Source organism: Pollicipes pollicipes, unplaced genomic scaffold (genome assembly GCF_011947565.3).
Source record: "Pollicipes pollicipes isolate AB1234 unplaced genomic scaffold, Ppol_2.1 Scaffold_3216;HRSCAF=3773_pilon_pilon_pilon, whole genome shotgun sequence".
Lineage (NCBI taxonomy): Eukaryota > Metazoa > Arthropoda > Thecostraca > Pollicipedomorpha > Pollicipedidae > Pollicipes > Pollicipes pollicipes.
This window is the reverse complement of record NW_023596251.1, coordinates 2,040,573-2,112,333: the sequence shown is the minus strand read 5'-3', so window position 1 is coordinate 2,112,333 and position 71,761 is coordinate 2,040,573. Positions and strand designations below refer to the sequence as shown.

Genomic DNA, 71,761 nt, shown 5'->3' with positions numbered 1-71,761 from the left:
GAATTCCAGCACCAGCAGGTCCAGCACTGTAGGAACCAGCAGCGACCGCTCCAGCACCGTAGGATCCATGGATGTTGTGAATGCCAGCACCAGCAGGTCCAGCACCGTAGGAACCACCAGCAATCGCTCCAGCACCGTAGGATCCATGGATGTTGTGAATGCCAGCAGCAATGGCTCTAGCACCATGAGATCCACGGATGTTGTTGTAGCCGCCACCATAGCTCTTGCTCCGGGTAGGGGGGTGTTTGGCCACGCCGTAGTACTTGACGTCAGCGTTGTAGCCCGAGTCGCCGTCCACCCAGTAGGTGACCTGTTGTCTTCGGCCGTCGGGCAGCTGGGAAGAGTAGGAGCCTTCGGTCCGGTGACCGAGACGGTTCTCCTGAGAGTCGATGTCCACACCGGAGTAGCCGTCCTTGATGGAGTAGGCGGTGCTGTAGTCGGGTACAGCGTGGTAGTCCACAGAGCCTGCGTGGGCAACACGACCACCGGCACCTCCGGAATAGGAGGTGCCGCCACGTCCCGTGCGCGAGCCGCTGGCAGCTCCGTAGGAGACGCCATCATCTCCGTAAGAACCACCGACACCACGGAGGTTGCCGACAATAGCTCCTAGACGCGACCCTCTAGACCTGTCGTAAGATGCGGTGGCCACAGCCACGAGGGCGAACACCAAGAGCACCTGGGGAAGAGGGAGCATGTTGATCACTCAGTGTTGTACGTACCATAAGCGTTGCGGTTTGCATTTTGGCCAGGAAGGTAAATTTAGATAAATACGATACGTTGTGAAACTTTCTTGATTTGACAAATGCCGATCTATTGAATATGATCTTGCCTGCAATAACCGATATATGCGAAATAACCTATGAATGTTTGTAAAATCTAGCCTTGTCTTGCCAAGGCGCAAGAATGTACGTCCTGGTGGTGATACCCGTGTGCGTCGAAACGCTGACCGATTGATGCATAACTGATGGCCACTGGGGTGGCCGGGTCATCAACTTTCTACACACACACACACGCACATCTATAAATATATATATATATATATATATATATATATATACATATATATATATATATATATATATATATATATATATATATATATATATATATACAAAACGACTTCATGCGATCAACACGTCATAAGTAACTGACGATAATCTAATGTTGCATTTACTCCTTGTACGGTTGTTCTGCAGTTGTAAACGGCTGAATAACCTTTTTCCAGACTAAGCTGCGGGCGACACCCACCTTCATGGTTGTGTATGACCACTGGAAGCTACGGGAGAGCACTGGTGACAAAGTCGTCCTCCGACAGGCTTTTATACCGGTACCCCTGCTGAACGACCGACGCCCTGTGACAGAGCACTGGTCACGTCTCCCCCCTGATGACGATGTCGTGATCAGCGGGGGTGTACAATGGGGCGTGGCCGGAATGGCTCGTCGTGTTGTGAGGATCACGCACACATTTCCTTCTGGTCTTAAGCGACAGGAGTATACCCACGTACCGATGGGTCTTTGTTCCAGATCACAGCTGCGTGACTGTGTACCAATGCAGGTCTAGGTATCGCATACTGCTGCTGCATCCTACATTTTGCCTGTATCGCTTGTTATCCGAGCTTTGCATGTGGAATTTGGGAGTGTTGAATTTGCCTCAATACATTACTAAAAACAGACTAAGAAGCACAATAACTCTTAAAACTACACTGTTTATACTGCTGTTTCTACGTGTTGCAACACGTAGAAACAACACTAAGCAGGCGTTGAGAAAGGACCATGTCCCCTAATTTGCCTTTTAAGGTATACACAAGTAAGGACACAATGCTATGACACGTTATCAGCTTTGCGATTGAAAAAGTGCGTAGCTTAGTAACCCATGGTTCAGGACAGAGGGTCTTCCTTACGAGATCGCTTTCAGGAAAGGTGGATATTCGAGGACTGTTGGACAGATGAGTCGGACAATTAGCGACAATGCTAGTTAGATGCAGCCAGTGTATTCATCTGTACCGTGGAGTTGTCTCATGTTTTTCATTTACCCTGACTGGCAAGTCCTGACCTTTATGCTTAGCGAGCTCAAAGACGGTTGCACCCTTGGCCTTTTCACGGGGGCGTTTGAATGAATGAACAAAGAGGCCTAAGACTTTGCCAGTACCATTGTCCGATTGATACCCCAGGTTTATCCGGAGGTGCTCTGTGGACGCGACGCGGTGTCGTTGGGATCTTGGCATTATTTCCACCGCTGCTCGTGAGAGTTTTTACCATTGAAACGGGAAAATGAAATGCAGTGAAGTAAATTCCATCGCAAAAATGGAATGAGGTGATGGAGGGAAAATCCAGGGCGTGTTTCTCCCTTTTTAGGTGCGGTGATGAGTCTGCGTTCATGTTGCATCAGATTAAATTTGATGTCAAATTTAGGCCACGTGTGGTACAACTTGCGAATCATATGTGGGTGAAAGAAGAAGGTGCATGGGATACAAGTTGTTGACATTTGTCAGAAATTTTACCCAGTGCTAACATTAAAACTGAAGAAACTGCAGATTAGGGTAGCCTGGCAGTGGGCTGCGCCCTGACATATAGTATTTTACCATTTTATGTCATTTTCTTTCCAGCCAGTTAGTCAGTTACACTTTCTCTCTCTCTCTCTCTCTCTCTCTCTCTCTCTCTCTCTCTCTCTCTCTCTCTCTCTCTCTCTCTCTCTCTCTCTCTCTCTCTCTCTCTCTCTCTCTCTCTCTCTCTCTCTCTCTCTCTATCTCTCTCTCTCTCTCTCTCTCTCTCTCTCTCTCTCTCTCTCTCTCTCTCTCTCTCTCTCTCTCTCTCTCTCTCTCTATCTCTCTCTCTCTCTCTCTCTTCTCTCTCTCTCTCTCTCTCTTCTCTCTCTCTGCTCTCTCTCTCTCTCTCTCTCTCTCCGTCTGTTTGTTTTTGTTTGCCTGTTCCTACTATGTTTTTGATAACTACTGCAGAGAAGTGAAGGATCTCATTCGACATGTCGTTTCAGGTTTTTCAGAACATATGAACCCTCTTCCCCTCATCTGCTAAGGCGCCCCGGGACAAAAGCGTTATGTGTCTTTTTCCAGCTGTACATCTCACCTACAACACATATAGTTTATACGTGATCAATTTTGTGGTACAAAAGTGTTACTAGCCTAAACTAAAAACCAACCCCAATCAGCGGCGGCCAGATAAAGCATAGGATAGTGGACGAAAAAGATGCAAATTTGCCTAGAAGGGCTTATGGGCTGTGCTGCGATGCTAATCAACGCATGTCTTTAAGTCTATGAAGCAAGGAGCTCAGATTTTCACCTCCCCAGATCATGCAAATTTGATCTTCATCTTGTTGAATCAGCTTCAATCGAAAATCCAAAATTTCAAAGCTAAGTCTGGGCCGCGAAGCTTTCTACACCAGAGTGTGACCGGTTTGAAACGGACATATTACCATTTCACCTAGACGTGATAACGTGTCAAACCGTGCCGTTGTTTTCTTGTTTTGACTGCGTGGTTGGGATATTATAACGTTACCAGAATAGACACGCAAGCAGCGGTGCGCTTCAGTACATGTCGCATCGACGAGCTGCATAGCTGGGCTGCGCCCATTCGGTCTAGGGCCTGGCTACTTGCATGACAAATTGCACCAGAGGTCGTTGCGATCGAAGAGAGGATGTGGACGGCACAGTGCATATGGCCGAAGTTAGTGGGTAGTTTACAGGAAAAATTTTACTCATGTGTAATTGGAGCTATCTACAGTTAAATGCAACTGTACTTTTGAGATGTTCCGGCTAAGCCCCTGCTATGTTGGGTGACTGCCCCACATGGAGATTGATGCTGCTATGTTTAAGTCGCGTTGTGCGATCGTGTTCATTTCCGCATAACAATGCATAACAAATAAGGTTAAATGTCCGGATACAGCATGAATAATCTGTTGTATTATATTTCTCGCATTTTTCCCTAATTTTGTGTATTGCTATGCGCTCATCTTACATGGAAGGTTATTTCGCACTTTTTTCTTGCACAACTATCAACTTTTCTGACGTCGACCACTTTTCGTACTTGTCATATGGCATTATCAATGTTTCTGACCTGGATCATTTTTTTTTTGCACTCAAGTCAACACTATCTTTCTTGATTCATAATCATCAATCCTGCGCACGCCACTTCAACAAGTAATGCATGCCTAAAAATATAACCCGTACAAGCAGTAGGAAAACCGCTAATGTTTGTCACGTGCAGCGGCCCTCGGTGCGCGGGGGCGTATGCAGGAATTGCCCCCATGGTCCGAAAATGTGCCTGCCCATGGGTTCAAGGTCAGACTGTTACGTCAGCTGACAGCGGATCTGATTGGCTGGAGCCATAGCCGCGCGGCCGCCCGCGGCCAGCGTGCGGAGTAGCTTCCTTCCGCCAAATGTGTGCTGAACAGGCCAGTGATCAGGAGAAATGACAAGGTCAATAGGAATCACAGCTTGAAAAACTGTACCAAGTACTTTTATGCCAATGAAAACGTGTTATGCTGACACATTTCATAAAGCTATCTTCCATGCAGCGAAAGTACTACGCTTGGAAATGAATTGACTGCAAACATATTTTTTAATGGATTTACAAGGCTCCTTGTGTCCGTTATGCAAGCACGTCTCTTATAACAGTACTAATCCAATTACGGTTGGCGGTAAATGACGTTCACGCAGAGATCTCGCAACACTTCGACCTACCGTTGCTACATTCCCGATCATCTCCGGCATCCCACAGGTATCCGCGAGCTTTTACGTGAGAAATCTCACGGCCAGAAGTGCAAAAAGTTGCAAACGTGGCGGTGCGTGCATGAGTCGGTGCAAAGCTTATCACGCCACGCCTGTCAAGCAATGCACCCCGGAACACCATGCACAACTATGAGTTGGCGGCGTTTCACTTTCTACGCAGGCCGGACCCGGACACGCTCAAGGTCATCCTCGTGAATTTTGCTCTGCGAGGCACGGTATGACACCGCTTTAGCGCTTGGTCGTGGTGATACAGTGCACGCTTCGCAGGACCTTGCCCCCTCACCTGAACAAACCGCTACAGCGGGGTGCCCATGTAAGGACACGTTACACGCGAGCGACTGCATGGAGCGCGGGTTTAAATGCGACGCGAGATTTTGTGATGACAAACAAGAGTTACATACCCGACGGTGGGCATCTGCCGTGCCTGACATGCCGTGGGCTTTCTAATGTATGAAGGCTCTCTACCTTCCTGGGCAAACCGTTGCAGAGTCGGACGACAAAGGCAGATTTTAATGGTTTAGGAGAACGGCCGGATGAGACGCGGTGTACAAAGTGGCTGGTGTACATGTGAGAACGACTAATTGAAGATCTGTCGGTACAGATCTTTCGGTTCCGCTAATATGAGCTCGTTTGTAATAACCACGCCGCAAAATGCCAACCAGGCGGGTTTTCATTCCATTTAGTGCATACCTGACCAGTATCAGTTGGCTCGCTTCAGCATCTGCCAGACTTCCTGCCAGACTTGACTTCCGCTGGCACTTTCTGTCAGGGCGTGCATCAGATGAATGGTGACTTGAATGACTTCATTTTCCCGGTCTCATAGGAACCGTTTAGGCATTACTTTTTCCCAAGAAGAGACAACAATTGGAGGGGGTGGGGGTAATAGAGGGTACCTGAAGCTTAGCGAGGCGAAGGGTGGTGGCTTTGGACAGCGTAAGGTCACGCTTGGTGCGGTCGCAGGTCTTGCTGAAGTTTTTCCATGTTTAAAAAACTTACAGTCGGATACCATTGGCTGCGGCTCATGACAAGCAACCGGCTCGTGTTTGGTTTGCACCTCTATCTCACTTTGGATCAAACGGACAGCGGGAAGAGGAAGTTTCGCCCAGCGTAATCAGAGTGTAATCGTGGAGAAGGGGATACAAATGGACAAAAGCGAGCGAGCAGAATGAAATCTTCATTTCATGCGCGGAGGGCTGGGCCAATTTCATCGGCGGAGGGCTGAGATTCTGCAAAACTACACGCTTGCATGTGCTTATAACCAGGTCGGCTGTCCTCTTCCCCTCCCGTTGGCCCGAGTTCACACACATTCCGAGTGCCGGAGTTCCGTGCAGCCGCGCGGGGCCGGTGCAAAGCCGACTGACTAACGCTGCAGTGACCAGGACTGCAGCGACCACGCCCATGCCTGTTGGTACTGCCCGTCCGTATAAGCGAACGTTACCCTCATTAAAAAGACTCATTGTGTCGTGCAAAGGCGGCCACCGAGACGCACGCGCTGCACTGGCGTCCTTTGTAATGTCCAGCATGTTGATGGGAAGTTGATAAGAGGTTTCCATGCGGGCTCACACTGGCAGTTCATGACAAACTTTGCGCACACTGCGCAGTGTAGCCACACCGGACCCCGCATATTGGAGGGATCTGGAAAAGTCTACAAATCTGCTAAAGTTTACCGATCTGGAGAAGTGTACAATGGTACCAGTCAGCGATTACCAGTTTTGGTAGAGGCCTCTAATATGACTGGTTAAAGTTTGCTCATCATATGCTGAGGATTGTCCGTCTTTCGCGTCTTGATGTTTCAATTGCTCTGGCAGAGCAAGCCGTGAGACGCGTCGGCTTGAACTCTCGCCCAGACGGCCGTCCGTGCCACATGAGCATGTGAGGTGGGGCCCGCCAGCCTCCTGCTCAGACCTTCGTTTCCGTAATCCGAACGATGTTAAACGCCATATCTGTCACGTGTACCCAATGTCATGCTACTAGTGGTCCTGTACTTTCAACGCCCATGACAAAACATTCAGCAGGCCGTCTCTCATGGAGTTTGAGTCACAGGGCTTGTTTGTTCGGATGTCCGGTCTGAAAAGTCCTTTCAGCGCAGCAGACCGAACTGCGGCGTCAAGCTCCTGAGGTGTTGTTCATGCTCCTTTCAGCGCAGCAGACCGAACTGCGACGTCAAGCTCGTGAGGTGTTGTTCATGCTCCTTTCAGCGCAGCAGACCGAACTGCGGCGTCAAGCTCGTGAGGTGTTGTTCATGCTCCTTTCAGCGCAGCAGACCGAACTGCGGCGTCAAGCTCGTGAAGTGTTGTTCATGCTCCTTTCAGCGCAGCAGACCGAACTGCGGCGTCAAGCTCGTGAGGTGTTGTTCATGCTCCTTTCAGCGCAGCAGACCGAACTGCGGCGTCAAGCTCGTGAGGTGTTGTTCATGCTCCTTTCAGCGCAGCAGACCGAACTGCGGCGTCAAGCTCGTGAGGTGTTGTTCATGCTCCTTTCAGCGCAGCAGACCGAACTGCGGCGTCAAGCTCGTGAAGCGTTGTTCATGCTCCTTTCAGCGCAGCAGACCGAACTGCGGCGTCAAGCTCGTGAGGTGTTGTTCATGCTCCTTTCAACGCAGCAGACCGAACTGCGGTGTCAAGCTCGTGAGGTGTTGTTCACGTATAAACCACGTGTGTAACCGGATTGCATTACAAGCGTGCTTTATGGACGGCAAGATCAAAACCAAACAGTGCGTTTGCATGACAAATTTCAACGTCAATAAGCAAATAGTTTTGACGCTCATTTCGAATTCCTTGATTGCAAGGGCGTCAGCAGGTACTATTTTGACTTGACGCAAGTCAGAGGTAGTCGCTGGCCTAAAATGACCTCAATCAGCCTTTTGTTTTGAGCAAAATTCCGTCCAGTGAACTTTTCAACGCTGATTTTGAATTCAATATAAAAATAGTCGCAAATGCCATGGCTGGCTCTGCGTTTTAAAGGTCACATAAGCTTACATACCCAACATATCCCTGAGTTAGCTAGTTGCGTGTGGAGGTGAGTGTACTCCGGACACGAATATATATATATATATATATATATATATATATATATATATATATATATATATATATATATAGCGCGCCACCAATCCCGAAAATTGACCCCCAACCAAGCACATGTCATTTAACCGGTCACATGTGCCAACTTGTTAAAAGCGGCGAGCCAGACTTTGATATATAAATATAAATATATATATATATATATATATATATATATATATATATATTGTGTGGCGAGCCAGACTTTGCGCATGATGCGTGGAGCACTGTCAACAACCACATCTAACGGCAAACCGCATTTGTATTCCCGTTTCAACAGCATTCAGTGCGATGCAAATGTTTTCAGAGGATAATTTCGGAAGAATGTGCGTGCTCCACTCATGGGAAGTGGCACAAGGTGTCAGTTTATTGAATTAGAGGATTATATAAGCTTGCGATTTGTGTTCAGCCTGGAGACAAGTTGGAAACGTTCATAAATGTCGGATACTTCTACGCAGTCAGCAGCTGGGCGTTAAGTGCATTGTTCCAGAGTCTATCCTCACGCTTCGTGCAGCCTAATGTTTTTTAGTATGCTGCAACATTTTGTGAAAATGGCCAATACTTCCGTTGCACGTAAACTGCTGGGTCCGAAAAAAACTCTTTTTGATATCACGGTCTTCTGCCTTTGCAGGAAAAATAGCGATGCCACGATGCTTGAGGTAGACCTGATTTCTTTGAATGGGGAGAAAGAACCGAAACGAATTGATGTCATGATGTTGGGAGATTATTAGACCGGTGAACATTTGTTGACTTGCATTTCAGTAGCGCCTAAGCTACGACCACAAGACAGCGTCAGCATGTATTTGACATTTAATTCTAAATTTAGCAAAACAAAAACTGTTATTGCAGGACAGAAGCTTAGTAATCGTTATGACGTCCTCTATACGTTGATGAGATTCGTGCTGGCAGCTGAAATATGCAAGCCGTATGCATAATACCATGCCCAACACCATATAGCCAAAGTTTGAAACTATATATAGTGCGTCGGTCATATATATATATATATATATATGTATATATATATATATATATATATATATATATATATATATATATATATGAGTGCTTTTGAACTAAATCGAAATGAAAATGTGCCACGGTAGCTGTCAGGGAGGTGGAAAACAGATGTATCATGCATGAGAGAACAGTGAGCGTTTGATGACATGATTATATTCACTGTGTGCAACAATAGGCGGGTCACCACGAATTATTATACACTTTCCAGAAACATGGTCAGGCTCGATAGCTTGCGCAAAACATAGCTTGAGCAAAAAGACGCTTTTGTGAGACTGCTGAAAATACAGACATTTGGAGCTTACCTACATTTAAGGCATGGCCTACATATGAAGGTGTTTGCTTTTAGTTCCAGCATTTGGCATACTTCGGCACCGCTTGCTTAACAAATGCAAATAGAGGGGCAATATGTGATAGCACACCACGTGAACACACAATTTGACACCACGCACAGCATGACCACAACTTGTATTTTACAATCACTCAGCCACCGCGTGTCCAACTTCCGCTTTTCCCGGCGTCTTTTAAGTATCATTGGATTCAACTAGAGAAGTTACGATTGGGATAAAAGCATCTACATACCGCATTATTGTGCCCCTTATAGCCATATCCGTTCTTATAGTACCTCCGTCGCGAGCCATGCTGGAAATCATCATCATCATAGCCATCATCGTCATGGTCATCATCATCATAAGGCTTCCCGCGGCTACGGGTGAAGTCCCCGGCGACAAAGCCGTAGTTCCTGCGTCCGCAGTCGTCCTTGTCTCCATGCTGCCGCCCGTAGTCTTGCCCGCCGTAGTTGAACTTCTTGGCGTAGCTGTGCTCCTGCCCGTGGCCAAAGTGGTGCTGGACGTTCGGCCGGACGTAGCCGTGGTTACTGGCGTAGCCGTCCCGGCGGACGTGGCTCGGCGGCGGGTACTTGGCCACGCCGTAGTACTTGACTTCGGCGTTGTAGCCCGACTTGCCGTCCACCCAGTAGGTCACCACCTGCTTGCGGCCGTCCGGCAGCATGACCGAGTAGGAGCCCTCCGTCCGGTCCGCCAGACGGTTCTCGTGAACGTCCACGTCGACGCCCGAGTAGCTGTCCTTGATGCCGTACGCGTAGTTGTAGTCGGGGATGGCCTGGTAGTCAGTCTTGACGACGGGGCGGTGCGAGTTCTCATGTCCGCGTTTGAAGCCGAAGCCCTTAAAAACCGGCGCGTAGGGGATTCGCGGCTGAAAGGGGGGCAGCGGACGCGGAGAGCTGGGCGGCGCAGTACGGCCGCGCTTGAGGGGCGACGGGAGTACGGATGGCGTTCGGCACCGGCGGACTGTACCCGACCCCGGTATGGCCCGGTGACACATGCCCACGGTGGTAGTCATCACGGTCGTCATCATGGCCATATCTGCCATCATGGCCATAGTCGTCATCATGGCCATAGTCGTCATCATGGCCATAGTCGTCATTATGGCCGTAGCCATCGCCATAGCTAGCGCCATCGTCGTCACCGTCGTCAGTCCCCATAAGAGGATCCCCCGCCGGGGCGATAGTGAAGCGAGTTGTAGTCAGAGGCTTGGTACCCGCCGGTTGCAGTCTTGTGCCCGTCGTCGTGTTTCTTGTTGTCTTGCTTGAGCTCTTTTGGGTCGTCGTCGGCGCAGGCGACCGCCACGAGGACAAAACACAGGAGGAGCTGTGAAGAGGACACATAAGTAATCAGACGCTTGCCGACATTCGTGGCGACTAAAGCAGCTTAAAAATAAGTTGTCAAACAAAGTTGTTTTTTAAATGGAGTGATCAACACCCGTGCGACGTTTTTTATCGTAATTATATCGTTGCCGATCGGGTTGTAGATAGCGCTTTAGGAACTCAGGGTCAAGCTAGTTGCTGTTCCGACGATGCAATTTTTCCCTTGGCGGTTGATCGCTGTTGGGTATTGACAAAACACGATCGTGTAAGTAGATGATGTCAATAGATGTCCGAAACATATTTTGTCTCCCATCAAGAGTGCGGTTCCCCCGCATAGATGGCGACATATCAGATAACTAGCTGATTCAATTCCATTCACTTGGGGCCGGGAGCAGACGGGTCATTGCCGTTTCGCTATACGCCTTACTAGCCCTACCAACACGATCGGTATCAAATCCGCATGGGTGTACCCAGGACCAGACCATCCCGAGAGTTGGTTTTAAATCCTGCAGTTACAGCTCACAAAATGCGGGCGCGGCTGAGGTTGCGACGTAAATGACGTCAGCAGCAGTCGTGCGTCCATTTTAAAGCGCTTTGCATAGTCAATACTGTCTCAATAGTGTCTTACTCACCAATCGTGTCCCAGAAAGGACATTGGTCTGATGCAGGAAGGCAACACGCACGCCACTCAAGAACAAGAGGGGCATTCATCGCTGGGTTATCGCGCCACAGCATCCACCTCACGTTCCATGGTACATCTCCCCTTATACACGCGCAAGGGAACCACGGAAGAAAAAGCGGGCATAGAAGTAAACTTCAACGCACAACCCAACACTGATGCCAACAATAGCATATCGTCAAATCAAACAATACTAACACAGCCTGGCGTTCGTTTCAAACGATCATAGCCCACTGAACCACGCAGCCACCCAGCCGTAGCTTTCTTCCTGACCTCTTCATCCCCTAAGCCCCCGCCTGTCACCATACCTTCATGGCAGCTCTGACTCGAGTCCGTCGTAGTGAGCCGGGGGCACCTGCCTGACGAACTGCACAATGTCGCCTTGCCACCTGTTAAATATAGACGGCATCAAACAATCGACGCATTGTCGCACACTGCGTGACGGCATGCGGCGCTTCACGCTCCAGGGGCCGGTGCATGTCAAACACCCTGCACACGGGCGCACCTGATCAAACGCCGTGACGCCGCCGCTGGGAGGGCCGTGCGTCCCCGCCTGGTCAGCGGAAGGGCGTGTGAAGGTCTTGGCTCATGTCTGTTCTGGTCCTCCACCTTCGCCCACATGGTTTTGTACTTTACGTCAAGCTTCCAGTGTGATTCAGTGGCGGAGGTTCCTTTGAAAACCTGAGGCGGCGGCTCATGTTTTGTTTGTTCCCATTGACACCAGTAGGGTGGCGGCGGTAACAGAGGGGTATAGGCGAGGTTCATGTTACATTTTGTCCTGGTCACAGGGAAAACTACCCTTCCTCCTCGCAATACACCGTTCTGGTCTGATTCTCCTCCCCAGCACCCTCCGACGCAGGGCTGCCCCATGCCTCCTCTGACGCTTCCTGGGCGCGTAACGGCACAGTCGCAGCTCGAGCGGTGGCTGGCTTCCGCCGGCCTCCTCCTTCCTCCACCACCGGCCGAGTGTTTGGCACCAGTGTGGCGCGTGACCTGCTCGGCTGCCCACGCGATGACGTGCACACCTGCGTTTTTGTCGGCTTACCGCTTTTAAACGCGATGGTTTATCAATCATCCGATAGGAGCTGGGCCGGAGAACGTGCCGTCCTCGCTTACGTATTTATGGTGCCGTGTCCTGCCCGCCCCCGCACCTGACGCGGTGGCTCGTGGTGGGCCGTGGTGGTTGGCCCGGCCGGGGTCACGAGGGCATAGCCTGCGGCGCCACACGAACGGTGGCGCCGGCCCCTGGTCGAGCGACAGAAGGTTTGAACTGGGAACACGTGTTGAGGTGGGCTGATGTCTTGACTGGGAACACGTGTTGGGAAGGCCTGATTCGCTTGAGTTCTTTTCGTAAAGGCAGTGCAAGTCGGATTGCCAACGAACTATGTGGAATCGGGGTGGCGGGGTGAGGTGAAACACAACGGTATTGTGATGCACGCCACACGTAATGTTTGCACGCTTCAGCCCGTCAACAACTGTCGCGGAGCATTTGTCGACAAACGCATGAATATGTATTGCACACGAAAGTGATCGAACAGACCCTTTTTGCGCTTGATCTCAATTTAACTGTTGTGGGAGGCTGGCACCAGTCTTGTGTGCCTTATAACATACATATACCCGCTTCCACTGCTCTTAATTGTTCATCAACACTCGCACATAGACACCTTGAATGCAAAGATCCCGACATCACCTGGAGGTTGACCGCCTACCACTACTAGACGCCTCCTTAACGTCATTGCCAGTGGTGGCTTCAATGCCCCTATCGCTGTGCCTCTGGACTCGCAGACTGCCAGAAAGCAAACATAAAACGTCAATCAACGTCAGTCGTCAATCTATAATTTTCCCTGACGCTCTCGCCGCCACCGAGATGCGAGGACATCCCACACTCCACGCAAGACCCCCAGGTGGAGGCTGCGCCCCCGCCCTGGTCTCGCCGACACGCTGCTGAAACTACAAAGACACCGCGGCGGAACGCTGGTGCCCAAGCGCTGCTGACTTCCGGTGGAGTCACGACTGTCGGCTTCATGCATCTTGCAGCGACTCCGAAGGCTAGGTGCCCCACGCGTCCTGCGGGACCCGTGCCGGACCGCCACCGTTCGACAATGACCCGGTGCACCACGCGTCCAACGGCCGTGGTGAACCGGGTCTGGACCGTCACGGCTCGACAGCCCGTCTGTGTTCATCAGACGGAACGTGTCGCGTGCTTTGCTGAGGGGGGTGGGAGGGAGGCAGCGGCTATAAAATGGTTAGGCAACGTGCCTGCAATGCTGCAGTCGTCGTTGGACGCAACACCAGGAGTCATGAGGGTAAGTGACAAACTGTTTATGTGCGCGCGCATTTTGCGTCAGCCGTCAGCCGTCAGCCGGACGCCATTGCAATTTTCACTGTACGTCTTGAGCTTTCCGCCTTTCACTAGTCTTGGCATCAAACGTGGCCGGATTGAGCCTGATGATAGCCGTGCACTTCTTCCTTAATTGGTACGGCAGGAATCCCTGGAAATCCTTCGCTCCTAAATATTCCGCTGATTGCTCTGCTTACTCTGAAGTGCTAAGTGTTAGTTGCATTTATGCAACTTTGTAGGCATTTGCTGCTTGATCCAGTTTAATGTCCAGAAATTTGATACCTTGTGATATCGCGAACCTCGCTTAGGTCCGTCTAATCTTGCCTCACACAGCATGTACATATTCGAACAGATTTATGGAGGCGTCCGTAAATTTTGGCGCTTCTGTCCCTTCCGGTCAATTTTCCATCAACACTATGATCCCTCGACAGAAAATTAGGCCGATCTTCCGTGTCACTAAATTCATACACATAGTGTACTGAAGAGAATATGTAAACATAAATCTACAGAGACATGATTTACAGAAGTAAATAGGCCAATGTGAATGTATACACACGATGTACCAAAATAACTATGCAAATGGGCTTTCACCCACACGCGGTGCTGAAGCGCTAAACTACCGCCGCCCGATACCACAGACGTGTTCTTAAGTCTTTAATGCCCTTCCGCGAGCCATGATTGCCGTAATGGAAGTGCGCGGCACGTGCCAGGGGTGAACAGCGGAGTTCGGAGTTTGAACACCACGCAGGCCCACACACCATCAAATACCGTCACCTCTCCCCGACGGCCAGCGAAATCTTTCGTCGAATATGGTTTTATTGGATGATCGGGTTTCAACTTTCGTGACGGTTTGGAAAGTCCCGCATTAATGTTTGGCTGAGCACCTACAACAATGCCTCTTCATGCTCAAGGTCAAACGACAGACGACAGTGTCAGGGTATAAACACGCGTAGTTGGGACCCGGTCCAACAAGCGTGCACATCATTTGGATATATGTTGAAAGGAAGCAGGCGCTAAAGCTACAGGCCGCTATTTCATCGAAATCTTGTTTTTATATTCCCATTTTTTTGCGGAACGAGGCACAAATATGGCTCACAAGAAGTTCAGGATGGCTATGGGAATAGGCTGTGGGTGTGATGCTGCACACAGCCACATCTCGGTGAATTAGACCGTTTGCTGTCTACAGCTGCTTAATGAAACCATGTCCGCAACGAGCTCGCTGACGACGTCTGGCTACGTGCTTTCCTATGTGTGTAGCGGAAACGGGGCGCTATAATCACAGCATGGAGTTTAAGGGTCGGGGTAACTTTGATTCGAAATATAACTGCCATAACGCGATTAAATTCGGGATACAGCCGACCACATTGTAAGGGTACCCATGTGCACGTGTTTCAGGGAAATACATTTTCTGCTTTAGTACGGTGTGGAACGATAGGACCAGATTCCTTCCTACAACAGTTGAAACAGACAGTTAAACGCTAAGGTATCTCTGGATGCAGCGCTAGGTGTTGAGGGAGGCTGGAAAGTTACACAGTTCCTTAGGTCGCTGCCATGCACGCCAAATTATCCAGGGAGCGGCGGTATTACAAACAGTTTCTGCTTGCCAGCTCGTGGTGTGCTTGCAACGCATAAAAGGCTAGCAGGCATTCTTTGCACCATTTTCTTCCTTTTCCTCTAAGCAGAGGCGAAGGCGTTTGAGAGAACCCGGTTGAAGGCAACCAACAGCTCAGCTAAGCTGGCAGAAGTGTATTTTAACACATCTCCGGTCAACATCAGCCGGGCTTCATCACAGTGACGCTTTAGAGATTGAAACGTCCAAGATTGTCAAGCTGTTGCCAAGGAGGGCTGCAGTGGAGCCTTCACATGTGACTCACAATTGGTAAACGTGGATGTCCTGTGCCAAGTCGACCCCTTTGACCACCTTACCGCCAATGTTTCGGTGCTCCCGGCGCGTAAAAAGTGTTAATTTCTGTATTTTGAATCCAGTGGTGCTGACATTTGAGATCAGCACCTTTCCCAAGCTTACGCATGCGTCAGCATCCTGTGTGTTGCGCTGCTGTGGCTCCTGCTCAGGAAACCGGTGAACTGGAGGTTTGAAACGGTCAGGGGACCGAGGGTCGGACCGGAGAGATGGTGTCGGTCTAGGCCTGTCACGCACTGATGACGATATTTTACAACTTGTCGGCAAAAGTACTGAGACATCTTAGGCTCAAAGCTAATTAAAGAAACGCTACTTTTCACTCACAGGTCACAACAGCTAACATAGCCCTAAATTTAATGGGCCCAAAAATTGGCAGTCCAGCCCAATTGGAAGGGCCTAAGACTAAAGAAGATAGCCAGACAGCCAAGAGCGCGAGAATGACCTCAGTCAGGAAATATGGTTCCGGTGTCGGTTTTGGATTATTCATTAAGGACAAACGAGACAGGGTACCTTAGACAGCATGCCAATTCCCAGTTTATTGTTAAAGGCAAGTAGATACGCTAGCTCTATGGAACGGACACCTGTATAACTAAAACGCATTCGTCCATAGGCGCAGGAATTATCGCGCTATTGGGGGGGGGGGGGGGGGCTACCCTGCATCACATTGGATAAAATTAAGGCTAGTGTTTCACTTTTGTATGAGGCTTTCAACCGAAACAGTCATCTGGAGGCTGCTTTGGTGCAGTTCACAGTCAGGGCCTTCTTTAGGCCTGAGCCCTTCTAGTTTCTTAGCTTTACGCCCTCGAAGATGTGCAGACTTTATCGGGAAGACTATTTCAACGTCTCCCAGGCATCCATGACGCTACAATAACGCCATTCAAATCCCGCCATTTCACTGACCATGCGGCGATCAAGGTGAATACAAATACGATTGTCAAGTCGCTCACCTCTGGCGTTCGTCAGCACGATATCTGATATAGCGACGGTCAGTTGGCTCTTAATCAATGTTGTGCATGGTATGAGACGTAATCCATGAAAGATGTAATGTGAAGCATATTTACTCAACACAGAAGTTGTGTTGTCCGGGGCAGCCTTTATCACCGAAAAGTGTACCAATCCCCACAAGCAAGCTTATTTTATCATATTTGACGCATGCTTCAATATCCTGCAAGGTGAAACTTTCCCTTTAAGTGCTTGAGCCAAAAAACGCCCAATTTTAGGGCGTTTTATGAAATGAAAGGACTTAAACTGTCTCTGAGTCTCCACAAAAAGTCTAGACAAACTCCCTCGCTCCTGTATTTATCGGTGTTCGCCACTGTTTACTAAGCAGCGGCGATCACGGTTGTGGAAATAGTTCCAGGCGATTGAATAGTCGACCTTTTGATATCAATAATAGTAAGAAAATATTGTAAGGACGCTGGCCTATGGTGGGGCAAAGTCATACCAAGGTTGTCAGGATAAGCAATAAGTCCGCAGAAAATCGTTGTTTATGATTCGACAGCATAATGTCAGGTGAAGCTACTCAACTTCGAAATGGTTGCTTTCATAATTGGACTATTGACATTACACGAGTACGGGAAATTCCGTTGACGTCTGGTCAGGTATGGAGTTCGAATCAATGTCAAAACCAAGCTACTTTATGGCTGAAAACACTCTTAATGCGCACAGCTTTTGATGCTCGTGTTAAGTTCATCTATCACAATGACGTTAAAAGGTTGATTATATGACATCATGGTAGTCAGGAGAGTCTGCTAAATCGAAATGACCTCGTTCAATCTTCTACTTCGAGAAGCATGCCGCCTGGGTATTACTTCGCGCCGATTGCAAATTGAATAAATACCAAAATAATCCCGAGAGATTTAGTCATTTCAACATTCCTTAAGTCAAAGGTCATTGACCTGATATGCACACCAGTAACGAGTTTTGCGTGCAAGTGTAGCTAAATTAAGGATAGCTGCATAAAGAGGTCTGAAGGTATTTTGGACATCAACCTGAAGGTTGACCTTGTATAACCTATTTAACATATTATTAAGTGCTTGTATTCGTAAACATAGTCGTTAGCATTAATGTATATATATATATATATATATATATATATATATATATATATATATAATATTAGTATTTGACCTATTAGACTGAAAGGTCATCATCAAGGAACCTTTTAACCTCAAACCTCAAAATTTGAATCAACTTGGTTCATACAAGTTAGTTCATATAGAGCATAGAGCCCTAGCTATTCTGGGAATTTAGTGTACATAGCTCTCCAGCAGTTGACTGGTCACCCGAGCGCGTGTTAAGAGACTCGCATTCCTCCCAGTATCTTGCTCTGCTCTCTAAGTTTGATCCACTGTCATGTTCGTTATCCGCTCAGTAGTCACAAAGCGCTGCAACGCCTTGGCATCCCCCAACCAGATTTCTCATTTCCTTCCGCCGTCGCAGGGTTGTAATTTTCATCGGCACACTGCTCTGTACCTCGCTGTTCGTCTCGGGACCCGCGTCGTGTTGTGGCCTGTATCTGTCTGCCGGTTTCTCACGAATGCGATGTGTCCGCCAGCTGACCACCGTGTCAGCCCTCCTGGTCGTGGCCGCCTGTCTAGTCCACGGTGACGACGATCTGGACGATCTCGACGAGGAGGACCATCGCCGCTCTGCCAAGACAACCGCCCGCGCCAAACCCGACTACAACTACGGCTACAGCGTCAAGGACAAGGCCTCTGGTGTGAAGCTGAACGCGAAGGAGAAGCGTTTCGGGGGTCGCACGGAGGGCTCGTACACGACGAAACTGCCCGATGGCCGCAACCAGGTGGTCGATTACTGGGTAGACGGCAAGTCGGGGTACAATGCAGAGGTTTCTTACGACAGCCTGCCCAAGCATCCTGAGTCGGTGACCGAGAAGATCGCGACAGCTCCCCCTCCTTCTATTCCTCTTCCTCCACATCTTCCTCTTCCTTCTCCTACTCCTTCTCCTTCCCTTCGTCCCCATGGCGGAGGGTCTGCCTCATTTCGGCCGGCACTTCAAGCGAGACCTCTGCTTTTCCGGAGGCCCCATCTCCACCCGAGGCCCCACCTCCACCCAAGGCTCCATCTGCGCCCGAGGTCCCACCTCCGCCCGAGGCCCCATCTCTACTCGAAGACCCATCTCCGCCCGAGGCCCCTGATACATCCAGAGGCGCTGATGCGTCGGCGGCCGTTCATCCATCCGAGACCGCTGATCCACATGAGGCCGGTGATTCACCCAAGACCTGGCAGGCATGTGCCGCGGTTCCTCCCGCGAACACGGGAAGGCGTTTGAGGACGCACTTTTGTCGTTATTCGCACGGCAGCTTGTTTAGGAATTTCGCCAGCTTGAGCGCCCTATATGTAATATGGTCCGTGACGTCCGGTACAGTTTCATGTCCATGTGTGAGCCAAGCAATAAACGTTCAGCAGCCATGCACAACGGCATCTTTATTGAAGGAAGCAGTCGCAGGCCAGCAGTGGGACACTGAGTTGAAGCTTAACATGCTCCGCTTGGCATGTTGCATGGAAGCACAGGCCAGGAGTGTCTCTCCTAGGATATTTTCATTGATGAGCACCATCGGGTTGGCATTGCTTAAACACGGTTGCTCTTATAGGGGAGAGGAAGCGAGGTAAAAGGCATCGTGTTACGGTGCAGAAAATTAAGAGGACTCCTCCATGTTCGCTTCGAAATTTGAACTGAGGCGTCATTTTTAAGTTCATGACTTGTAGTTCAGTCACACCCTTTACAAGATTTCAATTACTCTCGTTTCTGAATTAGATGCACGCAAACTTTTGCAGACTTCCTCGCGTCGCCTATGTTTAAAGGGAATGTTCCACATCTACATGGGGTTTTAAAGTAAAAAAGCCATCTTGAGGATCTTTTGACGCAGTTCACGGTCATGTCCTTTTTAAGACCAAAAACCCCCGGGTTCCTCGGTTACGCGCCCGCAAAAATGGGATAATATTTATTGGGAGACTATTTCAAAGTCACCTTGGCGTTGATGATGTCACAGAAACGTCATACAATCGCCGTGATATTACAGGATGTTTCCTGCTTGTGGTCAAAAACAGCATAGCCGCTGAAACATTCGCAAAACTGTATTTGCAGTACAAAACAGCAAAACAAAACAGAGTAATTCCACCGATTTTAAAAAAGCCACCGATTTATTAAAACCATTACTAAACTCGAGCGTTGGCAACGGCATCAGGTCCTGTGGTGAGTCCCTGAAATATCGACGACTTTGAGTTTTGATATGGGATATGTGGGAATAAATGAGCCAGCACGACAAAACTGCATTTAGAGTGATCAAGGCCAGAAATGCAGCATAGAAAACTTCAGATCATGAACCTCCAGATTAGCAACTTCACAATGTCCTCATCATGCGCAACAGCGATGTGAACTAGGCTAGCCAAGATCTCAGTACCGTATTCAAAAGGTTCAGACCTTATTCTTGAAAAGCAACGTAGGCAGGCTACGAGTGCCCCCCATCGAAGAGCGAGGATTTATGCTTTCAGGGTCCGAGCCAACATACGGTAGGGCAAAATACTTTCCGAGTCGCGCCAAAGTGCCAGGGCGACCAGAAAATGCCTGGAGTCGAGGGTCCTCCAAATGCCTGGAGTCGAGGGTCCTCCAAATGCCTGGAGTCGAGGGCCCTCCAAATGCCTGGAGTCGAGGGTCCTCCAAATGCCTGGAGTCGAGGGTCCTCCAAATGCAAGGATGATAACCTTCCAAGAGGAATCATAGCTTCGGAAATATCTCTTCAGGTATTCGAGCTCAGCAAGCATGGGTCTATGAGAAGAGCTTCTATGTGTGTTAATATGATAGACGCTCAACAATATGCTCTAAAGAAGGCTGCTCATGTGGCACAAACAAGAACGTAGGTAGCCATATTTCTCCCTCCTTGCCCTTCTTTGGTGCCGAGGGGTTCCATGGATATTTCAGAACCACCGCTAAAGGCTGGATTGGAGGGCCGGAAGGGCGAGGCCAGAAGAAGCGTTCCAAGATAAACGACAAGTGGCCTACAACCTTCTAAGTGGCTTACGCCCTCAGTCCTCGAATTTTCATAAAATTGCGTCACAGGGCTTGTCATCAGCGCTGAAGTAAACGGTACCATTTTTAATCCCTCAGTTGCTAAGTTTCGCGTTCGAGCCTTTGGAAATTTCGAGCTGCGTGGTTGCAGGGAAATCACCTCCATTAAAATGATCAGAAAGGTACCTTAAACATTCATGTGCGATTTTTGAAATCGTCGGTGCCAAAAAATGACAATCAGCGCACTATAAGCTTTTACCAAGAACGAATAACAATTTTGTTACGTGACATTGCTCTTTTTCTCAATTGCACGTAAAAGAGCGTAGTTCGGTCCCCAATGTTAAAAATAAAAGGGTGGATTTCTGTTTGGAAAGGCATGGTTCATGTGCCGACGAATCACGCGTAGCACACGAAGACTGGGCGCGCGTCTCACCGCCGCAGTGGGCTGCCCCCCCCCCCCCCCAAGTGTACTGTCGGGGGGGGGGGGGGCAGGGTAATGTGGGTGCGTACTGTGAGTGCGATGGCGTCTCTTGTTCATGTGGGGCGACTCAGAGGTCAGACAAAGACCAAGTGATAGGACCTTGGGCCAATGCTGGTTGTGCGACTGGAGCGTATGGTTGTTTTGGCAGTGAGTTGCGAAATGAAACGCTCAAGCAACCCCAGTTGTGCCGATTCATTTCGAAAACACGCAACGAGAGCACGGCGAGGCATGCCCCCCTTTTGCACTTCCACTCATTGTTAGATCAGACACGTCCGATTTAATCGGTAATGCACAGCTTCTCGCAATCCTTCTGAATAGCTTAGACCTACTGCAGAACAAATTTCATTGGACTCCCTGCTCACCACCATGAAAGTAACAACTTCCATTTGCTTTGCGTTTCCCCACGAGTAGATTCTGAAATGTTTACAGCACACTCATTTGTCAAAATGCTTGCGTAATGAGTGTTAAGTGAGCGTGAAACACTGTTTACAGAAAATAATTGCAAACATGAGACTATTATCCCGCAAACACTACGACATGATGGGTGGCAGCGGCATGCACGCGGTTTGCGTGTGTTGTTATCACCAGAGGCCAATGTTATAAAAAAAGAACGCCACTGCCTGCATAAAAGTAAGGCACCGAAGAAAGAACGGCACTCTGCCGAATGCTATTAAAAGAAAACCCGACGGCAAATCTGTCCTTTTTCTCATGCTGGCGTGTTTTCTTCTTCTCGTGACGTATTATTTACAGACAGCCCGGTTGGTGAGTTGTGCACCCAAGCAAAGAGCCTTACACGGGCTCGTACGTTAGCAAGAAATTATGAAATTAGGGAAATACTACAGTAATTATATATATATATATACATATATATATATACATATATATATATATATATATATATATATATATATATATATATATATATACATTACTAATTATCCATCACATGTCGTACGACAAATTTAAATCCTAACAAAACTAACAAAAAATTGTGTCTTACAAGTAAAGCCTCTTGAGTTGCATTACCATCAACCCCCGTTGAGACTGTTTTCGATGCAGCTCACGGTGAAATGCGTTGTTATAACCGAAAACCTGTGCGGAAATTGTGAGAAAACCTGCCATTTGATAGTCCCACGGGCTGTGCAGTTGTGGGGTCACACTTACCTGACATTTGTGCGTGAGTCCGCCACTTAAAATGGATGCGATCACTGGTGGTGCGTGCCGGTGGGTTGCATTGATATGGATGTGATCGATGATGGGAAAGGTGTACGTGTGAAATTTGTACTACTGAGAGAGAGAGCATCGTTTCGATATTTTTAAGTGTAATGACTCCCATTAAAATGTAATATACCGATATCTGCTTTTATCGTTATGTTTGCATTTGAACATGACAAGGTAACGATTTAGAAAACCCATAAGAAACACTAGCATATCCCATGCTGCAAGGGTGTATAACGGCACTTTGCCACTTATGGTTTCTTCGATGTGTTGCATGCCATCATATTAGCAACTCATTTTGGCAGTAGGGGCAGGTTTGTGAGGCTCGTTGATGCACATGCTTGGTAAAAGCTTCCCTGACATGACTTTGGAAAATTGCCTTTGCCAAGCATTCTGAAAATATAGTGCTGCATTTTTATGGATGCACATACCACTTTCTTAGCAAATGTTGTGTGCAAGAGAGCATTACTTGTGAGTCATCACTGTCATGCCTTCAGAGAATTTGCTTTGAGAAATTATCAAGTAGATTGTGTGTGGCCTTGAAAGATTGTAAATAGCTTGGGCAACAATTGTATGTCCATATATTTCGTAACTTTCCACAAGATCCAGTGGCTTTTTAGAAGTTACACGTCATCATTGATAAAAACGGGCATTAAAGAGACAATGTGAAACCTAATAAAAATAGCCTAACACATCACACATCGGTCAAGGGATCATCTCGGCGAATCACACTACTGCATTCACATCTTAGCATCACACACAATCGAATTCACACACGCACCCACTCATGTGCCAATATTCGCCTCACTCAGTAGCAACTCCATAAGTTGGCGCTTGAAGCGGCCTAGACTCTGAACATTGCGCAAGTCGGGCGGCAGGCAGTTAAACAAATCCGATGCTTGTAGCTAAATCGGCGAGTGCCAGAGTTGCTCACCGTTCGGGGGCGCCTCAGCTGGTTAGCCTGTCGCGTTTCATGAGTGTGCTCAGCACGTGTGAACATCGCGGTTATATCTGGTGGCTGACCCGTGAGTAAGACTTTTTTGAGCAGGCACAACATATGATATCTGACGAGCTGATCAGCACTAAGCCATCGTAGATCCCTGACAGCATCCGATATATGGTCACACCTTCTCCTTCCGCTCGCAACCCGCGCACAGAAGTTCACAAGTTTTTGCACGCGATGGAGCAGGGTGGCTCCGTGACAACCATACAGTACTATACAGTATCCTAATGGAGGAAAGCACTAGAGCTCCGACAATGCGAACGAGGGTGTCTCTTGGAAGTACATGCTTGGCATGGTACAGGGCCATCAGAGCGCCCGTCGACCTGGCAACAAGCTGATCAATGTGCGGTTCAAATGTGAGATTTCTGTCCATCACCACACCAAGGTTTTTGACAGTATTGCTTTCAGTAATGACAGCTGACCCGAACTTGACATGCACAGGAGGCATATTACGTAGCATAGGCTTTGTCCCGAAAACTATTAACTGCGTTTTTGTTGTATTGACTTTCATAGAGTGGTTGTTAAACCAGTCCAATACAATTGACAAGGTACTCTCCATGGTTCCGACAAGATGTTGCATTGCACTTTTCTTTCCAGTAGCCAAAATCTGTGTGTCATCGGCATATTGTATCACTGTGGCACCTTCTGAATGTAACGCTAGATCGTTAGAGAAAATGGAATATAGGAGCGGCCCGAGGGCGGTACCCTGAAATACCCCCATCCCATTCGGAAGACTGCGAGAGCGTGCAGTATGCCCTGAAGGATATCTGATCTGAACCTGTTGGGTATGCCCGTAAAGGTAGCTTTCAAACCATTTTGTGTCAATATTGTATAGCTTAAGCTTGGATAAGAGAAGCTGGTGATCCACAACGTCAAAACATTTTGACAGATCTATCAAAACAAGCAGAGCGATCTCCCCAGCATCCATTGCGGTGAGTATTTTATCAGTCACTACAGTAAGTGCGGTCTCTGTTGAAAAATTCGTAGGATATCCGTGTTGTGTATGCGAAAATAAATCACGCTCGTTAAAATATGAGCTAAGCTGATGATGAGCAATATGCTCGACTTTTTTTGCTATCGCTGGCACTGCAGAGATTGGCCTAAATTTGGTAGGATCGTTCAAATCACTGGTTTTCGGGCGCGCTGTGACAAGAGCGTGTTTCCAGGCGCTGGGCACCGTTCCCTCAATGAGACTGCTATTGATGACGTCAAGTAGGGGACAGCCGACACCACGAAAAGACTTCTGTAAGAGCTGCGTACTAAGTTCATCTAGCCCACAGGATGTCGTCGGGTTCATCGTAGACATAGCTGCATAGACATAGCTCATCGCATGACAGAGGATGCACCTTAAATGAGCAGGTCATAACTCGGGGGAGCCTTACCGGCAAAGCCGTGCCTCGGTTCGGCACGGTGGCGGCAGTCGTAGGCCCTACCTTCACAAAGTAGCCGTTCAAAGTATCAGGATGAATGTTTCGTGTGGCTGACGTACCCTGTTTACTGCCAATGACCGATTTAACGCACCGCCACATGCCGGAGTGACCTGCCTCAGAAATCTGCTTCCTAATATGATCGCGGCAGTCCCGTCTAATAGCTGCCCGTGTCTGTTTATTGAGTGCCTTGTACTCAGCACGCGAACAGCACGCTAGAGCGACGCGGCGACGAACCATCAACACACGCTTATCAGCTGAGACAGGTGGGGCGGATTGACAGCGCAGTTTAATGCGCCGGGCAGGCGCGACGGCATTCAAATGGGGGATGTAAGCACTCCTAGAAGAGTCCCACTTCTCAGACGTCGTCGCACTTCCATAGACGAGAGACCAGTCGGCGTTCACAAGCAAATCATTGAAATAATCAAAATCAACTCGATTCAGGGATGTGATGACATTGGTTTGGCGTTTCCCTTTCGAAAATTTCAGCAATATTCGCGTGAAGTCATGCGGACTATAGTGACAGGCGGTGACACCACAGCGTTGGATGAGGTCCTTGTGATTTGTAATCGTAACATCTAACAGCGAGCCAGCAGGACGGTACGTTGGATAGGAATCGTTACACATATGCAGATTGTAAGACCTTAACAGTTGCATCAATTTCTGATAGCCGGTGCCTGTGCTCGAGCCAATCAGGCTGATGTTTAAATCACCGGCGATCACAATTGGGCAGTCATGTGTGGACATTATACATTGTAACTGGTTCTCCAAATCATCGAGATCATCATACACCTGCCGGGCTGTGTTAGTGGGATGTCGGTACAACGACCCGAAAATAATCTGCTTTGCTTTAGCGGGTCGAACAAGGGTCCAAATAACCTCAAGATTCGATGAACTAGCGGCAGTATGAGGCGTTTTCAGAACAGTCACATCAAACGAGTCTCGCGCCAGAACTGCGACCCCTCCGTAACCCCTAGGCAGTCCGCTGTCTGCAGGCTGGTCGTGACGGTACAGCCGGTACCCATCAATGTTCAGCAGCCGGACGGGGACAGACGGCCGCAACCACGTTTCACTGAGTGCGAGAATATCAAACTGATGCATATCAGTTAGACTGTGACGTATTTGTATCGTATCTAATATCATGCTTTATCATGATATCATATATATATATATATATATATATATATATATATATATATCATATAACATAATATCACATATCATAATATCATAATATCATAGCGTATCAAACTTTGTATGTTTAACTGCGCGATGTATAGTTCACCCGCACGGCATTCACCGGGCGCCCGCCACCTCGCTCCTCCCCTACAGCCCCGGCGCCGCGATCGTTTGCCCCGGCGCGCCGGGCGGCTGCCGCCCGAGTCAGGCCCACGGCCACCAGAGGACCGGCCCGCGCTCACGCCCGCACCCAAGCCGACCAAGGCAACCCTGGGCTCGCCCCTGGCCGCAGCGGTGACCTGGCGCGGTCCGGTCCATGCATTTTGCCCATCTCACCATACTACACGCACTTGTCATGTCTCCGACCTTGCGGAATGTCAGCGGGTTTGCAGTGGCATTTCACTACATGCAATGTTTTTTGTTATACATGAGGTACTATTTGTGTGAACGGTATTTTGGAGTAAAGCAACCTGGTAGCCGCAGCATTTTGCATGACTGTGAAAGCATTGCATTCAATGAAGCAACCTATTTTTGTTTTTTAGCACACTTTTGTTAACTGCAAATGCTGTGAGCAATGCAGTCAGGCTGTGTGAAATATTGATAACAGTTGTTATTTTTTCATTGCACTATCAAAATGGAATAAGTGCTCTCGACGCAACGGAACACAAGAAAGGTGCAAGGCACTGCAGGAAAACACGGTTGATACAGTAGTAAAGCAATCATGGTTTCATTTCCCACCTCTGAAATCTCACTCCAAATGAACGAGTGTCATGCCGCAGTCCACAAAAACGTCGGGTTAGAGTGGCGTTTTTATCTGACGTAAAATTTTCCGTCCCCTTCCAACTATGGCGCAGTGCCTCACCAGACATCGTCTCACAAATAATTTTATAATGCTCAAACAGTCCCACTGTCCCCTTTTTCGTGACGTATTTTCCGTGCCGTTCTTTTTTTACCAGACGGCTTATAACATCCGGTGACGTCAAATTGAACTAAAAAACGTCAGTGGCGTTCTTTCTTATAATATTGGCCACATGAGACGTGAAGCTCATGGCTGGATCTGCTGGCCTGCAAGATGTCACTTAAAAGGACCTACTGAGTCGTGCTGTGTATGATGTTCATAAGAAGCCCTGCAAGATGCAGGAGTGCGATAATTGTCGACGTTAGGGATGTTGTGCGGTCGTTTTTCATTAACGCGATCGATGCACAGGTAGAGGACATTTTGCATTCGGTCAATGAAATCAGCTGTAACCGGTGGGTGGGCACCGACCGCTGTACTTAAACTGAACTTGTCCTGCCAATCGATGAGGTTTTTTTGACTAAGTTGCCAGAAGCCATAGCTGCAGTGACCAGACATTATTTTACGCCCCAGCACCAGCATAAATTTTTCAATGACGCTTAAAACGAGTGCCCGAAAACGAAGCCTTGACAATTTGATACTTCTGAAACTTCTGAAAACTGAGACTCCTGAAAACTACACTTCTGTCGTCCAAAGCAAAGTTCAGCAGTTTCGTTGGGATGCAGCACAACGCACGCTGCGTCATTTCGTAGTTTGTTTATCAGAGCCTGGACAAATTACGCATACAAGTTATTGCATGCTGTCAGGTGCGATGGAACATAATGCTATTGTGGTCCATACATTTCTACAGTGCCTTTTACAGGAAATGAAAAAAGCCTCGTTTCAATTATAGAAAAGTGCATTATTGTTCAGATGGATCAATTGCGCACAACAAGAAAAGGTTCAACTATAGTTACATCTTCGTTCAGGAGGACCTTGCGTGAAGCTCGAGCGGCAGTACCTTGCCATCTCCCCTGGGAAGGGCTCCCGCGCCGGGCTTGGGACCTTGAAAAGCGTCGCCGTCGGCGCCAGGCTGCTGCGCCTCCTCCCGAGCACATTCTCTCTGCCGATAATCCATACCGGTTCTTGCAAGGCAAGGCTAATGTGCAGGCATTGTGTTTTGTGGTACCAAAAAGAGTAGTTCTTCAAGCAGGTAGTAAGCCTTGTATCAGATTGGCTGTGAAAGGACCAGGTTTCACAGAGTAACCCCAGTGAGTGCTCATACTGTCATTGTGCGTCAGTTAGATTGAGGCGTCGGGAGGGAAGCAGCGGTGACTTGATTTCAAGAGTTTTTATGATCTCGAGTGAGTTAGCCCCTTTCACTGCGCATTAAGTCGACCTCCACATGCATGCGACCCATCTTGTTAAGCCTAGTGCTTTTTCACTATGCGCTCATTTTCCGCCGCCTGTGCGGAGAGGCGCGCAGTAAATGCTGCACCGGAAGTCAACGGCGGATGGCGCGAGTGAAGCGTCATTTCTTATTGTGACATTCTTTCCAATCCTTTCCAAGCCAATAGCCACCTTCTTAAGTTTTGGACCAAGGGGTTCAATCTACGTTCTTTCACATACAAGTGAGAAAAGGCTCAAATCGTCAAGGGAAACGGGTCTGGGTGTATTGCAAATATTCATAAGGCCACAATATTTTCTTTTGAGTGACGATTCCAACCGCAAAACACACGCAGTCTGGAAAGTTTTCACATCATTTTTACGCGTAGGTTTGCATGTTTTTCTTCCATCTTGGTAAACAAAAAATCGCCGCCGAACGTAGCCCTTCAATCACACAACACAAAAATGCCGGTGGCTGCTACCCCGGAACATCTCAACTGAGAGGCCTGAAAATGTCACAAGTGTCTTCAGCGCTGTGACAGCCCCTCTTACCCAGCTAAGCTAAAATCCGAGAGATGAGGGTGTACAATTGGCACTCAAAAATGAGCGTGTATTAGTCAAAACAAAAAACGTTAGTTATATTTCAATTACTTTATATCATTTATAATGGCAAATAGTAAAGTTAACCTATTATCACATTTTATCGCCCCACAGGCAAGATAGTAATCGATGCACGCGCATTAAAGGCAGGACAGTGCCGCCTAGGTCACTTCTTGAACAGATTCTGTACGTTTTGAGTGACGGTAAAAGAAGAGTGAAAGTATTTCCTATCATCATCGGTAGTCATCATCGGTAGTCTAACGTAATAGTCATTTGTCAGTTTCAGAGTCGCCGAACTTTTCTAAAACCAACCAGCAGAAATGCATCAAAGAACTCTCTGAATGCAGTGGGCACACAATTAACCGTAATAGCTCCTTGCTTGGGTGGAAAATACTGGTGCACCGATGCATTCGAGATCAAAATTATATCGGCGCGAGATTTAAGAGACGCATTGTTCACAGCCTCGTCGCTGAAATCAACGACGCCAGGAAGCCGGGCGGCTCGTGAAGACAAGCTAGCGACGCCAGGAAACCGGGCGGCTCGTGAAGACAAGCTAGTAACAGGCTTGCTTGTGAAATGGGATTTACATAATGAATGCAAATGAGACCAACTAAAGGAACTAAACGAATGTAAGGCATCCCGTCCTTGTCGGATGCACTAACTCCATCGTTCGTACCAGCCGGGACAGAGACGGGAACAGGGGCAAAGGAGTCGTTCGCACCAGTCGGGACAGAGACGGGAGCAGGGATAAGGGAGTCGTTCGCACCAGTCGGGACAGAGACGGGAACAGGGTCAAGTGAGTCGTTCGCACCAGTCGGGACAGAGACGGGAGCGGGGGCAAGGGAGTCGTTCGCATAAAGTCCTTGTTGTTTAGACATGTCACAATCATATGCTGTGACTGTGCTTTCAAAGCTGCTGCGGACACAGACTAGCAAGACATCGTGTAACTGAATGACGACAAAATAGCAATGCCTATAACAAAACACGAAAATACTGGTAGCAGAAGTAACAATATCCGCTGAATACGCGGAAAGATCCCGCATTTGGCTCATAACCGTCTTTCTTTCGTCACATCGCTTTCAACGGCATCATTGCATGCACTCAGTGCCAGCGCATCAAGTTCATGACGGGCATGTGCATCAGAAACAAATTCTCCCCATCCCAGCGGTCTATGACACGTCACCACTTTCCCATGGCTTTGCGCTACGCGCGCACAGATGTCTCTGCAGAAAAGGGATTATAATCTGCAGCGGCGGTACTGTGCGCACCTGATCAACTGTGCGATAGACCACCCCTCGAATGCAAGAATTTTCAGCAGCGGAGGGCGTGGTTGCAGCGGTGGAGTATAAAAGACAACGTTGCAGAGAAAGCATTATCAGTTTTGCCACCAGCGACGGCGTCAGCAGATATGAAGGTGAGCCTGGTGCCTTTAGTCGCTGAACTGTGTTGAAGTAGTGGAAGATGGCGATGATTGAAATTTTGTGTTTAAATGGCACAACATGCATCAGGGGCTTTCGCCAGGGCTGCAGATCAACGAACTGGATGACAGTTACCAACTTTGATCCGTCAACTCTAGCTTGTTCAGCCATGACGTGTTAGAGCCAGGTAAATCGCGCTCGGCGCGATCAACTTGCACTAATTAATTCCAAATATATGAAGGGCTGTTGCTGAAAAGTTTCGCGGGTGAAAACTTCCAAGTCCTCGCACTCAGCTTTACGATATCCATTGCGCTACTCCGCTGCGGTGCCCCAGTGCGCCAGGGCCTTCGCCTCGCGCTGACTGGGTCCCATGCTGTGCCTCCAGCTGATCATCCTGACTACCCTCGTGGCCGCTGCCGCCGCCGGCGCCATCGGCAACGTCGGAGGATATGGCGGAGCAGCCGGCTTCCCGCACGGGGGCGTCGACTACTACGCTAAGCCCGACTACAACTACGCATACTCTGTGAAGGACCGCTACTCCGGCGTCAACACCGACGCGCATGAGAACCGCTACGGACACCAGACCGAGGGCTCCTACGGCTCCAACCTGCCCGACGGCCGCAGGCAGGAGGTCAAGTACTGGGTCAACGGCAACTCCGGCTTCAACGCTGACGTGCAGTACTATGGGGTGGCCGTGCACCCCAAGACTCCCATCTACCGCCAAGGCTTCGGCCTCGGCAACGTCGGCTATGGCAAGGGCTACGGCGGCGGCTATAACGCCATTGGTCATGGCTATAATCCTTACGGATACGGGCACTAGTAAAAACGTGAACCAAACGAGTATAAGAACTTCGTGTTTGTCCTGTGTCGTATGTTGTCACACGCCTAAATACCATCATGTTTGTCCTGTGTCATCCGTTGTAAAAGTATGCTATTTATGAAAGCGTAAGTCACTGTGCACGAGTGATGAGCATTATCAATAAAACGTCAGCAGCCAGAATGATGAGTGGCTTGAGATCGGTCGCGATGACATTCAACAAAACTTCGCGGAAAAACAGCCATAGCGCAAATCAGACAGCTTGATGAAACTTAAATACATCCGTGCGTGCCGGGTTTCGGGACGTTCAGCAACATGTGCGACAACATGCGCAGCAACACGATCAGCTTACAGTGCTGCATCCAACGTGGTTTGAATGGGACATTAGTATTTAGCACCGAGCAGCCTCATGCGGCAGGTTTGTTGTATTCAACACAGGGTCATTCCCATTTCGGAAAATGACTGGTTGATATCACCAATCTTTCACTGGCCGATGGTAAAAAAGTCATTCCGTGCATTTGTCCTGCTTATACACTGTCATACTGTTTGGTTTGTAGCGCATCGGATGCTTTCCTGGTCCTGTGTGAAGGTTAAGTTTGCTTCAAAATGAGCACGCCAGGTAGCAGCAGGTAGCTGATCATGCTATGCGTCAGTGGTTTGTCTGGTCGGTGGGGTGACGTCACGTCGGTGGGGTGACGTCACGTCGGTGGGGTGACGTTTTATGGATCCAATGCTCGGCCTGCTCTTTGTGGAAAGGGAGCGCGGTTCAAACAATATCAGAGAACGTTGTGGATGCGGCTCACATGTTCTGGTCTGGCTCACCCCACAGAGCTTGACTGCAGCAAACATAATTTGTCGTAGGGAAGTGTGGAAAGAGGCATGAGCCCAGCATGCTAAAGAAAATTTTGTCGGCTTTACTAGTCACGGTTGCTATACAGGCTTCGGATCTTTGTCGTTACCATTTGCCTTTTCAACCTGCTGGAGCAGGTGCACGAAAGGTCCCCTCATTAAGTCAAATATCTATTAACTTAAATGGCTTATGCTATACATATGCGCATATCAATGTCAGCATTGCATCGGTAAAACATGAGCACCACCATCAGCAACAAAACACATGTGCAAGCGACTTAATCAGTTCGAGATTTAAAGCTAAAGCACTTTGCAAATGAGAATTGTTTGGACTGGGACCAGAGTCGGTGCCCAAGCTAAAATGCAAAGGATCTGAGATAAGCGGAGGCGAAGCACGTGCTTAACGTCACATCAACCAAAGAGCCTAAGTCCGGAAACATTTGTATCTCGCCATTATTACCCTGTTTACATGGGCAGCTGTGATTCGAATTGAGCCGGGACCCGTCCTCGATCCGAACTATCCGGCCCATGTATACACTCACGCGCCGTTCCGCTGATTCGAATCGTGCGCCGGAGGAAATCCCTTCCCGTGAGAGGATCATCCGTTCAGGAAGGGATTTCGTCCGAATTATCGGCCGTCAGCTGTCTAAACAAAAAAAAAGAAAAATGCCTGGCGCACGCAGTTCTGTTCATGGCCATTTCAGCTTCGTTTCGTGTTGCCGCTTTTCCACGGGTTTTTAGCTATTGCTCGAGACGGTCCAAGTCCAAGATGGTAAAGGAAAAGAGAAAGAAGGTGAAGTTGACACCATGCTGCTAAAACTACCCTTATTATTGAGGGCCTTGAGTGGCTAGCAGCACAGAAATGCTCACGTAATCTAGCCTCGCTAGGCGCATGATCTATGCAGACAGCAGGCGTCGGCGGTGCTTGGTGTTATCTTTCCGCCTAAAGGTTAGATTAATTTACATCTGGGGCAGGCTCCATGCTTCCAAAAGCCAAATGGAGGTAATATGGTCATTTTATATAGCTTTGACTTGTTCTCACTTTAATTTTTGGATTGCTCAAAATTCTTGCAGAGAATGCCTCCAAGTTTCTTTCATTAAGTTAATACCTAAAGGCCCCAGGAGCGTTTTTGCAGATGTTCCTTAAATTAGGATGCTGGTTGCTTGTCAGTTAAATTTGTGTGAGAAAGGTAGCTTAAAAATTGCTGCATGATATGACGGATGAACAAATATAGATCATTGCAGTCAGCTCGGAATGTGAACTTTTTCAATGGTAGGACCGAAATTGCCCAATGACGGGGTCAGAACAGCAAGAAAGCAAATGTGAACACTGGATGAAAAAAGTTGTCATCATTACTCTGCTAAATCCAAGTTTGTGTGTTCCATGTGCAGGAAAACAGTGCATAAACTAACACCTAACATGATGGCACATGCTGCATGGAGAACACGTCTGTGTTGCATATCATCACCTGTTTTTGTACTGATGATTAAATATGTCATCTTGGTGCTTTTTTGAGATGGGTGTCTGCAGGCCATGAGGTAGGTACTTGAACTGTTCAACAATTCTTGCAGGGAGTACCAATAGTTTCTTGCATTAAGTGAATACATAAATGCCCCAGGATTGATTTTGCAGACATTCCCCTGTGACTTGAACATTTGGTTGACCACCTATTGGGAGGAGAGATGTGCTGGATATTGGTGACTGGCTCGTCAAGGAAATATTAAGCTACATCACACTGGTAGACCAAATGGCAAGGAAGCGGGGGCTGGAATATTTGTTTTTGATGCGATTAGGCTGTTTGTTGCTTGTCAGTTTAGTGTGTGTGAGATAAGTAACTCAATAATTCCTGCATGATGCAAAGGATCAACAAATATAGGCAATAGATCATTGCAGTCAGTGCAGAATGTGAACTATTTTTAATGATGGGACCAAAATTGCCCAGTGATGGTTCCAAAATGTCAAGAAAGTAAATGTGAGCACTGGATGAAAATAGCTGTCATCAGTACTCTGTCAAATCCAGGTTTGTGCATTTCATGTGGAAGAAAACAGTGCATAAACTAAGTAAACCTAACATAATGCCACATGAGGTGCAGAGAACATCTGTGGTGCACATTATTACCTGTTTTTGTACGGGTGAGTAAATATGTTACCTTGGTGCTTTTTTGTGACATGTATCTTTGCAAACCATGAGGTGGATAATTGAGCTGTTGTTATAATTAATCATTTGTTATGAATTTTGAGCCCAGATTGCGTTTGTCATGACAGCTCTGGGGCTGGTTCACATGTTATGATCTTTGGACTGTGCGAACACAGCTGTTTGTGCCACCTAGCCATCAGTCCATATCAGCCAATGCTGTTGACTGCAAGGATATCAAAGCAGTATTTCAACCCTAGTATGTCAAGAAAGCAAATAGCTGCATTCTGACTTGCCAGTCCATGCCGAGTCTAAATGGCAATGCTGCCCTCAGGTACTGATGATGCATTGGATGGGGAAAGACAACATAGTTACACAATTTTTGCCACTATGTAGCATTCATGAGTCATTTCTGTAGCTTAGCTCACTGTTGCAGGCTGCTCATAAATGCATTAGTGTGGGAGTAGGTAATGTGTTTCTTGGGCTGCGCAAAGTAGATGACATGATGCTGGGTGGCATACTGATATGAGTGTGGTAAGTTTGTGAGTGTCATTGGCCAATACAATAAAATACTGATTTCCTGCTAGCCAAAGTTTCCCGCTAGTAAAAATTTGCATATAACACTGTTTATGTGACAGATTTGGCAGTGCTGACTGCGCAACTCTTGTGTTTCAAGTGCTATGGCTTGTGCTGTAGCTATAAAGCCTATGAGTCCCGCACAGATCATTTTTCCAACGGAGTCCATCTTCCTCCTCGCCCTCAAAGCTGTCTCGCGCCCACCATGGCTCGTGACATTCGCCATCCATACGCAGAGTACGGGCTTTTTTCTTCTTGTTTTGTTCAGTTCGCCTCAAAAGCGCAGTTTTCGCCCATAATCCGTTCCTTGATTCGAACTAAGCGGGATCGAACTATCGACCGTTAATCCGACGTAAAGCCGGTTTCGCCCATGTAAACGCCGCTCGCCGAGAGGGTTAACCGTCGCATGATCCGTTCCGATCTTAATTCGAATTATCCTCGGCTGCCCATGTAAACCGGGTATATGTACCACTTCGGTGTTTTAAGCCCACGGATTTGTTCCCATGGGATCAAATTTGTAAATATCGCGAACGTGAAATGCCGGGAAGACGCGTGATGATAGAACTAAGAACCTTTCGGGGTAAGCAGATGGGGCTAATTAGATAGCCCTCACGACAAGCTATGCGTTCCGTTCGCGCTCACCGCACTTGCCGTCCGTTTCAAGTTTGAAACCAAATTAGGCATCTGCCTAATTCTGTCTAAGCACGAACACGAAATGCATCTTGCATATATTGAGAGAAGCGAGATAAACAAGAGAGAGCGCTGTCACCCAATATGACACCGCAGACTCCTTAAGTGAATGCAACCAGGCACCTTCAGCCTTCACCGTACAGCTGCCCCCACTCCGCCCCCTCCCCCACCGATCGGAAAAAGCCACTGTACTCTCTCCCTCTCTTCTCAGAACGCAACTGCGCTCACGATAAACAAGCGGTGGTACCATATAGACTGCATCTGATAAGTGCAACTGACCTGTGATGGGTCAAAGCAGGTCAAAGCAACAAAACTAGTGTAGGCCTCTTGTCTATGTTCAAAACTATACGTGCTATGGTACCAAGGAGATCGTAATGCATAGTGCTTGGGACATCGGACGATGCATGCTTAGAAATGCATCAGCGGTGTGTTCTGTGCCAATAGCAACTGTGTCTTACGGGTCAACGGTTGTGGGCAAAGTCCCAGCACCCGTTATTTCAATGACTGACCAAGGCACGGACACGGCAGAAAAAGCGCCAGATAGCGCTCATCTGCACCGTATGCCAGCAAGCTTAATCTTGCGTTAATTGACAACGTTGAGCGGAACAAGAGAGGTAAAAAATTAACTGAAAGGCTTACCATCTGGCTGATTTTACACGGAACGACTTAAACTAATCGCAAGCAAAATAATAGCGTCATTCTTCAGTGCGATGAACCACAGCAGATAGGTGTGAGTAACGCATAATGGAGACACATAATCTGCCTGTATCGGGACATGCAAAACCTACGGCTAACATGCTCTATCTAGCTACCGCATGCGAAGCTTAACGAACGTGATCCCGAAAGGCATCAGGTCTTTTTACCTGGGAAAGGCAGCCTTAAAATTTTTGAACACATAATGTAAAATGCACTCAACGACGCAGCTGGAAATTTCAGTGGTATACGTTTATTGGCGCATAATCTGTGCCAGACGAGATTCAGCTAGCATATGAGTTCGCTCTAACCCCCCCCCCCCCCCCCCTCCTCCGAGACAGCAAGCATTTACCCGCGCCAGTATTTGGCAACCGTGGTGAGCCTTCGCCACGCCAGCTTAGGAAAATCAACTATTGCGTCACACACTGATCATATCGCTCTCGACTTCGAAAAAGCCACTTTCCACCGCCTGCGTTTCACTGCAGACAGGTTTAGAACATCGCACGATTCTGCAAAACATTCGACACGCGTCGAGCCGGCGCTCAGATGCCGGTGAGTCACCAAGGGACGATGGAAGGGCTTTGGAGGATGGCTGGACTGCTACCCTGGCACTTACTACCTGATCTAATCGTGGTAGGTCTCAAGTATATAGTTGGTAGTTCCCAGTTTCGTCTGTCGTCTTCAACTGCATTCATTCCTCAGAGCAGCTATGCTTCTTCGTCGCAGTCTCACTATCCTGCCATGGCGGGGAGCGTCCTCTGCCCCGTTAGGTCCATTGTATGGCAGCAGCGCTGTGGTGCGGTTCGCAGTGTACTGGTGTGCGGTATTCCACTGTCCACCTTGGGAGAGCGGTCGTAGCACTTTGGGCTACGCAGCTTAAAATCAAATCCGAATCAATCAAATCAAGTCAGTCAATCAAGTCTTTACGGATTGAGTTTTCAGGCCTACCCACAGGCCTAATCTGGAAAAGTGCAATTCCAATGCGCCTGCCGATCAGTTTTCACTATTTTAAATCCGACGTATAGGCATGACAAGTATTGACATTATCATTGCCGTTCCTAGTTAACAATCGGTGTGATAAGACGGTGTCATTACGTCAAACACACCCTGAGCAATGCAAAAAACATGAGTACCCCCGCCCCATCTCGCAACTATTCTTAACAGGGTGTGTCTGGTCGCAAGACTGCTGTCGAATCTTGATACGTTGTCTGTTGAACAATCTTAGCAGCCTGGCATTGGAATCATGCAGGTACTCACATTTGCACCGTGTAAAGATTACTTTGAGCTTGGCCAAGTCTACTGTATGGTACGCATTATCAGCCCAAAGGTTGTGCGACGATTAATTTGGCCCTCGCGGTTTTTCCTATCACATCGTACAGCACCGACATTAAGCGACGTATCCTGACTGCTAGTGGGTCCCATCTCTCCAAAACTTCAGCAGCCTTTGCATGCAGGCACGACCTGAGGTCTCATCTGTGCTGCAACCGCAGTCAGCAGATGAGACCTGCGGTTTGTGGGAGAACCGCAGGTCTCGAGGTACGTCCACATAAATTGCTATCTGTTCAGAGACCTGCATTGGCAGCAGCCTCATGTTGACTGGAGACCGATGGTTATCCAAACTATGCTCTCATAGCATCTTTAAATATCTTACAAAGAGGCAGTTATCATGTATATTGAAGACACTGGGTCCTCATAAACGATCACGAACAGCACACAGTGATGATATATTGCCGAATCAAGATGATATATTGTGATTATATATTGGTGAATCAAGATGATATATTGTGATGATATATTGGTGAATCAAGATGATATATTGTGATGCAATATTGGTGAATCAAGATGATATATTGTGATGATATATTGGTGAATCAAGATGATATATTGTGATGCAATATTGGCGAATCATTCGCTTGCGTGTTTAAATCATGGCACGTTACTGCAATGAGGGCTGCTACCTTGCTGCCGTCATTAACTCGATGATGAGCAGGCGATGTATGATGATGAGGAGTGAATTTTGCACAGTCAGTTACAAGAAATGGCAGGGCTGCGTCCAGAGTAAAGTTCTAGGTTAACAATCTCTCAGTTTGCGATCTGGACAATTTGACATTTAAGAGGGGTCCAAATGTTTGGTAGGCGGATTACTGCTGCAGATATATATGGGCAAGGCGGGGGGTGTGATTTGTACACAGTCCCTAGTCCAACACAAAACGTGCATTTTCCTCACCAACTTCACGTATCCTTCATCCAGCATGGATCTAGGATGTGACCTAAGAATTATGAAAGTATATGATTGTGTGGTACGGGAGAAAAAACTGTTGTCTGCACTGTAATAGTTTGCTCAATGTCAAGTATCAATTTAGCAACTTTTTATGTAATCCATGCGCGACTAACCAAACAGATTTCGCCTATGCGACGCTGCAGGTGTGCATCTTTTATTTGCATGAAGCTAGAAACTCACATTCCCCCACTTCGGACCTTTCTGAGTGCACCACTGATATTTAGCGAAAATAATTTTAAGTGGGAAACATATCAAGCCACAAGCCTTGCTCAAGACTCTTCTCGTGAGGATTGGAGGAGGGCAGCATGCTGCACCCGTGGTGCCATGCGAAATACGCCGCATGGAAACTTCAAGGGAGTGTAACTTTTAACCTTCTCTTTGAAATTTACCCTGCAGTGAATTGGCAGGAAACAGCACCCAACGCAGTTTGAAGATCATGCAAGCACATTTTTGTGCCCAGAACTGCGGAAGACGCCCGTGGCCAGTCTAGAAACATCTGACGAATGGTCTAAAGCAGAGCCTTGAAACTTGGTGTCTTTTGATCAGTGGTGTAGTAAAGATCCCGAAAGATTGTAATCCTAACCCTAAAACCTGTAAACCTTAGGCTTGATAAATTACGGCACCAAATGAGTTGTTGAGCTAGAGGAGAAGCTCTTTCACTCGGCTGCAGTCAATATCCGCTGAGATGCCTAACTGACAGAAATGAATGGACTTTTTCAGCTGAAAATGAATGTCTGGCGGCTGACAATCGCCTTCATTCTGGACGCAGCCTCTCAGCCATTCATATCAGCAAGACACGTCTTGAGCTCCAGATTTTTAGCGTCAGCTTGGAGGTCTTATGCCAAACGTCATCATCCGCTAATACACTGATTCGGCTTAGCCCTCGCCATACAAAAGCTGTTGGCCCTCACCTTACGAGAGAGCGGTTGTGGTGCATCATGGCCTCTCCTAATATCTCAAACTTGAGGAAGCTAGAGCTCGAGAAAAATAAGATTGGAAAACTCTTATGGCACTGCATCAGAAACGTAACAGTTATGGCATTCAACTTTCCAAAATTGCAGCAGCGTGCTCAAAGCTGCACGGAAACCATCCCGAAAAACATAAGGGCCACTGGGGGCACCCTCGTTTGGTGAGGGATTAACGATGTTATCGAGCAACCATTGGCCATATTCTCAAGGCTTTCTTCGATAAGTTTTGCCCAAAAACAATGTTTGTTAAGTCAGGTATGCCAACCAGCAATTTCTGACGTATTTAAGGCCGCTTATTGTTACAAAACATCAAAACTAATACTCACCTGGCACAAAGCCATTCAAACCAGTCCGTTGGCTCAGGTCACCTGAACATCGTCTCCAGCCTTATCGTCCAGCATCGTCCTGAAGTTTTATCGTCCAACATCGTCTCCAGCCTTATCGTCCAACATCGTCCTCCAGCCTATCTTAAAGAACCACAGCAAAAAAGAGTCGCGCTTTTATCATGATCGCCACCAGTATTCATCGCCACACCTCTGGAGTTACCTCCTACCTAGTTCTCTGTTTAGATAACCCCGTTCAGCGGCACCAAACCTGACACCTTGCCCGCGGAGCTGGGATCTGACCTCGACGCTCCCCCCCCCCCCCCCAGCCCCCAACACGTGTGCTGGTCACGCACTTGCCCGCGCGTCATGCAAGGCGAGTCCAGCCAGCCCACGGGCGGGGCGGCAGCAAGCTGCAGTATAAAAGAATGCAGACGCAGGGGGAGCAGCATCAGTCTCTCCCCGCTAGCCACATCCGCGGACATGAAGGTACGGCTGCGTGGTACGGCAGCAGTGGCTATTCAGTTGTATTCATTTATGTCGGAGTCCCTTTAATGTAGCGCAGTTAACCGCAAGCCTCGGTGGAGGGTTTCTTATGTACTGCGAGTTTTCTGGCTCTTCATTTTTGAAAACGTCAGCGTGACTTTGTGTTACAAATAAAGACGCACAAAAGGCACAAATGTGCACGTTATCCTCCACCATGGGCAAATAATACGCTGACATAAACTTACTCTGAGTCTGCTAACAGACATTTTCTATTGTTCACACTAGCTGCAGCTTCAGCCAGGCCAAGTTTGGCTGAAACGAAGCAGCAGTCAAGCAGTCATGTTTTGAGTAGATTTTTGAGCGCTAAGTCTTATCCTCAGCGTACTTTTGAATGTTTTTTCTTAAATTGCGAGGCCTGGTATAAAAGATTCTTCAGCAACTCCATTTGTAGTTCGCTGAATCTTTCAGACAGCCTACTGTTTTTCTACCGCGGTGTAAAAATAACAAAAAAATTTCCATCGCCCTCATGCTGGACTCGTGCTTTCAGCTAATTATTTTCTCGGCACTCGCGGTTGCCGCTTCGGCCGGAGGATCCTATGGAGGGGGCCTCGGAGGTCGCCTAGGACGTGGTTTTGGAGGAGGCGTCGGAGACGGCTACGGACGGAGTGGCTCCGTCGACTACTACGCCGTGCCCGACTACAACACCGCTTACTCCATCAAGGACGGCTACTCCGGTGTGGATGTCGATTCCCAGGAGAACCGACATGGTCAACAGACCGAGGGTTCTTACTCTGCCCAGCTGCCCGACGGCCGAAGACAACAGGTCACCTACTGGGTGGACGGCGACTCGGGCTACAACGCTGACGTCAAGTACTACGGCGTGGCCAAACACCCGCAGACCCCCGTCAACAGCTATGGAGGCGGCTTCAGGTCTGGCTCCGTGGGCGGTTACGGAGGTTATGGTTATGGCGCTGGAGGCGTTGGCTCTCTTCGGAGCGGACGTGTTGGCGGTCATGGCTACGCTGGCCGTGGTTATGGCAGCTACCACTGATCCCGCCAGAATGGTTTCTCAGACCCACGCATTCGCAACGTCTGTATAGAGCTAGTTCTCTATTATCTGCGTGTACTTCGTCTTTGGTTTACGTAATCCTGTATGAATGTATGCTACCCTGTGTGTAGGTGTAATTTATTAGCAACAACAGCAATACAATGCCAGCAGCTATGGACCATTACTTTGCGAAGTGGCATCAGTGGTGATGCCTGCATACTTGCGTCAGTCACAGGTCAAACAAAGCACAGACCAAGTCACACTACAGGAGCTTGCGTCAGTCGCAGGCCATCCAAAGCACAGACCAAGTCACACTACAAGAGCTTGCGTCAGTCACAGGTCATCCAAAGCACAGACCAAGTCACACTACAGGAGCTTGCGTCAGTCACAGGTCATCCAAAGCACAGACCAAGTCACACTACAGGAGCTTGCGTCAGTCACAGGTCATCCAGAGCACAGACCAAGTCACACTACAGGAGCTTGCGTCAGTCACAGGTCATCCAAAGCACAGACCAAGTCACACTACAGGAGCTTGCGTCAGTCACAGGTCATCCAGAGCACAGACCAAGTCACACTACAGGAGCTTGCGTCAGTCACAGGCCATCCAAAGCACAGACTAAGTCACATTACAAGAGCTTGCGTCAGTCACAGGTCATCCAGAGCACAGACCAAGTCACACTACAGGAGCTTGCGTCAGTCACAGGTCATCCAAAGCACAGACCAAGTCACACTACAGGAGCTTGCGTCAGTCACAGGTCATCCAGAGCACAGACTAAGTCACACTACAAGAGCTTGCGTCAGTCACAGGTCAAACAAAGCACAGACTAAGTCACACTACAGGAGCTTGCGTCAGTCACAGGTCATCCAGAGCACAGACTAAGTCACACTACAGGAGCTTGCGTCAGTCGCAGGTCATCCAGAGCACAGACCAAGTCACACTACAAGAGCTTGCGTCAGTCGCAGGTCATCCAGAGCACATACTAAGTCACACCACAAGAGCTGTGTTCGCAGTGGGATTTAGGGAAGGTAGAAGAATACAGCCACTGTCGTTCTAGTTTTACCATGTGATATGCTTCAGTCTCCCATGCTCCGCTGAGCCCCGCTCAGTGCGCATGAACAGAAATCATGTTCAATTTGAATTAATGAATATCCTGTAGGTAAGTTGCGTTCTTGTTTTGCCAGCTTCTTCACATGCTGTGTCATCCTAGTCATACTTGACAACGATTTCACACGATCGACAATAGACTGATATGAAGAACTATTGACTTCAATTTCCAACAGCTTATAGAAGTACAGTGTGACCCAGATGAGAGTTATGCAACGTCTCTCCCAACAGCGGCAAGGGTAGTTGTCGCACGGTCGCGACTGGTGATATTCGACTGCTAATTCGATTTCAAAACATAATCAATAACGTCAGTAGTCACGAGTGATTCAAGGCCCGTCAATGCATGCCGAGAGGTGCTTCAGAAAGACCCTCTGCAGTCCAGTATGCACAACAGCTGAGCCTGCTGCGGGTGGCCGATTGTCCGGTCTAGCATGCACAACAGCTGAGCATGCTGCAGGTGGCCGATTGTCCGGTCTAGCATGCACAACAGCTAAGCTGCTGCAGGTGGCCGATTGTCCGGTCTAGTATGCACAACAGCTGAGCCTGCTGCAGGTGGCCGATTGTCCGGTCTAATATGCACAACAGCTGAGCCTGCTGCAGGTGGCCGATTGTACGGTCGATTGCCCAAGCTGTCACGCCCCATCGTAAGCCTAAAGGTGGCCGTGAGCTTTTGAAGGTTCGCTGGTTTGCCCTCGTGAACGCAGTTTGTGAGTTGTCCCTCAACGTGTAGTCTAGGGGTGACAGGTGGGACGAGCCCTCGTCCCGAGCAATCCCGTGAAGTCGATCCAGGTCCGCCCAGATGGGTATCAGAGGGAGCGATGCAGCAGTCTGAGGTGGCGTTGAGGTACTCACTCGCGTCCGTGAATTTCTCGATTTCGTCATGTCTTAGTTTTGGCATTGAATGGTTATTGGAATGCTAAATGGTTATTCGAATCTTCATTGTGCGAGAAATACGCTTGTCGCTGCTCAATAAAAAGTGAATAACTTTTATCTGGGTCATGTTAGACGAACGGATTTTTCACATAGACACAGTCTGCTTTCTTCACCTTTGCACGGTTTCTTTCCGCACTTGATGTACTGCTTGACCAAGAACTGGCGGCACAATGGGAACACCTCTCTCAGTGCTCCCTGCAACCTTTCTGACAGAAAAGAAGATTTACTTTAGCACGTCTACATTTACACGACTGATGATCAGAATAGATCGGCATCGCCACTACTGAGGATCAGAATAGATTCGCATCGCCACGACTGGGGATCAGAATACATCCGCATCGCTCTCCCCATTACTGATACAACGCCTGTTTTTAGCATCGATTGAGTGTGGAAAATTACAATACAGTATGACTGAAGCGACCGTCAGTTTTTCAGATTAAGCCTGACTGATCTGGTATATGTGCTCACGTCAAACAGCTTGCTTGTTTGGTGAGCCCTGAACCCATGGTAAAATTTTGGGTCAACGGAAGAACTATGCGGCGAAAGTTTACCGTGTCTCAGCGCTCGGCATGGTCCATCCCGCCCTCTGACGTCATCTGACGTTTAGCACGCCGCTGCCACCTGCCGCAGGCTATCTCGGTCAGAAACAAACCACGAGGGCCCAAAGCGACTCAGACTCACCCCGTCACAGGTGGGTGAACCGCGAGGCAAGCGCTCTAACGAGCTGAGCTATCGGGTCGGGCTAGGATAGATCGCGGGACGGGACGATTTAAAGTACAGTTCGGTGGGGTGTCTTCCATCTGGTTATATCACAGGGTGTCGGGGAACAGAATCAGCACATTTTGTGCAGTGTGTTCTGGAATGGAGCGGCGATTTGCGTGGTCTTAATAGACTTTTGCGAAAAAAATTGTGCACAGCTTCTAAACGTGGCATTTTCTCAATATAACCAATGTCTTTTGATCAAGTAGTTCAACCGCTACCTCCTGGTATCTTGAAGGTCAATTGTTTTCGACGTCAAAACTTCCTACTCCCCACCGTCAAACACCATGATTCATGGCCTTTCTTTCTCGTGCCAACTTCCCACATGCGTCAAAGCGTTGGCCACGCTATTTTCAAGTAGGCTATTTTAAATGTCTATTCGATCACCTTTATTTGCGTGCTCTGCCTTTCAAGTTAACATGTTTGTTTAAAAGGTCGAATAAGTTCAGGCTTTCTTTTGCTTATAGGTACGTTGTGACATTTTAGTTACGATATATAGATACATTGTGACATCTTAGTTATGGTATATAGGTACACTGTGACATTTTATTTATGGTATATAGGTACACCGTGACATTTTAGGTATGGTTTATTTTGGCAGTGTACTGAAAATGTTAGCAAATGCTCTTGCCCACACGCATCAGGCCACGCCATTATGCATAAAGCTGTCTTTTTTGCGGCTCAGGTTACCTTCGCTGAAAGATTAACGATGCCTTCCATGACAAGAATAGTCAAACGGGCCGCACACATACCACGGGCTATGGAACTGCCACCAGCCTCTTGCCATTTAGCTCCGATATGTGCTCTGAGCAGGCCGTACCATTAGCACTACCGGGCGCAGCGCAGCACTCCGCCGCCGCGCCACGTCAACGGGGGTCGCTACTGCCGCTCGCATTTATCCCTGGTGAGGTGTGGTGCTCGCGCCAGGACATATATTAAAGTCCTGGGGAGGGAATTGAGATGCAGCTGCCGCCCGCACAACAACTTAAAATCATTCGTAGGACGATCTTCAGCGATCTTTTCACCATGTGAGAGATGTCAGATACTGTTCTGTCCAATGGCGTTCCCTCAGCCTGGTTGGTGGAAGGCCAAGCGCTGAATAGTGGGTTTAGCAGGCACGAGCTCGCGTCACAGAAACTGCGCTCATATGGCTCGCTCTCGATAGCCAGTTGGCAGCTGGCCAAGTGAGTTAGGTTAAAACACCGTGATAGGCTGTGTTAGGGCACCACCTGTCAGTCGAAACATTCTCGAAAACATTTCTCGTTGAACTAGAATCGTGGAACTGCCGCGATTGGGGTTAGGGTCCTTGCAACTAGCGATATTTAGCAATGACTCATATCTCAGAGCCATTCATAGAAAACTTATGGTTAATTCCAAGTGGATAGGCTGTCCAGTTTTTCAAATACATCATGAAACAGCTCGTTTAGACGAGCTATTTGACGAGGTATTTGAAGAGCTTGTTTTAGAGCTATGTTGTATTTATCGTTTGGTATAGCAGTGCAGACCTTCCTTCGAGAAGACAGGACACGGCTCATCAATTCCGCCATTAAAGATCCGCCTCCTGGATCGCATCATTTCATTGCTAAACGCTCATCCGTCAAGTCTGTAACTATGCTTCTTTAGAAGATTTTATCCGAACCCCTTGAATGGATGAATTTCTGGGATCAGAGCTCACGCTAAGCAGTGTTTGTTGTGTGAGCCCTGACCCCTACCACCCGATCGCGCAATTCCATGTCAACGGCAAAATTTGGTGGCCAAAGCTTAACGTGCCACAATGATCGGCACGGTCCGTCCTGCCCTCTGACATCAACTGACCTTTACCGCGGCCGCTGCCACCGGCCGCAGGCCATACCTGTCAAGGGCAAATTGCGAGCGCCCTAAAGCGACTCGAACCCACCCCGCCACGGGTGGGTGAATGGGAAAGGAGACGCTCTAACCAACTGAACCGCCCGGAACGGACAGAACACAAAGCCAACAGCTTTGCTTCAAAACACAAAGTCGACCATGCTGGGAGAGTTACATAAAGTTCAGCTACACAAAATGTAACTAAGCATTCAGCTACAGGAGGCGGAGCTGAAAAATTACTACACGAAATCTAACTAGCCATTTATCTACACGAGATGTAACTAGTTAAATGGCCACACGAGATGTCAATCATTCATCTACGCCTAGATCTAGTTAACAATTCCAAAGCCTATCTTGAAGCGTTGAGCACCTACTACCACTTTAACCGATGTATGGACTGTGATGACACCTAACCAGCACCTCCCGGTATGCCCAATGTCTATAACTCAGCAGAAGAACTCGGAACACATAGTGCCGAAAAACCAGTAGTTGAAGGCATCTCTTTCTCACATCAGGTACAATGAGATAGGACTGCATTGCTGTCTCACCAACATGAAGCAAGCACCTCTTTCTCACATGCTGTCTACAGCCGCAAGCAAGCAAGTGCGCTTGGCGCAGCATCTCCACATCCAGAAGCTCAGCAGAGGTATCCCACTTTTCCCATGAGCCAGTTTACTCCGGCCTCTCCGTCCCAGCGTAATTCACGCCGCGCAGGAAAATAGGGAGCTGGCACAAGGAAACCACACCGGCGCCAGCAGGACCGGTTTTCCCACATCCGCTCACAGACGGCAAGCCAACGTTTTTGTTAGCGCACAAAAGGATCACGTTCCGGCCCGTCTTAGAGAAGTCAGCACCGCGTCGGATGGAGCGAGCTCTGCCGCGTCCTTGACCGTGTTTCGGGAGCAGTGACATTCCTCCATCGGCTTCATACCTGGAATACACTCAGCACCACGTTCTTGTTAGCTGTTCAACAGGCGCTCGGGCGTGAAATCAATTTGACCCCCTGAGGCTTTTGCGAAGTAATTTCTGAACAGTTCGGCGTAGCTGGGTGAAACCAAGCTTTGCTGTGTCTTAGCCAACTTTGCATGCACGTAAGTAATTAAACAGCCAATCTTGTGACAAAAAACATTCGATATATATCTTAGCATTGTCGACCTATGGCGGATCAAAGTTCGACCACGGCCGTCAACAAAACCAGTGCCTAGGAAATGGTTCAATCCGCTTGCTTAATTGAAATAGTTCAAGCAAAGGGCTGACGTCGATGCTGTCTAAGAGGGTCCACACCGGACACAATCCTGCAACGACCCTATGTCCACTCCGAGCACAACCGGACACAATCATGCAGAGCCCCATGTCCACTCCGAGCACAACCGGACACAATCCTGCAGGAACCCTACGTCCACTCCGAGCACAACCGGACACAATCCTGCAGGAACCCTACGTCCACTCCGAGCACAACCGGACACAGTCCTGCAGAGCCTTACGTCCACACCGTACACAACCGGACGCAATCTTGCAGGACCCTACATCCACACCGGCTACAACTGGACACAGTCCTGTAAAGCCCTACGTCCACACCGGACACAATCCTCCAGAGCCCCACGTCCACAGCCCGATAATAATGTTTGTATCAGATGCTCAGGCGCCTGCGAAGTCCACCGTGTGGTGCTGAGCCATTGTGTACTCGGACGTTCCAACAACCGCATTAACTGCATACTTATAAGGCCGGTGTGGCTCAGTTTCTTTATTGTGCGAGCCTCATCGCCCATGAAGTGAGCGCAGCTGATGCAATGCACAACGGTGTTTTGTCCAGTACCCTCGAGGTTGTCGCCGACGGAGCGATTATTGTTGTTTTTTTTTTAAAGACGAGCTCACTTCACTGCTTGAGGTGGTATCCGTGTCCTGCTCTGTTTTCATCCGACAGTCACGGCGCCATCACATCCGACAACACCATCTGACAGTCTGACACTCGCACAGAAGCGACAGAACCCTGAAGACGCTGGAAAGCCATTGGATTTCAACGCTCGGTGTTTGCATGACGCCAAGTAATAACCGTCATATCTTAATTTTCGCATAGTCAGTGGAATACCATGTGTCCAACATTGAACGTCATACAGCACCTGGTGGTGTGTTCTCCTGGCCTGCGGGGTTGCGCAATGGGCGGAATTCTCGCCCTTTGAGGCGCGCGAGAAAGTTTTTGACCCGCCGGGTCGCGCGACTGTCCCATTGCAACCCAGCAGAGGCGCGTGGACACGTCAGACGTTGCGTGGCCGTTATCCCGATGGTGAGTGAACACAGCGTCTGCCCACTGGGTGCACCTCCTGTCTCAGGCATCGGGGCTCGCTTAGGCAGCGGGGCCTGAACAGCAGCAGGCCCGGGGAGGAGGCAGCGGGGTCCGCACGCTGGCGAAAACTGGGAATTTGTACCTGGTTGCCAGTTGAGCGTCTAACCAAAAGCCTGGTAGTTGGTGCTTTGCCACATGTCTTGACTTGCCGTTCTCTTAGAGTGACCTGCCTGCTCCACCAGTGTGGATCATTCGTCACAAGACAATTGCTAAAGACATGCCAAACTGGAAGGTAATTCTCGCAATTCAGGCACATTTGCCCCGCGGCCTCCAAATAGATAATATCATATTCCTACATTCCAAACAGATACACTGCTCCCTTGTTTCGCTCCGTCTCAGATTTTGTGCTAGATACGACCTTGAACACAACTCTTTAAGTATCGGTTATCTTGCAAGCGATATCGTTTGCCTAATTTGTCCAAAGAGCAAAAGGCATCATGCGCTAGTGAAAACATGACTGCATGTTATAGGCTTGAACTTCTAAAAACTGTCCTTGGAGCACGACTGAAAGATTTCCCTTGGATACCTGCTGTTCAACACATTTTTTCGTTGCATTTGGTACACCACTGGCGATTATGACATGCTAGATGACCAAATTGGTCTGCAAGATCATGAAACCCTGTACAGTGGAAGAAACCACACACATATTTTCCCTTTACTAATTTTTAGGTTGCTTTTCATGGCTGCTGAGGTTGTATTACGGATCGGCACGACAATAGCCAAGTGTTATGAATAGAAACAGCATGCCTAAGCACTGGACAGCTCACGTATATTGGTGACCGTGCATTCCATGACAGTGACCGCCACTAGACAATCAATAAATGTGTCCACCGCCGTACGGCCCAGCCAATCCAGCAGGGCCGATGCCTCCAAAGCCAGCACCGTGAGGAATGCCGTGAGCGATGCCGTGAGCGATGGGCTTCTTCGGATGCTTGGCAACACCAAAGTACTTGACGTCAGCGTTGTAGCCCGACTTGCCGTCGACCCAGTAGGTCACCACCTGCTTACGACCGTCGGGCAGCAGGACCGAGTAAGAACCCTCCGTCTTGTGGCCGAGGCGGTTTTCCTGCTTGTCAACGTCCACACCGGAGTAAGGGTCCTTGACGGAGTAAGCCGTGCTATAGTCGGGGACAGCGTAGTAATCCCCTCCGTAGGCACCCGAGACGCCGCCATGCGCTCCTCCGAACGGTCCTCCGTACGATCCTGCATACTGTCCTCCGAACGGTCCTCCGAACTGTCCTCCATACGGTCCTCCTAAGTTTCCACTGACGAGGCCGCCGGCGGCAGCCGCCACCAGAGTAGTCAGAATGATCAGCTGAAACATGTGCATATAACGATCAGCTAAAAACGCACGCGTAGAAAGATAAGCTAAAACACACCTAGACGTCTCTAGGCTGGCCCTGTCTAGAGACCTAACAGTTGGACACGCAAACATGTAGCCTGACCAAACGTACTAGACTAGACGCATTAAGTCATTAATGTACAACAATCAGCAGCCGATCAAAGTATCCTACAACAAGGCGGCTTTAAAGTCATTACATGGGCGTAACGGACGTGTTTATCAAGGAAGCCTGCGTGCAGAAATGTAAGATTGGCCAATGATATGCTGGCTATTAGGTTCATCGTTCTGTCAACAGATGTCGATGCGCCACTGCAGTTCATGTCAAACGGAAGAAGAGTGGACGCGCACATGTCACCGCATATGGCGCCCAGCACCGCCGAGGCTTGCGATGGATCGAGCGACCAGTCACCGTCGGGGGGCTGGAAATGACCCCCGCAGCAGCCACCACGAATCACCCGCTCTGTCGAAAGCACACTGGACAGAGCAATGTCTTCAGCACGGCCGCTCGCTGCGGCTCAGGCGAGGCACCGGACGCCGGTGGATGCACGACAGGAGTTACCTTCATGGCTGTGGACCTCCGCCGCCCAATGGAATGACAGCACCTCCACCGCCCTGTTGTCTTTTATACCAGCGAGTAGTTGCGGACCGTTTTCCTAGCGACGCTCGGCACCACGCCCTGATTTGTTAGGAAAACGCGCCGCCCGCAAGCCGGTGCTCTGAATCAGAGCGCCCTGAGCCAGAGTGCTCGCTGGACCGGCCGCCGGCGCTGAGAGAGCGCGGCAGGTCACTCGCGAAGGTGAGGCGAGGTGAGCGAGGAGGTGAGAAGGACATAACGGAGGTGAGCACCTATCAGGAGCGGATCGCGTCCACAGCAGAGGCCACTGTGACATTCACGCCCACGGGCGTTAAAAAAGGAAAATTCTCTCAGAACGCATGGATTGTTCATAACCTTTGTGAATCGAGGTTGATTAGTTTCTAGAGCACCAACTGGCTCTTGGGGCATTTCATGGAGCCATGAAATCCGTCTACTTTTCTGTATGTTGTGTCCGCTCTTGATGCTCAGTGCTGGCCTTTGAGTGGTACAGTGAGCAGCACCGGAGGAATATGAACGTGGCACGGTCGGCTGGTGCAGGTGTACTGTACGCACTGCGTTAACATATTGCTACGTACGCTTATCGTGAAGTAGGAGGCTCCATGACCTGAGAGGCATCGACCGCACCGGAAACTTTAGTCTAGTGAACTATATACCATTTTGCGGCACATTTGCTGGTTCATTCGTCTTCCTAACAAGTTTTTTTGACGAGGCCGTAGTTCTTATGGGAGACGCGCATACGGTATTGCTGCGTTGAATTGCCAGAGTTTTCCGCATCACATCCGGATACAGATCACACGGGAGACAATGTGTTGAGTTACGCGGGACCTATTGGAGCTGAAAACTCCTCAGTAGGCACTAATGTTTGCTCCTTGCAGAAAGATAACTTAGATTACTTTTCCAGTCCTTAGGCAGCAAGCAGGCTTATGCTTAAGCAAGCCCAAGCCTTCATCCCTTAAGCAGTTGGTTGCCTTACGGGAACAAACTCGAGGAATGTCTGGCGTAAGATTATGAACAAACCAGTTTTTACCCCTTGAATCAGAGTATAGAATCCAAGTCCAATTACAAGTCAGTTACCTGACTCCGCAGTAATCTATCCTTGTCCGCGTTTTTTCGCGGTCACTTAGCGTGATCTGACTCACTTGCGGTCACTTCACCGCGATCTAACTCACCCTCGGTCACTTCAGATTGATTTGACTCCCCGCGGCCTCTTCAGAGTGACCCGACTCACCCGCGGTCACTTCGCCGCGATCTGACTCCCCGCGGCCTCTTCAGAGTGACCTGACTCACCCGCGGTCACTTCGCCGCGATCTGACTCCCCGCGGCCTCTTCAGAGTGATCTGACTTTCCCGCGGCCACTTCAGCGTGATTTGACTCCCCCACCAGACAGCAGATGGTGGTGACCATCTTCGCAAGGTGGTGACAGCAGATGGTGGTGACCATCTCCGCAAGGTGGTGACAGCAGATGGTGGTGACCATCTCCGCAAGGTGGTGACAGATGATGGTGGTGACCATCTCCGCAAGGTGGTGACAGCAGATGGTGGTGACCATCTCCGCAAGGTGGTGACAGCAGATGGTGGTGACCATCTCCGCAAGGTGGTGACAGCAGATGGTGGTGACCATCTCCGCAAGGTGGTGACAGCAGATGGTGGTGACCATCTCCGCAAGGTGGTGACAGCAGATGGTGGTGACCATCTCCGCAAGGTGGTGACAGCAGATGGTGGTGACCATCTCCGCAAGGTGGTGACAGCAGATGGTGGTGACCATCTCCGCAAGGTGGTGACAGCAGATGGTGGTGACCATCTCCGCAAGGTGGTGACAGCAGATGGTGGTGACCATCTCCGCAAGGTGGTGACAGCAGATGGTGGTGACCATCTCCGCAAGGTGGTGACAGATGATGGTGGTGACCATCTCCGCAAGGTGGTGACAGCAGATGGTGGTGACCATCTCCGCAAGGTGGTGACAGATGATGGTGGTGACCATCTCCGCAAGGTGGTGACAGCAGATGGTGGTGACCATCTCCGCAAGGTGGTGACAGCAGATGGTGGTGACCATCTCCGCAAGGTGGTGACAGATGATGGTGGTGACCATCTCCGCAAGGTGGTGACAGCAGATGGTGGTGACCATCTCCGCAAGGTGGTGACAGCAGATGGTGGTGACCATCTCCGCAAGGTGGTGACAGCAGATGGTGGTGACCATCTCCGCAAGGTGGTGACAGCAGATGGTGGTGACCATCTCCGCAAGGTGGTGACAGCAGATGGTGGTGACCATCTCCGCAAGGTGGTGACAGCAGATGGTGGTGACCATCTCCGCAAGGTGGTGACAGCAGATGGTGGTGACCATCTCCGCAAGGTGGTGACAGCAGATGGTGGTGACCATCTCCGCAAGGTGGTGACAGCAGATGGTGGTGACCATCTCCGCAAGGTGGTGACAGCAGATGGTGGTGACCATCTCCGCAAGGTGGTGACAGCAGATGGTGGTGACCATCTCCGCAAGGTGGTGACAGATGATGGTGGTGACCATCTCCGCAAGGTGGTGACAGCAGATGGTGGTGACCATCTCCGCAAGGTGGTGACAGCAGATGGTGGTGACCATCTCCGCAAGGTGGTGACAGCAGATGGTGGTGACCATCTCCGCAAGGTGGTGACAGATGATGGTGGTGACCATCTCCGCAAGGTGGTGACAGCAGATGGTGGTGACCATCTCCGCAAGGTGGTGACAGCAGATGGTGGTGACCATCTCCGCAAGGTGGTGACAGCAGATGGTGGTGACCATCTCCGCAAGGTGGTGACAGCAGATGGTGGTGACCATCTCCGCAAGGTGGTGACAGATGATGGTGGTGACCATCTCCGCAAGGTGGTGACAGCAGATGGTGGTGACCATCTCCGCAAGGTGGTGACAGCAGATGGTGGTGACCATCTCCGCAAGGTGGTGACAGCAGATGGTGGTGACCATCTCCGCAAGGTGGTGACAGCAGATGGTGGTGACCATCTCCGCAAGGTGGTGACAGCAGATGGTGGTGACCATCTCCGCAAGGTGGTGACAGCAGATGGTGGTGACCATCTCCGCAAGGTTGTCGTCCTGCCGAGCCCAGACGCCAACGCTTCGGTGCACTGGCGCCTCAGCACCTCAAAGTCCATTAATCGATGCCCGCTGTTCACATTCCTCCCATTCCAAACGCACCCTGGAAATTTCTTCGGAATGGCAACCTATAATGATGTGCGGGGGGGGGGATCTACATTACGCTTCGCTTCTAGCCGCGCTCTCGTTCGTCGGTGGGAGGGGAGGGGCTACCCGACGCTCCGTCTCGACGCGAACTCTCGTTCGTCGGTGGGAGGGGAGGGGCTACCCGACGCTCCGTCTCGACGCGAACTCTCGTTCGTCGGTGGGAGGGGAGGGGCTACCCGACGCTCCGTCTCGACGCGAACTCTCGTTCGTCGGTGGGAGGGGAGAGGCTACCCGACGCTCCGTCTCGACGCGAACTCTCGTTCGTCGGTGGGAGGGGAGGGGCTACCCGACGCTCCGTCTCGACGCGAACTCTCGCTCGTCGGTGGGAGGGGAGGGGCTACCCGACGCTCCGTCTCGACGCGAACTCTCGTTCGTCGGTGGGAGGGGAGGGGCTACCCGACGCTCCGTCTCGACGCGAACTCTCGTTCGTCGGTGGGAGGGAGGGGCTACCCGATGCTCCGTCTCGACGCGAACTCTCGTTCATTGGTGGGGCCGGCCAGGGCCCGCTGTTACCGGGCGTTCTGAGTTTGCCTTGCAGTAACTGCACACAAGCAGACTGGCGGATGTGGTTGGTTTCCTTCTTGTTACTGGACGTCACGTTCTTTATTCGATAGACGCAAGAACACCCGTTTGCGGACAACTATTGGTAGACCGTCATGTGAGAAAACGAATGTGGTGTCGCCCCCCCCCCCCCCCTCCTTCCTGCAGCGTGCGGATTAAGTTTCCTGTTTTGATAGGGTTGATACACGACAAGCATCAGCACAGTAAGCAGATCACGAAACGCCTTCACCTTTCAAGTAACATGCAACCTGATTTTGAAGCTCACAGAGAAAAGCTCCAAGAAAGGAAATCACTTATTTTCGTGCCTTCCTGTTGTCATCCAGGTGTTCGTTTCCCCTTCTCCATTTTGTTTCAAACCAAGGCCCGTCAAAGCCCGCTGTCGTTCGATTGGCCTTTGTGGTGTCTGTGGCCTCATTTATCTCTTATTAATAGCCATGTTCATAAGTGCTGCCTACAAAGCTGATCTTATTGTTTAATGACATGAGGTCTGCGGAGTTGCGGCCATGTTTTTTGCGGATGGGTTACGTCCTGTTGCTTGATTTCGCTCGATCTTGCGACCCACCACTCATTTGCTGAAAAACTGTGCTTTAATCATAGTTCCACTTGGATGCAGTTAAGAAATGGCTTATTCTGGCTCAGTTATTCATGTAATGGCCATGCATTTTTGTTTTGAGGTATTGCGCACTTAGCGTTATCAATGCAGGTGTTTGGTGGTATCTACCAATACAGTTCACTGAATTTCCTCGTTTGTCGCACGCATTCCACTAGAGATGCGCTTACTGCGTGATCGAAGAAGCTGTCCGGCTTATTTTTAATTGCGTAAAATGGCATGGCAGATGACTCGGAAAGGCATGTCTGAAATGTCAAGACGCTGCTCAGTGTCGTGTCTAGCCTTATACCAGCCAATTTATGCGAGCACACCCCACTTATGATGTGTGATGTTTAAACTCAGGGTAATATTAGCCGGGCAGAACGAAGCCCAGTACAAATATTGCAGTGTATTGCCGAACATCTGCAGAATGTGCAACTATATGCTAGAACTTAAGCTTCTACTAAAAATTCGATAGCGTGCTTTTTGACGGCGAATTAGTTTCGAGCTGATGTATGCGTTTTGTCCAAAATGCTTTGCAAAAACAAAATCAAGGAAATGAATATTGCATTACACTTATAGCATGCATAGGCTGCAGTACACGATCCATTACCCCTCTTAGAGAGCTGGAGGAACAGAATGGACCGGCGCGGGCACAAACGCACGACCCCCACTTACGGGCCCAGCGCGCTACCGACTGCTGCGGCCACTGAGACCGAGCAATGCTTGGCGATAATCGAAAAGGCCATGGCGCACCGTGCAGGAAAACCTCGCCGGCACGCCATGGGAGTTTGGCTCCGGCAAACAAACAAAAAAAGGTTGCTGGACCGGTGCAAAACCATGAAACATTATTTATTCCAGTGCTGAGCTCTTCAAAGAAGTGCCGGGTATATTTTGATCTACACCTTTCCGAAAATTATGCCTTTATCACATGAACCATATGGGCTGGTACGAAAAGCACAACATGGAGCGTTTTGGCTGTCAGTTCGCTTTGTTGAGACCATATGAAGCCGTTTCTGCCCTAGCGTCACCCTAATTATGATCCTGACATACAAATCCCCATTCTGTGCACCCAAAACAAATGTTTTTTTTTCCACAAGTGCCGCATCTTGGGATGCAGCATCACGTTGAGTTCGCATCAGACCTGCGCGTGACAGTGCACTGGAAGCACTTGCTTGGGACGAGGTAGCTCAGTGGGCGTGCCGGTGGCCTTGGTTACCAGCTGATTGGTGTGGATAGGAAAAGGAAGGCAACGTTTCGTTATCATGGCGAGGTTTTCACCGTTCTTTATTCAGAAGTCGGAGTTCCCAGTCATATTTCCTCAGACGGAGGTGCGCATGGCGTGTATGCAGTTGTTCAGACTCAGCAGTGTGTAAAACACATAAGCCATATTCGGCACATGCCAATGTGCTTGTTCCAGCAGGGGATGCCGTGCATGAGCTGTGCCGTAAGTCAGGTTTTCTCCCGCTCTGTGCAGGACGGCGACATCGCTGGTGCCGAGACTTCGATGCGACGCGACCGCTAGCTGTGGGGTGCAACGCTGCGCGGTAGTCAGAACATCGAAAATCTTCGAGCAGATAATGAACAAACTGCCAGTGTGAGATGCATATGACCAGCCAGCCGATTACGTGAATTTAACTGCTAGCATGATGGTGTGCTTGCACGTCTATGCTGCTAACCATTAAGATGCAATGACATAATAAGTGAGCATGTGCACACAATTATCGGAGATAGGGCAGCCGTGACGATGGGCTCTGTTAATATCGATAACGAACAAACTGTTAGCGGCAACTGTTAGCGGCAACTGTTAGCGGCAACCGTTAGCGGCAAGTGCATAAGACCATCGAGCCAATCGCGTACGATTGGGCTTCGAATGTAATGACATGCTGTGCAGGCCTATGCAGTCACAATTGCAATAAAATCGGGGTGGACGTTACAACGCTTACGTGGGAACCATTCCAGAGGTAGGCGGCCGGGGAATCTGACTGCCTTCGTGCCGATAATGAACGGGCTGTTGGAGGCAGGTGCGTATAACCAAGAGGCCCAAAGCATATAATTTGGTGAAGAATACGATGATGTACTGATAGCAAATTTATTTGGGTAGCGGTTGAAATCCAGTCAGTGTAGAAAGCGAACATGTGCACGGCGATCTGCTGGAGATAGGTATCCTGACCAAAGAGCTACCTTATTACCAGTGACAAGTACATGATCACCTGAAGGTGCATATGTCCGCAAATCAATCAGGTAGGATGAAATGGCAACCACGATCGTGTGCTTTGTGAGCTTATATGCAGTAAAGTGTGAGGGGGAGTACACGTACGCAGGGGAGTGAGTACTGGGGAGAGAGGATATAAACATTAACTTCCGCAAAATTTAACATTGGCCCGATAGACATTGGCTAGAAAGAAGAAACTAAATCAGCCATCTTATTTGCCCATCTTATTTTAAATTGGCTCCTCACAACTTAGGAAAATTTGCGTTGCCGCTGCGACTATGCTGGAATAAGTCAGCATCCTTCGTTAAACCTGATCGGATTTTTTTGCGAGATTAATAAGAGTGCTTCACATTACTGAGGTTTCGAAATGAAAAAAAATATTGCAGATTATTCGGTGCAGTCCACCGCCATACAGTTCTTAAGACCAAAAACTCTCTAGTCTCTGAGCTTAACGCCGGCGAAGATGCTCAGGTCATTTCATACAGACTTTTTCAAGGTCACTCAAGCATGCATGGTGCCATAGAAGGGTCATTCAAATCTTGCTACCCATTGGACTTGCGGTGTTTCAGGCCAAAAAGAAAAGGATCGAGTTGTTTACATCTGGCGTTCGTAACCACAATGTCCAGCATTACTGAAGGCCATTTGGATCCAAACCAATGTTGTACAGGCTGTGCGACTTGCAGCCACGACTGGTTTTTTGGATCATAACATTTTGTGCGACATAGAACGAGAAGTGTGGCATGGGTGCCAGTTATTACCGAAATAGGACATATAATCGATTAACCCGACAATGGCACCATAACCGAGTATGTGAATACAAGTAACCACCTTGAACTCACGGGGAAATAGGCAGGAAAACCACGCAAAAGGACAAAAACACAAGCACCTAACGATGTTTGGTTCAGAGATCACCTCCAGCGCCGCCAAGCACACCCCTCGGGAAATTGAGGTGCTAAAAGTGAGTGCTGGTGTGGCAATTTTGCACGGCCAGTTTGGCAGCATCTCAATGTAATACAAACGTTCCATAACGAAGTCAAACAATGACATATTGCAGAGCACATTCAAAAGAAAAAAAATTATTGTCTACAACACAAAATAAAAATATCGTATTGTCTAGAGAAGTCTCTTTCTCTTAGAAGCGTACCAGTAGCATTTAAATGATTCATCATATCTTATGCTCCTTTCAATGCACTCAAGTGTGCAGCATACCCCTTTAAGACAAGGCAGCATTACGGTCAAATAAGGTTATGGTATTATATTAACATATCTACCGTATGTTATTAGATAGGCTCTTATTTACAGTATATTGCGGCTCCGGTGGCAAATATTATGGGACTGAACCAGGAGAGTCATCTTTTTACGAGACACGAATGTGGCCGCGGAAGGCTGAAAAAGTGGCGGCCGACGTCAAAAGCACAGCCAGCCATGAGCCAGGTCCTCACGGGCGCGCGTGCTTTCCATAAGACTTCGTGCACATGACGGCGTGCGGGTCTGTGGGTCTACATCATCAGGGCTTTTGAGCGGCGGTGGCCACGGAAGCTGTGCGCGGGGGTGGGATAAATACAGTCATTGGAGTGCACTACCACTAGAATGAAACTCACAAAGATTCATCACTTGAACAGTAAGCGTTGATCAGCTAAAAAGAACATGACAGATACAAATCGCGCTCTGTGCCCTGGCTGGAATGTCTACAACTCTACCCGCATGCCGCTTTGGCGTTAGACAAAGCAACTCACGTGTGCATATGTCCCGACTGCAGAAGCCTTGCCAAACTCGCCACTCACCACCGACCATACGACCGCGGGGTGCGAGGCCGTGCCAGATTGAAGTGGGTCGCGGTGGCGTGTCCCTTCAGATGCCCATGCACGTCATCAGGCTTGTCGATAGATTCCACGTAATCGGCTCGCTGGTCACCTACAGCTGCCGCGAGTAGTTTGTCACTCGTGGTTACGAAGACTGTTCAATGCCTCTGCTGCTCTGTTGCGAATAAGTGCCCAGTGCGAAGTATGCCTAACAACAAATGTATGTAGTGGTTGCTTGGTGAAAGGAAATGGTTACAATCATTCGGATAAATTTAAACATAATCACGAAAACAACTCGACAGACACGACCAAAGGGCCTCCAAGGCACTTTTTATCGTGCCCCGAATACTTCACAATTAATAAGCATTCAAAACAATCGGTTAAAAAGCAGAATCGAAGTTCATAAGCCGTAGAATGCATTGGGTTATAGATATGAAGCCGTCAGCTGCCAGACTCCACTGCGTCATCCCTACTCTCTTAATCCGCCTTCGAGTGCCCCATTGCTCAGTCGATCCGGCTCCCCCCAAACCTGGAGGTTGGGGAGGGAGGCCCCTGCCTGCGCTCCACGCCCCGCCGACGTATGTCAAGCTTACAGCCTTGGTTAGACGGGCCGTGGCCGACCGCGGCGCGTTTTCCTGGATATTTCGACTCCCAACGGAAGGGTGACGTAGCGACCTGCATGCTTCCGTTAAACACGACTCTGGGGACGAAGCTGGGGAGGGGTGGGAACGGGTCGCAGCGAGCCACTCCCTTCGCCGCGCTGGATATACTGGTGGACACGCCATAGCTGTGGTTGGCGGTGGTGTACGTCTGTTCTCGGGAACAGTGCGGCTGTGGCCGCGACCCAATTAGTCAGCAGTTTCTTTGGTTTGTCGCTCTTTCACGCACCTAGTGTTCTGAATCATTACCTTGATTTTCTGAGATCTGCCTGTTGGAAGTGCGACTATCTGGCGTTCAAGACTTGAGCGTTAACGTCGCTGACGTAGCTTAGTAATTTTAACTAGATATCTCATCCAGATGCCGCCGGCAGTCAGAAGATGCCAGCTACCGACAGAAGTGTCGTCGATGCCAGCTACCGACAGAAGTGTCGTCGCGTGAGAAAGTCTGGCGCGTGTGTCACTAAAGGAAAAAGTGTCAACGATGAGCAATTCTTCCGCCCCTCTCCAGAAACAGAATATTAATTTATAAAGTTCGTGGGCGAGCTGGCCGGCAGGGGTATCAATGCTTCGGAGGATCTGACCTGCCGCTGAATTAATGCTCGGCAATGACAAACGTTTTGCACATATCTGCATTGCCTTGACGTCCACGACTAAACCGGGAAAAAAATACTTAAGTCGGCGGCACCATCGGTTGCCAGGAGGATTATTTTTCAGCGAGGTAAAACTTTCCTTCACCGCAGCCGGATACGTTATGCAAGTATTTGTATGTTCTAAACAATAGCTCAACAAAGCCGGTCCACAAGGAGTTAATACAGAAGTCACTCCCAAAACAACAGCCAGCCAAACCCGAACTCATGGTCATAAAACCAGATTTCAATATCTAGCATTCCCAATGTAACCACTGGTTGGCGCTTAACGCCTCTTAAGCGGAACCCTAATGAACTGAGGGCCGATAACTTAGCATATGAACTCTGAACTTATAGTGCCCAAGAACCTGGAACTGAAGCCCGTTCATGGTTATATCAAGAACGTTTGAAAATGACTTACATTTGGAGCCATGTGATGGTCTTGCATCAGATTAAACGTGGTAGCGAATTCCTACACTGAATCTAGTCCTAATAGTCAGAAAGCATCCCCAGGTGTATGTAGTGGAGAGGGGGAGCATACTCTTGCTGTTCTAGACACATATTGCAACTGCAATCACATTGCACAAGTGATGGCAGAGCAGGTCATAACGAACAACCCAGGTGGAGTTTTGGGTGGAGCGAGCGAGCGAGGAACACTACCAAAACGAGCTGAAAATCACCAAAACGTCAGCAGGCGCTTGGGCATCATCATTTCTGAACGTGCGTGAAGAGTAGGTCACACGCATCGCCTACGCATGCGCTATACATATAGCAGACACATATTTCAATGAAGCAGCGCCCAATAGCTGCTCACATGCATCGGGCATGGTGAACTGCCGGCAGCCAGTCAGGGGCTAGTTGACTGTCGGCAGCTGTCCGCCGAGAGGGACCGATTTTTCGGTGGCCCAGGTCACCGACGTCGATGATCGGGAGCACCCCGAAGAAGAACTGCATCCAGTACTAACATATCTTAACATCCAGTTTTCACGTGATGTATTTTCGTCATCCACAGCATAAGCTGGAACAAATAAAGCGTGTTCGAGCGCAAAATGACCTCGGCAGCTGATGCACTTGCAAACCCCCTCAACATCACATGTCCCACGAAGACAATAATAATTTAAGGTGACCTAGTTGATAATAATTACCTTAAAGTTCATGACATTGCTTGACTTTCGGGCGACCTTTTTCCTTTTGATTTGGATTAGAGCCATTGCAGCCGGCAGTGACCTGATACCCCTGACGACCCGACAGCCTGTTGGTAGCCCTTGACCAGGGCTATGGGATGAAGGAGATTGCATAATGGTGGGGCAAAACCGTACGCACCTGGTGTTCCCCGTTGAGACTTACCCCGCCCGCACTTGGTTTTATCCGTTGAGACTTACCCCGCCCGCACCTGGTTTTATCCGTTGAGACTTACACCGCACAGATAAGCCTATGTGATGTATTAGGCTCTAGGACGGGGCCCCCACTGGAGGGTGCTAAAGCTCTTTTTAACACGCGCCCGTGTGGCCGGCTAGATATCCTTCGCTCGGGTGGGGGGGGGGGGGGGGCGGGGAAGGTGGTTTAATTTGACCCGCTGAAATCTCGGGAACTGAGAAGGCTAAAGACACCAAATTTACAGGGTGTCTTGACCTGTACGTGAACTCACTTAAATCAAAGTTTGAGCTTACTATGTCATGACCTTTGGGTCAAATAAGGTCAAAAAAGGTGAAAGTCCAGGTTGGTCTTCAAAGTGCCCCTAGAACCTATGCAACTGTTTCTAAGCAAAAGGGCACAGGTCATTTGAGGTCAATGACCTTGTTTGGCCTTTTAAAGGTCATGGTGACCAAAATCATACAAGACTTCTCTGAGTTTTTCATTTGAATAAGCGACAAAGATTACGCTAGGCAGCATGCTCCTAAAACAAAATGTCGATCCGGGTCATCTTAGGTCGATCACCAGTTCTGACTTCTAAGAAGTCAATGAAAGATGTATAATGCGGCTCCTGCTGTCAGTAGATTCGTATTGAACACCAGAATCTATCCCATACAGCAAGTCCTAGAGTAATAAATCAGTTTGGTTTTGACCTTGCTCTTACCTTCATACCTGACCTTAGGTCAAAGTTATTTGCTCATTCAATTTTTTGGTGCCTAAGAAAGCATGTCAGAGATGTATGGCTTCGTCAAACACTTCGTTATTGTATCAGATTGGACGATTCCCTAGAAATTGCCTTCGCTGGAACCATGGCCTGACTTTGACCTGCCATAGGTCAGCGACCTTACAAGGCACATCTAAATTTATTATGTCAAACGATCTACTATTGAATTGCCTACAGCTGTGCAAAATCTAGCGCGGCTACACCGTGCCGTTCGGAAACCATTCTGAGAAAACCTTCGGGATGGTGTCAATTTGACCCTCCTCCCCCCCGAGCGCGTGCTAACACTTTCCCGGGTAGCCTGTTGAGTTCCCCTTCGCTCCGGTGGGCGGTCAATTTGACCCCTTTGGGATCTCAAAAACTCAGAGAGCTAGAGACACCGAATTTGCAGGGATGTGCTGGCCTGTGTGTGAAATGACTTGCGTCAAAATTTGACATTCCGAAATCGAGACCTTCGGTTCAAAAAAGGCCAAACAAAGTTAAACTCCAGACCGGTATCCAAAATACCCCTAGAACCTAGTTACATGTTCTAAGCAAGAGGTCACTGGTACTCACTTCAGACCAGTAACCTTGTTTAACCGTACGCAGCTCATCGTGACTAAAATTATACAAGACTGTGCTGAGTTGCATTTGAATAAGCGGCAGATATTACGCTAGATAGAATGTTCCTTACAAACAAAATGCTGACTGGGGCATTGTAGGCCAGTGACCTATTCTGGCCTTTACAAAGTTCATGGAGGATGCATCGTGCAGTTCCTGTCATCAATAAATTCCAAATGAGCACCAGAAGCTACCTCATCCAGCAAGCTCTAGAGTTACAAAGCAGGTTGGTTTTGACCTTGGTCTGACCCTCATACCTGACCCTGGGTTAGTGGAATTTGTTCATTCAATTGTTATGTTCCCTAAGAAGCTATTTCAGAGATGTGTGGCTTTGTCTAACACTCCGTTATTGCATCAGATTGAACAATTTCCTAGATATTGCCTTCATTGATTTCATGGCCTGATTTTGACCTGCCATACCGACACCGACAACCGCACTTCTCGCGGATAATGGGTACAAGCTGGGGATACTAAGAAAGAATGATGTATGCAATATGCATTTAAGGATGTATACATATATATATATATATATATATATATATATATATATGTTGTAACAAAACGTTAACGGCATAATTTGGTCTAAAAAATAATTTGATTGTGAAAAATGAGTTAATTTCCTGATATCCTAACGGCGCTGCGGTGGCAACACCAGTGCTGTAATTTAACGGTTCAACACGACTTAAAACTCAATGATTGCGAGTGGTGCGCGTGTACATATACGTTTGCACATACCAAATGTACGTACTTACATAAATGTTAACACTACCTACTTCGTGTACAGGCATGTATGTACAAACACACACACACACACACACACACACACACACACACACACACACACACACACACACACACACACACACACACACACACACATAAGCACACACATGCCCACATACCATTTTCGGCTCCTCGCTCACACACATGCTCCCACCTCCCCTACACACATGTGCCCTGCGCGCTCTCGCCGCGGCGGACGGCTGGGCGTGCCCTGTGGCCGCTCCAGTGCGCACGGCGCCGGCCACGAGACAAGGGCCAGCGCCGATCCCTGTGGAAGGTGACAGAGATCTGGATCATCGTGTGATAATTGTGTATGGAGTTTTGTGTTTCTGAACAGAATAGCCTTTCAGTGGGAAGCACGATGAAATATAAAAAAGGGAGAGAATCCGTAGGAATTCCTTGGGATGGCCCAAGCCAAAACTCACGAGCTCGCGATAGTGAAGCTGGCGCGGAACAGACGGTACCACGGATGCCAGTTCACCGCTAATCGTACAGGCAAACTTTGGCCCGTTGCATCGTGGGGTCTGGTTTCTCCACACCAGCGAATTTAGCTAATCGGCGCCAAATAATGAAACGTTCTTTATTTTTGTGCGAGGCTAGTCAAAACTGTTTAAGTGCAGTGCAATGTACAACTCTCCGAAAACAATGTTCTTAAAACGTGAGCCCTATATGGTGATTTGAAAAAAATACGACGCCGAGCAGCATTGCTGCCAACAGACTTCGGAGCGGCCAGTCCCAGCCGCTGCGCCGAGCTCGGTGACAAAGCTGACCTGTCCTCTGGCGCCCTGCTCCGCCGAGAAAACGGAGCGCGGAGCTGTTGACTGTGCTCAAGGTCTTACGTATGGAAGGAAAGTCGTATAGTGCAGGTGGCTATCCTCCCTACAAGGCAATGATTTTCAAAGATTGAGAACGCATGTCGAGTTCTCGATTGTGCGACTCAGTCAAGCAAACGTGCAGTCACTTCGTGACGACTTGTTCGAAGAAAATCCCGGGTGACTTTACCAGCTGCGGACTCGGCAGAGGTGGCCTGCGCGACTGGGTTGTGCGATGGTAGGGGACACACACACACACTCACACACACACACACACACACATATAGGTATATATACATATATACATAAATATATATATATATATATATGTATATATGTATATATATATATATATATATATATATATATATATATATATATATATATATATATATATATATATAGATATTGTTTTTCAGCATCTCTGTTAGGAACACAGTTTCACCATTTTTAGCGCATTTTCAAGGTTCAGAATTAATGACACGTTAAGATAAAAGGAGAGTAGCATTTCCGATACAGACGGGAGACAGAAGAGTAACATCTTCGGCACGAGCAAAAGAGTAGCGTCTTCGTTACGGACAGGAGAGTAGCATTTTCGGTACGGACAGGCCTTGAACGACAGTGAAGTTAGACAATGGCCAGTCATCCGTGAGTCTCTGATAACTCCGACATGTGTAAACACGCTTTCAGTTAACGCGACTGTCGTACGATCTTCCCTTGACATCAATATTTTCTCTTCTATTGAAGTTGTACAGAAGCTGCACGGTCTGATGATCGCAAGTCGTTCAGAGCAACCAAGTAAAAATGGTTTGCTTCAGCATGGTGCTACGCAGAGGACCGCCAAGGGCCTGGGTTTATGGGTTTTCGACCTGCAAACGTTGCCGTGGGAGTGCGCGCAATACGCCGACCACTACTGATAAGAATAGCGTCTTCGGTACGGCAGGAGAGTAGCATCTTCGGTACGGCAGGAGAGTAGCATCTTCGGTACGGACAGGCGAGTAGCATCCTCAGACGCCAGCTCCGGGCCATGGATGAACAGCACAGGCAGCCGAAGGCATCGCCGACACTATCGCTGGACGCCCTGCCAAAACGCATAGCGCTGACGGCGTCAGAAGAGGTGAAACATACACGAGGGATATGACGCAATCTAAGTGAGCTGACCGGTCCTTTAAGTGAGCTTCTGCTCCTTCTTGCGCTCTGCCCCTCCCGTTATCCGTATTGCGCCTTCCATCTCATTTTCGCATGTGTTCCTCTCCCTCGCAATTGTCCTGTTGGCGCCCCGTTCCCACGCCTCCGGGTTGATCGGGTGCCTTTGACTGACCGCCGTGCCATGCACATAAGTTGTGGCGTGTCCCAAGACCACGTCACATAAGATGCGGCGTGTCTCGAGACCACGCCTTGGCCGGAGTACCCGGTGGCCCGGTGTGCTCGTTGCAGCATAAGTGGATATAACGTTTCGCACTAGGAGCTCGCTGATCACTGACTGACGAAAGAGAAGTTTGCTTATGAAACCAAATGCCTCCGGTCACATGCTAAATCCCAAAGTCACGATGACGCGATCAATGACACTCAGCACAATCTGGCGAACGTTTTCGGACTACTTCTATTTGAGACAACTTAAAAGACTTGTACGAGGTCACACAAGGTCACAGAGTGTTGCAGTATATTTCAATAATCGTTATAGTACAGATGGTGCACGATAAAGAGCACCACTGAACAAACGAGGCCAGTGTTGCAATACATTCTAATAATCCTTATAATGCAGATGCCATACGATAAAGTGAACTGCTGAACAAAGGAGGTTCCAGATACAATATATTTCAATAATCATTATAATACAGTTGCTACACAGTAAAGAGCACTGTTGAACAAACGCATTTAAGCTGTGCGAGAACCAAATTTCAGCTACAATCAGAACACACCAGGGATTGCACGGTAGCCCAGAATCTGCACTCCGGCACTAATGGGCAAAGTCATGACCTTGCTCAATCTTCTGAATGTGAATGCCGCTTGCATGCAAGCAGCCAGCAGCAAAACTCGCTGAAAAATGAACTATCACCGACCAAACATCTCTGCACCAGCCACGGTGCAGACTATATCTGGCTGTAGTGAACCATTTTAAACTTATTTGACCCGGCGTAACCTCGGCCCAAAAAAATCACCACAATCGATCGCATGATATTCATCAAAGTGATTTCCTGTGGTGGATTACGGAAAATTTGCCTTGCAAGTGTAGGTGCCGTGAATCCAGCACACAAGCGCAATGAGGCGTGTATAGCTGACTTGACCTCTGGTGACCTGGCCCCACGCCCTCAGATACAATCAGGCCTGACACCTGTTCCGTTGAAGTTAATTACATCGATTGAAAAACACCCGTAATTATCATGCGTTACGTGCGTAGTGTGCCAACAATTGTGCGTCTTGTGCTAACAAGTGAATCGTATTGTTTATGTTACCAGAAACCGGTCAAACATGACCTCCCCTAATGGGTAATACGTCGCGGTCTATTCGGACAAAGTGCTGAAAATGTCAAGGAACTTTTACAAATGTCAAGCAGTCAACTACTAACGAAATCAGTACGATCCCGGTCCAGAAAGGATCAGCTTCGACGTGCGAGGGTCAGGCGCAGCGTGCCAAGAAGGAAATCATCGCCATCCGGCTTCAACGCTTTAATTTCCTTAAACAAGTTTAGCATAATCTGAATCCTCACATAATCGTAACCTACGCTGCCCCAAACATTACCTTTCCTCCCTTGTCAAGCTTCCGTTGCGCATCTTCTCGGACAAACTTTCCATCCCTGCTAAGATTTCGTTACGCATCCTCTCGCATAAGCTTTCCATCCTTGTTAAGCTTCCGTTGCGCATCCTCTCAGACAAACTTTCCCCCCTTGTTAAGCTTCCGTTACGCATCCTCTAGGACAAACTTTCCATCCTTGTCAAGCTTCCATTACGCAACCTCTCGGATAAACTTTCCTCCCTTGTTAAGTTTCCGTTATACGCCATCTACACTTTCATGCGTGCCGTTAGACACAGGCGACCCTTAATATCTTAATATCTTGTTGGCGATGTCTGCAATTTGCCTAAAGAAAAATATTGCCTTTGTCCAAAAAAAAGATTCGTTCAACCGCATTCACCCTGGGCAGGACTCGGTGCCTGTATATCGGTTTGAAGCTTGCTGAAGTTAAAGATGGTAATTGAGCTCACTTTGATTTGAGAGGTATGACTTCTAAACATATATTTCGCATATTGAGCGACAGCGAAGTTAGACAATGGCCAGTCAGCCGTGAGTCTCTGAAAACCCCCACATGTGTAAACACGCTTTCAGTTAATGTGACTGTCGTACGATCTTCCATTGACATTAATATTCTCTCTTCTATTGAAGTTGTACAGAAGCTGCACGGTCTGATGATCGCGAGTCGTTCAGAGCAACCAAGTAAAAATGGTTTGCTTCAGCATGGTGCTACGCAGAGGACCGCCAAGGGCCTGGATTTATGGGTTTTCTGCCTGCAAACGTTACCGTGGGAGTGCGCGCGATACGCCGACCACTCCTGATGGGGAGGGGTACGGCGTGTACCGGGCTCGCTGCAGCCTGACTACCGCGCCCGTGGGACCGCGATCCTGCAGACTCGCATAAAAGGCGGCGGAAGGGCTTCACTTCAACCAGTCTTGCGGCAACTATTCTGCAGCCCGATCCCGCGGCCATGAAGGTGAGAGATCTGTGCCCCTGCCAGCATTGGCAGAAGACCCCGATCCAGTTTCCCTAAAGGCGGCCCCACGATGGCCGGTTTTCGCTGCGCAGCGTCGTGATGCAATGCAAGGCGGAACCGAGCCGAAACGTAGCATAACGTTAGAGCTAGTGAGACTCCCCAGCGCGGCCCGCACTGCAGCCTACGCACGAGACGGCGCGGGACGCTGCCTCTTGGCAGATGAAAACTCGAATTTCAGGCGGCTGGTCTCCGCGTCTCGCGTGAAATTACTGTGAAGCACAGAACTGTCCACCATCTTGAGTGGATAAGGTGTGTCGACGATGTTTTATGGCATTCAAGTGCGCGTGATTTGAGCTGCTATGCTCCTTTTTTATTCCTTTCGGCCTCGCATTGCATCGCAACACTGCAACGAAAAGTGGCTGGTGGTGGGTAGGGATGGGGCTTAAATGCTGTTTAAAACCTGAACGTGCGGCATGGTTTTGAGGCCTCCTTGGAAAATACGCGTTGTAAATATATATATATATATATATATATATATATATATATATATATATATATATATATATGCAGACTCTCCCCACTCTCCAATGTCTGCGGCGTGGGTACGTGAGTGGAGGTGTTGACAGTTTGGTAGCGCAGCCAGGTCCCAACACTGGAGGGAGAGCGCGTCCCGAATTGGCTTCGAGTTTGGTGGTACGCCCATGACATGACATGGAAAGAGCCGACGCAAAAGGCCTTCGAGTTTGGTGGTACGCCCATGACATGACATGGAAAGAGCCGACGCAAAAGGCCTTCGATATTACTGGCTCCACAGCGCTGGTGACAGGCAACCCTAGATGAGGCCACAGCTAAGGAAAGTAATGGTCACAGGTCTACGGGAACTCACAAAGCTGGCATGGCGACCGCGGCGTGTTTCTTGTGACGTCACAGTGCCTGGAAATGCGCTACAGAGAGGGAATCAACGATCGTGGTGGGGAAAACGATGCCGGAATTGTAACACGAGCGGGACCGAGTTTGTCTGATTGAGCTGCGCACTTTGGTTGACTTTTTCCGGGTTCAGGAGAAAACGAGCAGTGTGGCCCGTTGGTAGTTAGCGGTACAATTGCTCACAGCGCAAAAGGTCAGCGACAATTCCTGACATTCCAAAGTCCCGAGTGGGTCTGCTGGTATTCCAGTCAAGTCAAAGATGTATGACGCATTCTGGTGTGCAAGCCAGCTGCCGTGCTATACCCCCGAGCAGTGCGTCTCCATTGGCTCGTCTTTTGTCGGAAACGTCGAGGTAACCTGAGCAGTGCGTCTCCATCGGCTCTTCTTTTGCCAGAAAGATCGAGGAAACTTATCAGACACCGGCATGCGTAAGCCTCACGAACTGAACACTGACCTCCGTCATAGGCAGATCCCGATAACAGAAGCCTCACGAACTGAACACTGACCTCCATCATAGGCAGATCCCGATAACAGAAGCCTCACGAACTGAACACTGACCTCCGTCATAGGCAGATCCCGATAACAGAAACCTCACGAACTGAACACTGACCTCCATCATAGGCAGATCCCGATAACAGAAGCCTCACGAACTGAACACTGACCTCCGTCATAGGCAGCTCCCGATAACAGAAGCCTCACGAACTGAACACTGACCTCCGTCATAGGCAGATCCCGATAACAGAAGTCTCACGAACTGAACACTGACCTCCATCATAGGCAGATCGCGATAACAGAAGCCTCACGAACTGAACACTGACCTCCGTCATAGGCAGATCCCGATAACAGAAGCAACTCTGTGACCTGTCTCAGGCACCTAATGATTACGTTGGCGTCACAAATAAAAGTGACCCACGGCGTCTTAAACGTACCAAAAATGTTGAATTTTCTTCTTTTTTTTACAGCCATGGTGGCTGCTTGTAGCATGTTCTGTAATAGAGCGTTTTGAACTTGGAATATCAGCGATCACCGTTGAATATACATCAGCAATCAGATCAACATCAGCATCACGACCGCCGGAGCACCACAGGCCATCGACCACATATCATATGTGAAACCTGCCTCGCGCCAAATGCAATAACAGTTGCACACGCTTCAAGCATATGAAAAATATAACTTACGTCTATTTCTCTGATTTCACCATTTTCCGTCCGTTCAAAATACATTGCCGCAGTCACTCTCTTAAGCTAGATCACGTTCTCAGTCTACAGGTGCAAACCACGGACATTGTCAGTCACTGTCCGGTCCGATCTGCAGTCGTTTCGGGTGCCCGATTTTCCCTAGCGTTGTTTTCCGTGCAGTGAATGTTGGTCTCGATGTCCTAAGCAGGTACTTTGTTTACGCTCGTAACAAACAGCAGACAGTCCTGTTTTTAAGAGTTATTTATATCGTATATTTCAAAAACGTCTATCTCTATGGTTCGGCTGCTAAGGGTGCCTGCCTTCCGGTTCACCCACCCAACGGGAGGTGGGCTTGAGTCGCTTAAGGCGCCCGCTATTTAGCCCTGGCTGGGGCGGCCTACGACCGGTGGCAGCGGCCGCGCCTAAGTTCAGGTGACGTCAGACGGCAGAACGGACCGTACCGAGCACTGAGGCATGTTAAGCTTTCGTCGCAAAAAGCTGCCGTTAGCCTGGAATTTCACGATTGAATGATGGTGTTGGTCAGAGCTCACGATACCAGCGTGGCTTAGCGTGGATGTGATTCCTAAAACCCGTTTAATAAAAGGTTAGAGCAAATGTTTAACAAAATGGTAGAATGTATTGGCTGCAGGCATACGCACCTAAGGCTAAGCGTACATGGATAGCGTCACAGTCAGATGTAGGCGCTTCTTAAAACACACGCTACACAAAATCCTGAACTTGCTGGTCCCCGAACTTCAAGCGTGTTGAGTTACAACCCGACACAAAGTTTACATACTGAGCTTGTCAGATACGCCCGGCCAGGAAGTCATCGCTATGCTATAGACTGAAAGAATCTATATAGTAGATCCAATTTCTGAGTCGTGATCATTGGACCTCCTATTATCTCGCATCCGTCTGAACTTTGGTCGAATTATTGTCTGCGATCTGTGGCACTTTTTAGGGTGTCGGCGATGGACCACCCAGGCCTTTGGGTCTTTCCCAAACTATGTCGAAGGAATACTTTGGAATACAGACAAGTTTTTCAAACTTTAAGAAAATAATGATTTGGAATCTGGTCTACATTCTTGACGTTTTTGAAGGATAATTTTGGGCGTTTTCTTTTGGCGTGATCCAAACACATATATGTCACCTGGTAACCAAAGGTTGGTTAATTTCATCATAGCCTTCAATGCGGCACGCAAATCAAGAGCATAACAGCAGCCCTCTTCACAACAACCCTAAAGGCTTTGCCCCGTCTGTTTGCCACATTTGTCCATGGCCTTAGCGCTCACCGAACTCTCCCTTGCAGCTGATCGTCTTATCCGCTCTGCTGGCTGTCGCCGCCGCCGGCCACTTCAACGATTACTACGCCGTGCCAGACTACAGCACGGCCTACTCAGTCAAGGACCCGTACTCGGGCGTCAAAGTCGACAAACAAGAGAACCGGCTGGGCGACAAGACGGAGGGCTCCTACTCGCAGGTCCTTCCCGACGGCCGCTTGCAGGTGGTGAGGTACTGGGTGGACGGCTACTCGGGCTACAACGCTGACGTCCAGTACTACGGCGCCGCCAAGCATCCGCATACCCCGATCCACCACGGCTACGGCAACGCTGGATATGTATATCACTAAGCGGTTGGTTGGAAATCGCTGCGTTAAGTGTACCGTCCCCGTCCCATGAACGTCATGTCATCGTCTTCACCGCCGTCTGTAGAGCATCTTGAGCACCTGTGTGTTTATGCGCTGAGGTGTTTTGATTGCATGTATGTGTGTGTGCATGTGGTTGTAACCAACGGCAATACACATAGGAAGCAGCCAGAAGTGAATCTTTTGTTTGAAGTCGTGGTGTAAGCGTTTCACGAATAAATCCGCCTCGATTCTTCACTCCAGTTGCTTTGATATAAATTACACTCGCTACCGCGGACAAAAAAAACATTATGAAATGCTCCGAGATAACTCTATCGTAATAATGCTGGTGATCAATTCCTTATGCAGCTCGGGCCACCATGAAGTATTTCACAGCAACCCAACCAGGCATGTGACCCGCACGCCTTCAAAAAATGCACATTTTGATAGTCGGGTAATCATAGGCCATAAAGACACCAAAGCAAATTTTAGACCTCTCGAGCAATGTCTTCCGAGCTACAACCTCGGGTTTTTTTCGAGATGTCACGCTGCTAGCTTATATTCGACGCTATATAACTTGTAGC

The 71,761-nt window shown here is 48.8% G+C and overlaps 5 protein-coding genes across 8 annotated transcripts; 4 read left to right on the top strand and 1 right to left on the bottom strand.

Annotated features, from left to right (window-relative positions):
* The first annotated feature begins 13,444 nt into the window (after positions 1 to 13,444).
* On the top strand, positions 13,445 to 18,855 carry LOC119090974 (pleckstrin homology-like domain family A member 1). The gene is made up of 2 exons (XM_037213700.1): positions 13,445 to 13,472; positions 17,986 to 18,855. Exons 1-2 carry the CDS (start codon positions 13,467 to 13,469, stop codon positions 18,721 to 18,723), a joined length of 744 nt encoding a protein of 247 aa, XP_037069595.1. The 5' UTR covers positions 13,445 to 13,466; the 3' UTR covers positions 18,724 to 18,855.
* Positions 18,856 to 29,918: 11,063 nt separating this feature from the next.
* On the top strand, positions 29,919 to 30,942 carry LOC119090967 (adult-specific cuticular protein ACP-20). Its single transcript, XM_037213693.1, has 2 exons — positions 29,919 to 29,943; positions 30,333 to 30,942. Exons 1-2 carry the CDS (start codon positions 29,938 to 29,940, stop codon positions 30,765 to 30,767), a joined length of 441 nt encoding a protein of 146 aa, XP_037069588.1. The 5' UTR covers positions 29,919 to 29,937; the 3' UTR covers positions 30,768 to 30,942.
* A 1,422-nt stretch (positions 30,943 to 32,364) lies between these two features.
* Positions 32,365 to 40,976, top strand: LOC119090966 (adult-specific cuticular protein ACP-20). Of its 4 annotated transcripts, none has more exons than XM_037213689.1 (3): positions 32,365 to 32,406; positions 39,609 to 39,768; positions 40,313 to 40,976. In XM_037213689.1, the coding sequence occupies exons 2-3, from the start codon at positions 39,649 to 39,651 to the stop codon at positions 40,814 to 40,816; spliced, it is 624 nt and encodes a 207-aa protein (XP_037069584.1). In that variant the 5' UTR covers positions 32,365 to 32,406; positions 39,609 to 39,648; the 3' UTR covers positions 40,817 to 40,976. The 4 variants fall into 4 exon arrangements, with proteins under 4 accessions (XP_037069584.1, XP_037069587.1, XP_037069586.1 ...); XM_037213690.1 differs by lacking the exon at positions 32,365 to 32,406 and adding an exon at positions 32,525 to 32,562; XM_037213692.1 differs by lacking the exon at positions 39,609 to 39,768 and having other exon boundaries at positions 32,371 to 32,406.
* A 7,590-nt stretch (positions 40,977 to 48,566) lies between these two features.
* Positions 48,567 to 49,720, bottom strand: LOC119091069 (cuticle protein 19). The gene is made up of 2 exons (XM_037213786.1): positions 49,701 to 49,720; positions 48,567 to 49,114 (listed from the first exon to the last, which is right to left on the bottom strand). Exons 1-2 carry the CDS (start codon positions 49,704 to 49,706, stop codon positions 48,614 to 48,616), a joined length of 507 nt encoding a protein of 168 aa, XP_037069681.1. The 5' UTR covers positions 49,707 to 49,720; the 3' UTR covers positions 48,567 to 48,613.
* A 17,722-nt stretch (positions 49,721 to 67,442) lies between these two features.
* LOC119091008 (cuticle protein 19) lies at positions 67,443 to 71,183 on the top strand. The gene is made up of 2 exons (XM_037213729.1): positions 67,443 to 67,448; positions 70,863 to 71,183. Exons 1-2 carry the CDS (start codon positions 67,443 to 67,445, stop codon positions 71,181 to 71,183), a joined length of 327 nt encoding a protein of 108 aa, XP_037069624.1.
* The last annotated feature ends 578 nt before the right edge of the window (positions 71,184 to 71,761 follow it).

What these genes read in the sequence shown, in the direction of transcription:
- LOC119090966 (XM_037213689.1), top strand. Translation starts at nt 39,649, where the DNA reads ATGCAAGGCGAGTCCAGCCAGCCCACGGGCGGGGCGGCAGCAAGCTGC. An exon ending in CCACATCCGCGGACATGAAG is followed by an intron (nt 39,769 to 40,312) that starts GTACGGCTGCGT and finishes TCGTGCTTTCAG; the next exon opens with CTAATTATTTTCTCGGCACT.